We start from the raw sequence: 70,667 nt of genomic DNA on the forward strand, positions 1-70,667 counted from the left end.
CCTGCTCAACAGAAAATCGCATACGAAATTTTTGCAAAAACCACCCACAGTTTCCGCCCAGTTTCGAACTGGGGTCTTTTCGCGTGTGAGGCGAACGTGATAACAACTACACTACGAACACGTCTTCAGGTTGCAGACATAAATCTTTAGGTGCACGCTTATTAAAAAGCATATAAAGGAAATGAGCGCTGCACCCACCTAGCGTGGCAAACAGTTTAAATTTTCTGTCAGAATCCAACCACTGTTTCTACTCGGTTTCGAACCGAGGACCTTTCGCGTGTTTCGCGAACGTGATGACCACTACACTACAGAAATCTATTGATGAGGCACATGTGCTTTTTAGAAGATGGCTCCTTCCCATAATCTGCTCTGCAAGCAGTTTGACAGGTTGTAAATTCCACAAACAACAGAACAGAGGTCATTCGGCATGGCAGTCTGCCTACAGGTCCTTGGTACGATGGCCTTCACCTGTCTCAAAAGTAAGGGTTTTGTAGCGAATTGCAGCATTTATATTTAAAATGCCTCCACTTGTTTCCGCCCAGTTTTGAACTCAGTTTTGAACTTTTGCGTGTAAAGCGAACGTGATAATGTTGGGGAATTTGTCTCATACATGTCTCATACATGGGTCTGGATATAAAATGCTGTAATGCTGGAGAAAACCAGGCCTAAGGATATTAGATGAACAGAAAACTAGGCCTGAGGGGAGGAGATGAACAGAAAACTAGGCCAAAAGGCAGGTTAGGTAAGGACAGGAGAAGAAACTGGGTGAAAGGGCATGGAAAAGTACCTGAAAATCATGTATAAAGCCATTTTTAAAAGATACGCATGCGCAAAGAAGGTTGCCTCAATTAAAAAATAAAATAACGATGCAGGTGTTTTTAATCGTGGCGACAGGCCAAGGAGGAGCAAGTAGAAAAAGATAACTGTATGAGCGCTAATTGGACACTTAACGATAAGAAAAAGGTATAAGACCTGAGCACTGGCCCCTTGTGAAGTCAGATGAGTGGACGTCATCTCACTTTGTTGAACTGCTCAATAAAGTTATTCTTCTGAGACCTGAAACTTCGACTCTGAAAGATTTCTTCTGAGACCTGAACCAGACTTTGAAGACTTGAACCAAAGATCGAGAATTTGCCACAACATAATTGGCGGAGCCAGCCAGGAGCGGGAAGGGGTCAAGCAGCCGTGGTGGGGGCCCTGGCAGAGATCTCACAAAACAAAGAGCCGGCATAAAAAGAGGTAAGCAGGTTTGCTTATTATTTTGTTTTGTGTGATCACTGCTGGTAAGCTGTCACCCTGGTTAGTAATTGTTTTTAAATACTAGACTCCACCGTAAAAAGAACCTAAAAAGACAAAAAATTTATTGAGAAAAAGGCAGAGGAGAGTCGAGCTTTCAGGTCCTGGAGAAGCGCATGTGTGTGTGTTGTGTGTGTGAGTGTTGTAACGTGAGAAGCACGTGTGTGTGTTGTGAGTGTTGTAACGTGAGAAGCGCATGTGTGTGTGTGAGTGCTGTAACGTGTCTAACTATTCCAGCACAAGAAAACTCGTTTGGCGTAAAGAAATACGCTTTTAATGCAAAGAAGTGCTGCATTTTTATATGTTTGTTTGTCTTAAAGCGTGAGAAGTACGCTGTAAATGCGAGGAAGTGCATTTACATCTAACACGAGAAGTGCGTTTTGCGTGAGAAGTGCGCCAAAAAAGCATGAGAAGTGCGCTAAAAAGTGCGAGAAGTGCACTTGGGGAGCTGTTAGTCTATTATTTGTTTGTTCGTTCCGGGTGTTTTGTTTGTCTTAAATGTAGAAAGTGCACTGAGTGTTTGGTTATTTTTACCAAGACTGAGTGGTGAGGAGGGCAGTGTAGAGAGAGGCTAATTAAATATATGTGACCCTGGATAACAAAACCAGTCTTATGGGTCATTTTTTTTAAATTGAGATTTATACATCACATGAAAACTGAATAAGTAAGCTTTCCATTTATGTATGGTTTGTTAGGATAGGACAATATTTGGCCGAGATACAACTATTTGAAAATATGGAATCTGAGGGTGCAGAAAAATCGCAACATTGAGAAAATCACCTTTAAAGTTGTCCATTTATGTTCGCGATTGTGCTGCATTCACTCACAAAATATCTTCATGGAACATGATCTTTACTTAATATCCTAATGATTTTTGGCATAAAAGAAAAATTGGTAATTTTGACCCATACAATGTATTGTTGGCTATTCCCACAAATATACCCGTGCTAATTAAGACTGGTTTTGTGATCCAGGGTCACATGTATATATATATACATAAATGCAAGAGGTGCATTAACTTAATAAAATGATTATTAATAGATTTTGAAGGGATAGAATAAAATAACTGAGATAAAATCAGGTGATTAAAAGCATAAAAATAATATTATGTTTCAGGAGAATTATAAGACACGAAGAGGTGCCTTCTAGATATACTGCAGGTCCAGTCCGGGCGTACAGCCAATCAATAAATCATTTGTCAAAAATTCTGGGCTCACCGTCAAAAAATAGTCAATAAATTTACTTTGTGTTGAGCTACAAGTGGTAGCCAAATTTAGTAAAACTGAGACAAGGATTTGAAAAGACTAAAGATAAGGACAATAACATTTAGATAATAATATAAAAATTTTAAATATGGAAGAAAAAAGCTTTGAGAATTGAATGGATGATAAAAATCAAATTAGTGAACAAAGAGTACAAAGATATAAATATCAGAGAACAAGAAATATTCCAAGAAATTGGTTTTGTCGACTGTTTGGCCATTTGCCAGACTGTAAGCGCTGCGATCTAGACAGAGAAACACAGTTTTTGCTGGACAAGAACTGAGTAACGAAGCATTGTTTCCGCATTTAGTATAAGATATCAAATAACGAGGGAATGTACGTGTATGTGTGTGAATGAAGTCCCGGGTGTGTGAATGAATATACTAACAAACTGGAGGGAGAGAAGTGACAGAGAAGGAGAGCTTTTTATTCTTCGACATCTTAAAAAAAAAAAAAAAAAGAGACACATGTGGACCAGAGTGAGAGATCATTACGAGGCAGAGGATAGGAGAGTACAGAGAGAAAGAAAGGACGAAGACTATTTTAAACAGGCATTAAAACTAACCAAAGGCATTAAGAATCACTTCTGGTTAGAAAATGAGTTTATAAATAACGAAGGGCAGAGACAGGAGTTAACAGACCAAGGGAAAAGTGAGCTCTTTAAAAATGTACAAAGCTTACAAACTTGGATCAGCTTCAGAGAGAATAGCCCTTAGTGGATTGGCGTAATGTGATTAAAAAACAGTTAACTCTTGAAACCCTGAGACCACACCTGAACAAATTTAATCTTTCAAAAAACACCCTTTTGGACTCACAGTTCACATGGATTAGAAATAAACATTGACCCAATATTAATCCCGTATATGAAAAGGAAGGCATGGAAGCGTTGGCCTAGGGTATTAGGAGGGGCAACTATTCTGAAAAATGTATATATGATGGTGGGTTCATCCGTAAGGCCAGTGAAGTGGGAAAGTGACATAATCTTTGAGGTTGGAAGGGCAAGAGATATTAGACCAGTGTTAGTGGACAATTGGACACTAGCAAGATTGATGGTAATGGTGGTTTTGAGAAATAATCCAAGCAGAATTAGTCATCTGTGGGTAGAGATACGACGAAGCAGAGAAGAGACAGAAGAAATGTCAGTGACAGCTGAGAATGTCGCAGCTCTGGACCAATAGGAAGGGCAAGAGAGGAAATAGAGGGAGGATGCTCTTAAACAAAAAAGAAAGAAAAACTTTAATTGATTTATTTGAACCCCTAACATTAGATACCTACACCAAAGAGGAACTTAACATATTAATAACCATGTGAGAGGGCAATGAGGTGAAGTTGACTCCATCTCTTACTTATCTGTATAGGGCGGGAGATATAACTGCACGAGGCCGGTGGTTTGGGGAAAACATAACCTGGAGTTTCGAATTAGTGTATCTGGGGGAACACATAATTTGGCAGCGCAGTACATAGAACAAGCTAGAAGAAGTGACGCGAAGCCATTGTCTAAGGTACCAATACAAACCATTTTGAAATATTTTAAGAAAACAAAACAAATACCTGAATTATTAAATATTAGCAGAAGACTAAGTGATTGTAACTTAACTAATTATGTGGGGTACAAATATCTAGGTGCTGAGACATGGCTTCGGTGTCACCTCAAGAAGAGTCCCCTGTAGAACAGCTTGCATCACAATATCCGATATGTAGGGATACAATTAAAAACTTGTCAAAAAAGTCGGAAAAAAGGACCCAAAAATTAAATACTAAGTGGCCAGCAGAGGGAACATTTGATTTGGCTGTGTGTGGGGAAATGGGAGCTCTGATAAAAAATCACAAAGCCCATAAAAAAGGGAGCACAATTGATAAAAGAACTTAGAAAGAGAGTAGGGAAAAAAGAAAGCATAATAGAGACTCCGACCCCATATGCACCATCCTATGACTTGACTGGTAAACAGCTCCCACTAGTGACTGGAACAGTGGCTATAAAAGGCAAAGTGAATTTTGAAAATGAGAAGGAAGAAGAAATAAAGGTGAATCAGGACTGTAGAGGAGCAGACATGAGTGACCCTCTAATTTTATCAAAATGGGATGCTGTGAGCCGTGAGGGGAGTCAGGGAAGTGCCTTAGACCTCAAACACCTGATTGAAGCTCATGGAAGCCCTACATTGTCTAACCCGTATTTCCATGCAAGTCAAGCTTTGCAGGAACTCGGAGGAAAGACGGGGAAGAAGGTGGAGGTTGACAGACAACGAGGCAGACTTGACCGAGAAGAAATAGAACGAGATATACGGATAACTAAAGAACAGATCGACCAAGAAGTTGAAGCCATGCGAAGACTCCTAAGAGACTCCATAGAAAGGGACCAACAGAGACTTCGGGAACATCAAAGACGAAGATCTAATTCAGCCAGCCCACACAGGGAATACAAGCATGTGTCTGGAACCCTCCTTTTAGAAGAAGCACCCCTAAGCGAACCACACTGGAGGAGAGGAGACAATTTGAGAGAGATACCAGCACGCAAACTGAGTCAATATAAAGATGAAGAGGAACAACTGGAAGAAGGTCCCTTACAATGCCCCATCCTGATCAAAGGACATCAAGGACAGTACGTGCCATGGGCAGGACAAGATCTGGAGGGACTGATAGCCCGCCTCCCTGACCTACATGAAGGGGCTGGCAAATAGATCAGATTGCTGGAAGAAGAGACAATGGGAAAGATACTAGCCATTGGAGATGTCAAGGCCCTGCTGGCAAAGAGCGTTGGAGGTGCAAAGACTAATGAAATCCTTAAAGCCTCTGGACTTGGAGCTGCAGTCAATTAGACCAGGATGGATGCCACACCATTGGACAGGCATAGAGCTGCAATATGGCGGGCTCTTCGAGAACATTATCAAACTCAGATGGATCCGAAGATGCTGAAAGGGGAACCAATAGGAGATGAGGAAAATCCAGTCACCTATGTTCAAAGACAGTCAAGAAAGTGGAAGCAAGAGCTGGAGAGATACCCTGAACGGGATCCAGTGATAACAGCACTGTTCAGATCCTCCATAATTGACGCCATGCCTCCCTCTGTAAAAGCCAAGCTGGAGGATGTGGTCGGGTTGGGCTCAAAGACATCAAAGGAGTTCAGTGACCATGTGGCTCACGCAGTGGAACAGTACAGAAAGAATAAACTAAAGCTGAAGAATCAAGAAAGAGAGCTTCAAAGAAAATTGACTCAGCTACAACTGGATGAACTGATTAACAAGAAGAAGAAAGTACAGGCTGCAGTAAAGGAAGTTGAAGATCAGTCTGCAGTGATGGCTGCTGTGAACATACCAAGTCAAGCGCCACAAGTCATACAGCAAGCTCCAGTCAACATGGGTCAGAATGTGTCAGTCAACGTGGGAAAACCCATAACAACCGAATGCACCTATCGTGATCTATCTTCCTGAACAACAAGACAACAGAAACAGAGCAATGTCAGCACCAGGAAGGGGAAGAGGAAGAGGAAGAGGAAGGACATACAGCAACCAACAGAGGAACATGGACCAACCAAACATATGCTGGGGATGTAATCAACCTGGACACACCAAGAGAAATTGCCCAGTGAACCCATGGCCACAAGATGAGATGCAAGGCCAGATGCAACAACCTTGGCAGCAGAGATCCTTGAATCAGCAACACCAAGTATCAGGGCCAGTCAACCCATGGCGTGGCCCAGACCAAGGTTACTAGGGGTGCCCAGAGAATCCTACGGGGAGGAGTCAGCTGCCAATGCTGACCAAGAACCTATGCTGCGGGTTAAAATAGAGGACAAGATAATACCCATTATGCTTGACACAGGGGCAACATTCACATGGTTGAGCCAAAATTATGCCTCTCACCTCCCCAGGTCTGGAAAATACGTCAAGACAGTGGGATTTTCGGGACTGACGCAGCTAATTCCAATGACAGCCCCTGTCAGCATAAAAGTCAAAGACTCTGAAATAAAGATTCCAATACTAGTGTCTGACCAAACGCCAGTCAACTTGTTGGGTAGGGATGCTATATGCAAATTGAACTTACAGATATGGTGCTCTCCTGAAGGGATGTATATATATATATATATATATATATATATATATATATATATATATATATATATATATATATATATATATCCCTTCAGGAGATATATATATATATATATAAAAATACAGGTATAAAACAGATGTTAGTAATGGGTGGAGCTGAGCAACAAGAACAATAGACAAACATATTTTGGATAGGGAATATAGATTGGGTAGTAGGGGACACACTTGAAAAATGGGGAAGATACAGTATATAAAAGAGCAACTTCAGAAACCAGTTTCCCCAGAAACCGAATTCCATTGTACAATGAGATATGATCCCCTTAGAGATCCAAAAATGGAAAAAGAGTGGTTAGGAGGAACTAAAGGACAGACTGTGTGTCTGACTTCAAATTACATAATTGTAGGACCAGCGTGTTGGGAGCAGCGTTACAAATTGAACACTGTGAATTCACTAATACTTGGTTTAGAGTAGATGATTCAGTACCACATGTAACATTATTTATAAATGAGGGGAGTCAAGCACAAGATCTAGGCCCAATGATGTTAAAGGTAGAAGGAAAGCTTTGGGATGCCACTGCTAACCCTTTCATTTTTCAAACGATAGATATGACATATCTCAAAATCATCTGCACAACCAAAATGGTAGGGATTCCAAAATTGATAGTTGAGACAGTAGAGAAAAGCGAACTGAAGTCTAGAATGGACGAACTTATCTCAGAGATGGAACAACAAGTGCCTGTACAGTTAGGTCAAAACATGTCACAGATGTAGGCCTAGTTAGATCAGCAAACCCCATTCGAATTGCAACTAAACCAGGAGTTCAATTACCAAGAAAGCAACAATACCCATTAAAACGTGAAGCAGTGGAAGGGATAAAGGCAACAATGGATGGATTGGTTGAGGCAGAAGTACTGATTGAGACAATCAGTTATTGTAATACCCCAATTTTACCAGTTGAAAAAGCCAACAAGTCAAAGTGGAGGTTAGTGCATGACCTAAGAGCAGTTAATGAAGTAGTTGAAGATTGGCCAGCGGAGGTTCCAAATCTGCATACGCTATTGACAAATGTTCCACCTGCTGCTAATTATTTCACTGTGATTGACCTCTGCTCTGCATTTTTCAGCGTTCCATTAGCAGAAGAAAGCAGACACCTTTTTTCCTTCACTTACCAAGGTAAACAGTATACACTAGAATGCCTCAAGGATTTAAACACTATTTACACTCATCATAAGACTGCTGAATTATTAGAACAAGGACGATTTGTTTTGACACAGGCCAGATGCTTAGCATATTCTACATTGACAACTTATCCTGATATCACGATATAGCGATGTACCACAACAAATCCAGCTAATTTTGTCCCGCTGGAGGGGGAAGGAACACCTAGTGAGTGTGTTTCTGTCTCTCTAGCTTTTACTCGTCTGAGACCAGATTTGGAATCAACACCAATTGTTGATCCAGACGTAGATTATTTTGTGGATGGCTCATGTTTTAGAGACCACTTAGGTAACCATGCTGGCTTTGCTGTTGTACAAAAAGATGGAGACAATTTTACCCCTGTGATAAGTCAACATTGTGAGCAACCTTGCTCAGCACAATTGGCTAAACTAAAAGCACTTACTGAAGCTTGCATATTGGCTAAAAACAAAGCAGCCAACATTTATACTGATTCTGCATATGCCCACGGCGTATGTCACTTATTTGGTGCGGTGTGGAAGCAAAGAGGATTTAAAAAGAGTGATGGAACCCCAATTCAACATGGAGACCAAATTACTAAATTGATTACAGCTACGATGTTTCCTACAAAATTGGCCATAATTAAATGCCAGGCCCATAAGAAAGAAAATGACTTTGTCATCAAAGGCAACATTGCAGCTGATATGCATGGAAAACAAGCCTCTGGATGCCAATTAGCTGTAATGGCACCCTAAGTCCTGATCCAGCCTCTCCCCACAGTAGAAAGTATTGCCCAAATGCAGTCCAGAGCAACACCACCTGAAATATATTTATGGCAGCAAAGGGGGGCGACAAGAGATGCAAACAACATATGGAGATCACATGAAGGCCACATGATAGCCCCCACCCCATTGGTTAATATTTTAATTCCTGATGTGCATAGATTTGACCAGTGCGCAAGGGGGGAGGTTCTAAGGAAAATTAAAAGACAAAGGATTCTGGTCCCCATACTTACAAACAAGGGTAGATACATTTTTTAATGAATGTGAAATTTGTGCAAAAAATAATTCCAGTGCCAGAAGGACCTTTTAAGCATCTAGCAATGGATTATGAAGACATGACTGAATTAGTAAGAGTAAAAATATACATGTTGGTTATCATAGACAGGTTACAGCCAAGAGGGATACCACATGAGTTTAAAGCTAGAGACAAGGCAGCAGCAGGACTTGAATCAATATTTGTATGGATAACGCCAAATAAGAATATGGAATGGATTAATTACATATATTACAATCAGCATATATTATAATACAGATCAAGCACTTGATGCCTTAGGTCACCAACTTAAATACACTAGCAGAATGACATGGCAAAACAGACAAGCCCTGAACTGGTTACTGGCAGAAAAAGGAGGAGTATGTCTAATGTTTGGCTCTGATTATTGTACCTTCATCCCAAATAACACAGTCCCAGATGGATCATTTACTAAGGCCATGAAGAAGTTGAAGGCCCTAAGACAAGAGGTTTCTGCAAATACGGAGAGAGACAGAAATTTGGGATACTGGTTTGATTCCATATTTGGATCATGGAAAGAATGGCTTATTGAAGTGAAAGTGACACGTGATGGCCAAGTATGGTAAACCATACTTGGAATTTTACCTCTGCATTTAACCCATCCAAGTGCGTGCACATACATTAGGAGAAGAGTAGTGAGTAGTGAACACACACACACTGCAAACGTGAATACACACACCCGGAGCAGCAGGCAGCCTTGAGTGGCACCCGGGGAGCGATTGGGGGTTAGGTGCCTTGCTCAAGGACACCTCAGTCATATTCCTGCCGGTACTGGAATCGAACCAGCCACCTTTGGGGCAGTCCAACTCTGTTACCATTAGGCCATGACTGCCCCTTATTAAGGTGGGAATAATAATAGCAGTGACTATTGGTGTTTTCTTTTTGCTGTTCTGCTGTGTTGTGCCTTTTCTCAGATCGATGGTGGCTAGTGCAGCTGCAAAACAAATGATCAATGTGTCAGTGAAACCATCAGGCATTGACATTGGATGCACCAACTCAGGAGTATATCCAATTGGCCCAGGCTTGGACGAACTGGATGGCTTCCTGTGAGAGGTTGGATGAAGAAGCAAGGAATAAGGGTACCTTATTACTATTGATTTTGATAATATTTTTACTCTGTTTTTGACAAGATAGGGAGAAAGCCCCACTGTGTATTTTGATTTGGGGATAAAACTAGTTAGAACAATTAGAGCATGGGTAGAGTAGGAAGTTAGTTAGAGGGGTTTTTCTACATTCCTTTGGTTTTATACAAGAACCCTTATTTCCTGAATATATTTACTCATATAATCTTTTGAATATATTTTACTCATATAATCGTACTGAAGATATTTTATATATAATCACACTAACTGTCACAAATATAAATATGTGAATGAGAGGGGGCGACAGAGGGTCTCAAGCAGGTCATTGCCCGTGGTACGAGGTAATGCAACCAGAAAAAAGGGAAAATACAAGAGTGTTTTTATTACTATTGATCACTTTATTCACTTTTTACTATTTACACTTTGAATATATTCCTGTAACAAGTCTAGAAATTTAGAACTTACATGCATTAGACCATTGGAACATGTATATAGTTATAAGTGCAAAAGAGGAATTATTTGCAAGCGCGGTCATCGTCTGTTGAAGAAACACGAGCTGACTCAACTGGTGGTTTAAAAACCCGCTGTCTGCTCTAACACCAGATAGCGCCCCTGGCTGGACTGGGGCACCTCTGGCAACGATGGAGCAACCCAGATAGCACTCCAGGCCACCGGAAGCGCCTGCTCAGTTCCTCTGGCAACGTGGGACAGCTGCTGGAATTCAAGTTCATACACTGTGATTGTGTTATTGAATGTTTGATAACCTGAAGTAATGCATCCCCTTAAACTGATGATGTGATAGGAAGGTGAGATCTTTTACTCCACTCTAGCCAATTGGGGGTGGAGATGTTTGGTCTTACTATTCCTCCAGAGTGTACCCTTATGATGAAGGTTTATTGATAAAGTTGGATGGTCTAGATTGGCCATTTTTGATAGGTAATACAGAAAGAGATCTATTCATGAGGACACACCCTGGGTAAGAATGGTTTGAAGGTGGGACTAGAGAGAGTCCCAAAGGAGGGATGTGTTGGGGAATTTCATTTGTCTCATACATGGGTCTGAATATAAAATGCTGTAATGCTGGAGAAAACCAGGCCTAAGGATATGAGATGAACAGAAAACTAGGCCTGAGGGGAGGAGATGAGCAGAAAACTAGGCCAAAAGGCAGGTTAGGTATGGACAGGAGAAGAAACTGGGTGAAAGGGCATGGAAAAGTACCTGAAAATCATGTATAAAGCCATTTTTAAAAGATACGCATGGGCAAAGAAGGTTGCCTCAATTAAAAAATAAAATAAAGATGCAGGTGTTTTTAATCATGGCGACAGGTCAAGGAGGAGCAAGTAGAAAAAGATAACTGTATGAGCGCTAATTGGACACTTAACGATAAGAAAAAGGTATAAGACCTGAGCACTGGCCCCTTGTGAAGTCAGATGAGTGGCCGTCATCTCACTTTGTTGAACTGCTCAATAAAGTTATTCTTCTGAGACCTGAAACTTCGACTCTGAAAGATTTCTTCTGAGACCTGAACCAGACTTTGAAGACTTGAACCAAAGATTGAGAATTTGCCACAACAATAACCACTACACTACGGAAACTTGATTTGGACGTCAGTCCCACCTCTTCTAGGGTACGCTTGTTCAAAAGCGACTGAAATTATAGACTGCCCAGTGTTTTTAACATGGCAAAAAGCTGCTAATTTTGTTGGCAGACCAAACATTTTTTATTACTGTATAGGAAACCTCAATGGTCATTTGTTTTATTTTTTTCCTTTTCTAAAGAGATTAAACCACAAACATCCCTGCAAGTGTACTGACCTGCTCAACAGAAAATCGTATACGAAATTTTTGCAAAAACCACCCACAGTTTCCACCCAGTTTCGAACTGGGGACCGTTCGCGTGTGAGGCGAACGTGATAACCACTACACTACAGAAACACGTCTGGTTGCAGACATAAATCTTTAGGTGCACGCTTGTTAAAAAGCATATAAAGGAAATGAGTGCTGCACCCACCTAGCGTGGCAAAAAGTTTAAATTTTCTGTCAGAATCCAAACGCTGTTTCTGCTCAGTTTCGAACCGAGGACCTTTCGCGTGTTAGTCGAACGTGATGACCACGACACTACAGAAACCTATTGATGAGATGCACGTGCTTTTTAGAAGATGGCTCCTTCCCATAATCTGCTCTGCAAGCAGTGTGACAGTCTGTAAATTCCACAAACAACAGAACAGAGGTCATTCGGCATGGCAGTCTGCCTACAGCTCCTTGGTACGATGGCCTTCACCTGTCTCAAAAGTAAGAGTTTTGTAGCGAATTGCCACATTTATATTTAAATGGCCTCCACTTGTTTCCACCCAGTTTTGAACTGAGGACCTTTGCGTGTAAAGCGAACGTGATATCCACTACACTACTGAAACTTGATTTGGACGTCAGTCCCACCTCTTCTAGGGTACGCTTGTTCAAAAGCAACTGAAACTATAGACTGCCCAGTGTTTTTAACATGGCAAAAAGCTGCTAATTTTGTTGGCAGACCAAACATTTTTTATTACTGTATAGGAAACCTCAATGGTCATTTGTTTTATTTTTGTCCTTTTCTAAAGAGATTAAACCACAAACATCCCTGCAAGTGTACTGACCTGCTCAAACGAAAATCGCATACGGAATTTTTGCAAAAACCACCCACAGTTTCCGCCCAGTTTCGAACTGTGGACCTATCGCATGTGAAGCGAAAGTGATAACCACTACACTACGGAAACACGTCACCAAGTTGCAGACATAAATCTTTAAGTACACGCTTATTAAAAAGCATATAAAGGAAATGAGTGCTGCACCCACCTAGCCTGGCAAACAGTTTAAATTTTTTGTCAGAATCCAACCGCTGTTTCTGCTCGGTTTGAAACCGAGGACCTTTCGCGTGTTAGGCGAACGTGATGACCACTACACTACAGAAACCTATTAATGACACGCATGTGCTATTTAGAAGATGGCTCCTTCCCATAATCTGCTCTGCAAGTAGTGTGACAGTCTGTAAATTCCACAAACAACAGAACAGAAGTCATTCGGCATGGAAGTCTGCCTACAGCTCCTTGGTACAATGGCCTTCACCTGTCTCAAAAGTAAGGGTTTTGTAGCGAATTGCAGCATTTATATTTAACATGCGTCCACTTGTTTCCGCCCCGTTTTGAACTGAGGACCTTTCGCGTGTAAAGCGAACGTGATAACCACTACACTACGGAAACTTGATTTGCACGTCAGTCCCACCTCTTCTAGCGTATGCTTGTTCAAAAGCGACCGATCAGCGCGACTACAGCTCGCTGCAAACAGCCTTCCCACTTCCAGGAACGGCGTCATATTAGCTCAACGCTTCACAGAAGCCAGTGAATCCAAAAAAATAATCTAATACCATTTAAATATGACGTGTCTATATAAAACGTGTCACATTTTTAAATTAAAGACCTTGATTACGAGCATTCTTCCTGACCGCACAACCGGGGTTCCAGTCTACATCGAAAGGCCTGCTTTGTTGGTATAGTGATGAGCAAGGCTGCCTTCCAAGCAGTTGACCCGGGTCTGATTCCTGGCCAATAAATCACATTTGTAAACTAAAGACCTTGATTATGAGCATTCTTTCTATGGGTTCGATTCCTGGGTCTGGCCATTCTTGCTGTATGGGTTCGATTCCCGGCCAACGCATTGCATTTTTCTCAAGCTGTCTTTAAAACAGTCGTCCGGGGCCCCTTGCCAACTTCTTCTGTAACTTGTTTGCTGGAGCAAAACTTTTGTTAAGGTCTTTTGCAGCAGTATAGGACTGGATCTCCCCGTCTGGGAATCAAACCCCGGTCTTACGCGTGACAGGCGGAGATACTTTCAATTCAATTCAATTCAATTCAAATTTATTTGTATAGCGCTTTTCACAATACACATTGTCTCAAAGCAGCTTTACAGAAATTGCATTTCGGAAATGTACATAGAAAAATACAGTTAGTTAATCAAGTATTAATTTAAGGCATAACATATCGCCGGCTTTGAGTCGTCTCTTCACAGGCGTCGAGTCGTCTCTTCACAGGCGTTGGGTTATCTGAAGTCTCCGTGAGAGGCTGGATACAAACTGGAGCTGACGAACGCTATTTACCTCGGGACTAGCGTCCCGAGATAACAGCAGAAAGGCAGATGGGAAATAATTAGCATAGCTGATGTTCATAATGTTAATGCATTCGAACTGATTCAGCAGTATTAAAGGTTAAGCATTAAGTGAATGCTTGGTTAAAGAGATGCGTCTTTAATCTAGTTTTAAACTGGGACAGCGAGTCTGAGTCTCGTACAATATCAGGAAGGCTATTCCAGAGTTTAGGAGCTAAATGCGAGAACGCCCTCCCTCCTTTAGTGGACTTAGATATCCTAGGAATGACCAGAAGCCTCGAATTTAGTGATCTTAAAGAGCGCGATGGATTGTATGGCGATAGAAGGTCTGTTAAATACACAGGAGCTAAACCATTTAGGGCTTTATAGGTCAGTAGGAATACTTTGTAATTGATACGTAACTTAATAGGTAACCAGTGTAGAGATGATAAAATAGGTGTTATATGATCATATTTTCTTGATCTAGTAAGAACTCTAGCGGCTGCATTTTGCACTAACTGTAGCTTGTTTATTGAGGATGCAGGACAGCCAGCTAATAAAGCATTACAGTAATCTAGTCTCGAGGTCATGAATGCATGAACTAACTTTTCTGCATCAGAAACAGATAGCATGTTGCGTAGCTTAGCAATGTTTCTAAGGTGGAAAAAGGCTGTTCTTGTAATATATGAAATATGATTTTCGAAAGTCAAGTTGCGGTCTAGTATAACACCCAGGTCTTTTACTGTAGTGGATAAAGTAACATGACATCCTTCTAAATTAAAGTTGTATTGTAAGGGATTTTGGGGGTAGTTTTTTGGACCAATAAGTAGTACCTCCGTTTTATCTGAATTTAATAGCAGGAAATTACACGTCATCCAGCATTTTATATCATTTAGACACTCTGTCAATTTAGATAAGTTAGTGTTTTCATCTGGTCGTGATGAGATATATAATTGAGTGTCATCAGCATAACAGTGGAAATTAATTCCATGTTTTCTTATAATATTACCAAGTGGCAGCATATATATTGAGAATAGCAGAGGACCTAACACCGATCCTTGCGGCACTCCATAGTCTACTGACGTTATCTTTGATTTTTCCCCATTTAGACAGACAAAATGGTAACGGTCTGATAAGTAAGATCTAAACCAGCTTAATGCCTGTCCCTGAACACCAGTGTAGTTTTGTAGTCGATCCAAGAGTATTTTATGATCTATAGTGTCGAACGCAGCACTAAGATCGAGTAGAACTAGTATTGAGATACAGCCTTGGTCAGAAGCTAAAAGTAAATCATTTGTAATTTTAACTAGCGCAGTTTCTGTGCTATGATGCGGTCTGAATCCCGACTGGAATTTTTCATAGATATCATTTTCTTGTAAGAAAGAGCACAATTGAGCGGACACAATTTTTTCTAGTATTTTAGACATAAATGGAAGATTTGAGATGGGTCTGTAATTTGCTAAGTTATTTGGATCTAATTGCGGTTTCTTAATGAGAGGTTTTATTACTGCCAGCTTGAATATTTTTGGAACATGACCTAAAAATAAAGACGAGTTAATAATATTAAGAAGAGGCTCTTCGACTACAGGTAACACTTCTTTCAGTAGTTTAGTGGGTATTGGATCTAATAAACATGTTGTTGGTTTAGATGCAATGATAAGTTTATTTAGCTCTTCCTGTCCTATAGTTGTAAAGCGGTGTAGTTGTTCTAGAGGGGCCATAATTGAGGCTGAATCATAAGACATCATAGAGGATTGTATATTTACAATTGTGTTTCGGATGCTTTCTATTTTCTCATTGAAGTAATTCATAAAATCATTACTACTATATTGTAATGGAATATTTTGCTCTGGTGATGTTTGTTTATTTGTTAGTCTAGCCACGGTGTTGAATAAAAACCTTGGATTATTTTGGTTATTTTCTATTAGTTTGCGGAGATGCTCAGCCCTTGCTGCTTTTAGAGCCTTTTTATAACGTGACATACTGTCTTTCCACGCGATTCTAAAGACCTCTAAATTAGTTTGTTTCCATTTACGCTCTAAGTTACGAGTTTCTCTCTTGATTGCATGCGTAGCACTGTTGTACCATGGTGCTTTAGTTTTCTCTCTAACCTTTTTTAATCTAATTGGTGCAACAATATCTAGTGTACTAGAGAACATGGTGCTCAAACTGCTAGTCATTTCCTCTAGTTCATCTGTTTGTTTGGGTGCACTGCGCAGCTGAGATAGATCAGGTAAGCTATTTGAGAATCTATCTATAGTGGTTGGAAGGATTGTTCTGCCTGGTCTATAACGTGGCGCAACGTGACAAATTTCAGCAGTACGTATTATATAAGTTACCATGTAATGATCAGTGAGATCATCACTTTGCGGTATAATATTTATATCAGTTGGATTGGTTCCATATGATATAATTAAATCTAGTGTATGATTTAGACGATGAGTGGGACCACTGACGTTTTGCGTGACCCCAAAGGAGTTTAATAAATCTGTAAACGCAGTCCCTAACGCAACATTTGTATTATCTACGTGTATGTTAAAGTCTCCAACAATTATTGCTTTATCGACATTGACCAATAGATCTGAGAGAAAGTATGCAAACTCTTTTAGGAAATCAGCATAGGGCCCTGGAGGTCTATATACAGTAGCCAAGGCTAGAGATAATATGGATTTGTTTCTTGCATCTAAGAGCGTAACATTTAGCACAAGTACTTCAAACGAATTAAACCTGTGACCTGTTTTCTGAGTAACATTAAGAATATCTCTATAGATTGTTGCAACACCGCCGCCACGACCGATCAGACGGGGCTCATGCTTATAACAGTATCCTGGTGGAGTAGACTCATTTAGACCGAAATAATCATTTGGTTTAAGCCAGGTTTCAGTAAGGCAAAGTACATCGAAACTATTATCTGTGACCATTTCATTTACAATAACCGCCTTAGGTGTGAGCGATCTAATGTTTAGAAGACCTAGCTTTAGAAATTGTTTTTGTTCACTGATATTTAGATTTTCTGGTTTAATTACAATAAGATTTTTGCTAGATCCTACACTAGATGTATTGTTTGGCCTCACTAAGCGAGGAATAGACACAGTTTCTATATAATGTTCTACACTACTTATATCAATTAAGTTGGGACAGCAAAGACTGTGATTTGGACTTTGACTTACTAGTCATATGGTGTGTAACGTCTTGGAGATGTTGTCCGACAGAACAGCCGCTCCGATTCTGCTGGGGTGCAGGCCATCAGCACGGTAGAGCCTAGGTCGCTCCCAAAACAGATTCCAATTATTTACAAAGAGCAGTTTCTGTTCATTACACCATGACATTAACCATTCATTTAGAGCAAATAATCTACTGAACCTTTCTTGTCCTAGTCGGTACGTGGGAAGCGGTCCAGACACGATGATTGTTGCTTCAGGCGATGTGCTGCGAACCGTCTCGATCAGGCTTCTGTAGTCCTTCTTCAGAACCTCCGTCTGCCGCAGCCTGATGTCGTTCGTCCCCGCGTGTAGGACCACAGCTCCGACGCGCTCGTCACCGTTCAGGATCTCGGGAATCTGTGCAGCGACATCAAGAACACGAGCACCAGGAAAGCAGTGAGTGCGCACCTTACGCTTACCTGAGGTAGCACGGACATGACGGACCATGGAAGTGCCGATGATCACGGCGGCGTCACGTTCCGGCTCGCGAAGAGGGGAGAAGCGGTTCCGGGTGGAGATCTCGAAGACCGGGAGGGGCGGGGAAGTCCTTGGTCTGGTCCTGGCTCGTGTCTTCCGCTGTGGGATCACCCAGGGTCCGTGGTGTTGCCTCGGTGCCGGAGTGAATGAAGGCAGAGATGATCGCGTCCTCCTGGGCAGAGAAACGCACGGAGTAGACGAAGTCGGAGTCAAAAAGTTACTAACCACTGACTTGTGAGCATCGGCGCGTGATGTTTCAAGCGTTGATCGCCGATCTCGCAGCTCGGCTTGCTTCACCAGCAGAACGCGGATCTGTTTCTCCACCGACTCCAGCTCCAATCGTACCGAAACCAGCTCGAATGTGTCCTCACCTGCACTCAGAGGTAACGTTAGACACACATCCGATATGTTCGCCATTATAACAGATGAACAGTAAATTAGTAGTGATACTACCAATATCACTACTAATTTAGGACTGAAATGATGGATATAACCCGTATCCTTTCAGTCAAACGGGTGTAAAATGAGAGGGTCGATAGGCGCGAGGCCACGCGTGAAATGCTAGCGGGCTAAAGGCTAGTAGCCGAGATTCGGAAAGTTGGATCTAAGTAGCGATATCAAAGCAATCCGATTGTTTTTTATAAGGAATAGTGTCGAGGATAAGTTCACATGATATAAAAATAGAAAGTGCTTGTTTATAAATGAGTGGTAAAGAAGAAAATCAGGGATTAATGAATCAATTCGATGGAGCTCCAAACACAAACACAGATCGCACGCGCATGCGTGCAGAAAGAGAAGTGTTGCTCTTTCTAGAATGTCTGTCCACTCTACTAACGAGGAGTTGCAGAGACAAGTAGTTGTGCCCGATCAGGTCGACTTCCAGGGACGGCGGCATGCGTCATTTTAGCTCAACGCTTCACAGAAGCCAGTGAATGCAAAAAATTATCTAATTCTGTTTAAATATGAAGTGTCTGTATAAAACGTATTACATTATTAAATTAGAGACCTTGTTTTTTAATATGGTGCCTGGTAGGTCAGGTCAATAAGTTCATGCAATTTTTTTAAGTGCCAGGTCCAAACAAAGAGAGTTTCAGTTCATCTGCACCTGCCAGCTGCTAATGTATTGCGAAAATTCTTGCTGACCGCACAACAGGGCTTCCAACCTACATCCAACAGTCTTGCATTGGTGGTATAGTGGTGAGCATAGTCAAGTCAAGTCATCCTCATTTATATAGCGCTTTTAACAATGTAGATTGTTTCAAAGCAGCTTTACAGAGATAAAGATATAATTTAAGGTAACAGAGATTGGTTTGGTTTTATAGTGGCTCTTGAAAAATGTTTTTCCAGCTAAAGTTAGTTTTGATTGATTCACTTCCGTCTAAATGATCATTTGTTATTAAATTAGGGGCCGTTAAGACGACACCGTTCTCTCTAAACAGACTTTAAACGTGAACCTGTGATAGACGCTGATGGCGTTCACATGCGCATTAAGAATTGATTCTATAGTTATGTGCGTTTGAATATATGTGCGCAGTTTTGTAATTCCTTACAAACCATGCCTAAACAAACTACTTGTCTATAAATTTTGATGCAGAATTTTTATTTTATCTTATCACTTTGGGTAGGTACGCGAACCGAAAAATTCCACAACGCTTTATCTGTAGAGTGGTATAGGGATCCTCCATAGGGAGAGGCTAGTTGGCACTTCAGCACTGCATTGTCATCAGGTCCAGGCGAAAGTCCTTCGTCAGATCTGGAAACGGCCTGGATCCAGCAGGCTGCGGGAAAACCTCGGGATAAACAAAGACACTAAAATTAGCGTAGATGCCATTCTTCTTATGATGTAACGAGTACATCAGGATTTGAGGGAAGTGTTCCCAGTTCCGGCTGACCTAATCTAAGCAGCCTAATATTGAATTATAGAAGTCTATAGAGTGTTATGTGAATGCTAGGTCAAAGAGATGTGTTTTTAGTCTAGCTTTGAACTGACAGACTGTGTCTGCTTCCCGGACAATGTTAGGAAGATTGTTCCAAAGTTTTGGTGCTAAATAGGAAAAGGATCTACCGCCAGCAGTCGATTTATATATTCTAGGTATTATCAGCTGGCCGGAGTTTTGAGATCGCAATAGACGTGAAGGACTATAATGCGTTAAGAGCTCGCTCAAGTACTGGGGAGCTAAACCATTTAGTGCTTTGTAAGTAATCAGCAATATTTTAAAATTTATACGATGTTTAATAGGGAGCCAATGCAGTGTTGACAGAACCGGGCTAATATGGTCGTACTTCCTGGTTCTGGTAAGAACTCTAGCGGCTGCGTTTTGAACTAGCTGTAGTTTGTTTATTAAGCGTGCAGGGCAACCACCCAGTAGAGCATTACAATAATCTAGCCTTGATGTCATGAACGCATGAACTAGTTGTTCCGCATTTGTCAATGAGAGCATATGACGTAATTTAGATATATTTTTAAGATGGAAAAATGCGGTTTTACAGACACTAGACACGTGGCTTTCAAATGAAAGATTGGTATCAAAGAGCACACCCAGGTTCCTAACTGACGACGAAGACTTAACAGAGCAGCCATCAAGTGTTAGACGGTATTCTAGGTTATTACGTGTGGAAGTTTTTTGTCCAATAATTAGAATCTCTGTTTTTTCAGAATTTAGTAGTAGGAAATTACTAGTCATCCAATTTTGAATATCAACTATGCATTCCGATAATTTTGTGAATTGGTGAGTTTCGTTAGGTTTGGAAGAAATATAGAGCTGAGTATCATCAGCATAACAGTGAAAGCTAATTCCATGTTTCCTAATGATATCTCCTAAAGGTAGCATGTACAGAGTGAACAGCAAGGGTCCTAGTACTGAGCCTTGTGGTACGCCATACTGAACTTGTGATCGATAAGACATCTCTTCATTTACTGCTACAAACTGATAGCGGTCAGATAAATATGATTTAAACCATGCTAATGCAATTCCACTAATGCCAACATAGTTTTCTAGTCTATTTAAGAGAATGTTGTGGTCAATGGTGTCAAATGCAGCACTAAGATCAAGTAACACTAATAGAGAGATACAACCACGATCGGATGATAAGAGCAAATCATTTGTGACTTTAATGAGAGCAGTCTCAGTGCTATGGTGCGGTCTAAATCCTGACTGGAAATCCTCGCAGATACCATTTCTTTTAAGAAAGGAACACAGTTGTGAGGATACTGCCTTTTCTAGTATCTTTGACTGAAAAGGTAGATTTGAGATCGGCCTGTAATTGACTAATTCTGTAGGATCAAGTTGCGTTTTTTTAACAAGCGGTTTAATCATAGCCAGCTTAAAGGTTTTTGGTACGTATCCTAGAGACAAAGATGAATTAATGATGTTAAGAAGAGGATCTATGACTTCTGGAAGCATCTCTTTCAGTAGTTTAGTCGGTATAGGGTCTAACATACATGTTGTCGATTTAGATGAATTAACAAGTTTGCAAAATTCTTCCTCTCCTATGGCAACAAATGAATCAAATTTTACCTCGGGGAGACTATAATGCACTCCCTGATGTGATGCTGTAGTAGACGGTTGCATAGTTATAATTTTGTCCCTAATATTATCAATCTTATAAGTGAAGAAGTTCATAAAGTCATTACTGCTGTGTTTCTTGGAAACTTCTGGGCTTGAAGCTTTCTTTTTCGTTAGTGTAGCCACTTTTTCAAATAAATACCTTGGATTATGTTTATTTTCTTCTAATAGGGTTGAAAAATAAGCAGATCTAGCAGCTTTTAATGCCTCTCTGTAAGCAATCGAGCTCTCCTTCCATGCAATCCGAAATACCTCTAGTTTTGTTTTCTTCCAGTTGCGCTCCATTTTTCTGGCTGCTCTCTTAAGGGCCCGGGTGTACTCGTTGTACCATGGTGTTGGACTATTTTCTTTAATCTTCTTTAAGCGCAACGGAGCAACTGTATCTAAAATGCTGGAAAGGAGAGAGTTAAAAGTTTCTGTTGCAATATTAAGTTCTTCTAAGCTATCTGGGATGCTGAGACGATGAAACTGATTAGGAATATTATTGATAAAGCAATCTTTAGTGGCAGAAGTGATAGGTCTAACATACTTGTAACACGGAGTTGGCTTTGCAGCCTTGGCTAAATGTAATTTACATGAGACTAGATAATGATCTGAGATGTCGTCGCTCTGCTGCAGAATTTCAACAGCATCAACATTGATTCCATGTGATAATATTAGATCTAGAGTATGATTACGACAATGAGTAGGTCCTGACACGTGTTGTCTAACTCCAATAGAGTTAAGAATGTCTTTAAATGCCAATCCCATTGCATCTTTTCCATTATCTACATGTATATTAAAATAACCAACAATTAGGACTTTATCTGCAGTCAATACTAATTCTGATAGAAAGTCAGCAAATTCTTTGATAAAATCTTTATGGTGCCCTGGTGGCCTGTAGACAGTTGCCAGCAGAATTCTCAAACTTGATTTATCGTTTACATTATATATTTTTACATTAAGCACCAACACTTCAAAAGAAATATATTTTAAACTAGATTTTTTAGTGGTTTTGAAAATATTACTATAAATTACAGCAACACCTCCCCCTTTGCCTTTCAGGCGAGGTTCATGTTTATAACAGTAATCATGAGGGGTGGACTCATTTAAAGTAATGTAATCGTCTGGTTTTAGCCAGGTTTCTGTCATACACAGCACATCTAGGTTATAATCTGAAATCATATCATTAACTATGAGTGCTTTTGAAGTAAGGGATCGAATATTCAGCAACCCAAGCTTTATCGTTTGCTCATCTGTATTATATCTATTTTTTATTTGTTGAATATCAATTACATTTTTAACCTTAGATCGGTTTGGACGTTTTTGGGATTTCCAAATTCGGGGAACAGACACAGTCTCTAAATGATGATATCTAGGTGAAAGAGCCTCTATGTGATGGGATTTATCTGACCTTGGTGACGCGAGGCCGCTAGCAGACGGTCGGTTTAGCCAGTTTGTCTGCTTCCTGACCTGAGCCCCAGATTGTCATTTTTGTCTCTAAGACTATGAGCCAAATTACTAGAGAGAAGAGCAGCACCATCCCAGGAGGGATGAATACCATCTCTTTTCAACAGGTCAGGTTTGCCCCAAAAACTTTTCCAATTGTCTATGAATTCTATATTATTTTTGCGGACACCACTTAGACAGCCAGCCATTGAGTGATGACAATCTGCTAACTATCTCATCACTCCTTTCGAACAGGAAGGGGGCCAGAGCAAATTACAGTGCCTGACATCGTACTTGCGAGTTCAAACACCTCTTTAATATTAATTTTGGTGATCTCCGACTGGTGGAGTCGAACATCATTAGTGCCGACGTGAATAACAATCTTACAGAATTTACGATTAGCATTAGCCAGCACTTTTAAATTTGCTTTGATGTCAGGCGCTCTGGCTCCCGGCAAACATGTGACTATGTTGGCTGGTGTCCCTATTTTCACGTTCCGTGTAATAGAATCGCCAATTACCAGGGCACAATCAACAGAATTCTCAGTGGGTGTTTCACTGAGTGGGGCAAATCGATTTGTTTTGGTAATCGGAACGGAAGAGTGGTTTTTTGATCCGTGACTAGAGCGATCCCTCACTGTCACCCATCTGCCTGGCTGCACAGGCAATAATTCAGCCGGAACCGAATCATGTAAAGAGTTCACTATGCTAGGCGCATCCAAAGTAGAATCTAAAGCTCTAGCACACTTACTATCCTAAATTAAAGTTTGGATGCGTGTTTCTAATTCTGAAATCTTCTCCGTCAGCCTGACTGTTTCCTTGCATTTATCACATATAAACCCTATATTGCCGACGGGGAAGGCTATGCTAAACATGTAACATGAAGTGCAGGTGACAATAAAAGGACAAGACATTACTCACCGTGTTTGTTGACTGATTCTTACTCACCTGGGCTTTTTATGAACTCAGAGGCGTGGGCGCGCGAGAGAAAAATAAATAAATAACTGAGCGCACGGGTGGCGCATTAACAGGCTAGCGAGTTACTAGCGTGTTGTTCTAACAATAACGGAAGCTAGCGATGTCAGGTTAATCTGGGATGTTGTCTAAGCTGTATTTAGTAGTATAAACAACTAGAAATGGTAGTAAATGATGGTTCAAAACAGAAAGAAATACAAAGCTAATTCGAGGCTTAGACGGAGCTTACAGCCTCGAAGCAAACAAAACACAGCAGGCAGCTAGGCAGACAGGAGCAATCGATCATAGCTGCCTTCCAAGCAGTTGACCTGGGTTCGATTCCCGGCCAATGCATCACATTTGTAAATTAAAGACCTTGATTACGAGCATTCTTGCTATGGGTTCGATTCCTGGGTCTGTCCGTGCTTGCTGTATGGGTTCGATTCCCGGCCAACGCATTGTATTTTTCTCAAGTTGTCTTTCAAACAGTTGTCCGGGGCCCCTTGCCAACTTCTCCTGTAACTTGTTTGCTGGAGCAAAACTTTTGTTAAGGTCTTTCGGCAGCAGTAAAGGACTGGATCTCCCCGTCGGGGAATCGAACCCCGGTCTTACGCGTGACAGGCGGAGATACTTTCCACTATACTAACGAGGAGTTGCAGAGACAGGTAGTTGTCCCCGATCAGCGCGACTTCCAGGAACGGCGTCATGCGTCATTTTAGCTCAACGCTTCACAGAAGCCAGTGAATCCAAAAAATAATCTAATACCGTTTAAATATGAAGTGTCTGTATAAAACGTGTTACATTATTAAATTAGAGACCTTGTTTTTTAATATGGTGCCTGGTAGGTCAGGTCAATAAGTTCATGCAATTTTTTTAAGTGCCAGGTCCAAACAAAGAGAGTTTCAATTCATCTGCACCTGCCAGCTGCTAATGTATTGCGAAAATTCTTGCTGACCGCACAAGAGGGCTTCCAGCCTACATACAGCAGTCTTGCGTTGTTGGTATAGTGGTGAGCATAGCTGCCTTCCAAGCAGTTGACCCGGGATCGATTCCCGGCCAATGCATCACTTTTGTAAATTAAAGACCTTGATTACGAGCATTCTTGCTATGGGTTTCGATTCCTGGGTCTGTCCATTCTTGCTGTATGGGTTCGATCCCCGGCCAATGCATTGCATTTTTCTCAAGCTGTCTTTAAAACAGTCGTCCGGGGCCCCTTGCCAACTTCTCCTGTAACTTGTTTGCTGGAGCAAAACTTTTGTTAAGGTCTTTTGGCAGCAGTAAATGACTGTATCTCCCCGTCGGGGAATCGAACCCCGGTCAAACGCGTGACAGGCGGAATTACTTTCCACTATACTAATGAGGAGTTGCAGAGACAGGTAGTTGTCCCCGATCAGCACGACTTCCAGGAACGGCGTCATGCGTCATTTTAGCTCAACGCTTCACAGAAGCCAGTGAATCCAAAAAAAAATCTAATACCGTTTAAATATGAAGTGTCTGTATAAAACGTGTTACATTATAAATTAGAGACCTTGTTTTTTAATATGGTGCCTGGTAGGTCAGGTCAATAAGTTCATGCATTTTTTTTAAGTGCCAGGTCCAAACAAAGAGAGTTTCAGTTCATCTGCACCTGCCAGCTGCTAATGTATTGCGAAAATTCTTGCTGACCGCGCAAGACGGCTTCCAGCCTACATCCGACAGTTTTGCGTTGTTGGTAAAGTGGTGAGCATAGCTGCCTTCCAAGCAGTTGACCCGGGTTCGATTCCCGGCCAACGCATCACATTTGTAAATTAAAGACCTTGATAACGAGCATTCTTGCTATTGGTTCGATTCCTGGGTCTGTCCATTCTTGCTGTATGGGTTCGATTCCCGGCCAACGCATTGCATTTTTCTCAAGCTGTCTTTAAAACAGTCGTCCGGGGCCCCTTGCCGACTTCTCCTGTAACTTGTTTGCTGGAGCAAAACTTTTGTTAAGGTCTTTTGGCAGCAGTAAAGGACTGGATCTCCCCGTCGGAGAATCGAACCCCGGTTTTACGCGTGACAGGCGGAGATACTTTCCACTATAGTAACGAGGAGTTGCAGAGACAGGTAATTGTCCCCGATCAGCTCGACTTCCAGGAACGGCGTCATGCGTCATTTTAGCTCAACGCTTCACAGAAGCCAGTGAATCCAAAAAATAATCTAATACCGTTTAAATATGAAGTGTCTGTATAAAACGTGTTACATTATTAAATTAGAGACCTTGTTTTTTAATATGGTGCCTGGTAGGTCAGGTCAATAAGTTCATGCAATTTTTTTAAGTGCCAGGTCCAAACAAAGAGAGTTTCAATTCATCTGCACCTGCCAGCTGCTAATGTATTGCGAAAATTCTTGCTGACCGCACAAGATGGCTTCCAGCCTACATACAGCAGTCTTGCGTTGTTGGTATAGTGGTGAGCATAGCTGCCTTCCAAGCAGTTGACCCGGGTTCGATTCCCGGCCAAAGCATTGTATTTTTCTCAAGCTGTCTTTAAAACAGTTGTCCGGGGCCCCTTGCGAACTTCTCCTGTAACTTGTTTGCTGGAGCAAAACATTTGTTAAGGTCTTTTGGCAGCAGTAAAGGACTGGATCTCCCCGTCGGGGAATCGAACCCCGGTCTGACGCGTGACAGGCGGAGATACTTTCCACTATACTAACGAGGAGTTGCAGAGACAGGTAGTTTTCCCCGATCAGCGAGACTTCCAGGAACGGCGTCATGCGTCATTTTAGCTCAACGCTTCACAGAAGCCAGTGAATGCAAAAAATAATCTAATACCGTTTAAATATGAGGTGTCTGTATAAAACGTGTTACATTATTAAATTAGTGACCTTGTTTTTTAATATGGTGCCTGGTAGGTCAGGTCAATAAGTTCATGCAATTTTTTTAAGTGCCAGGTCCAAACAAAGAGAGTTTCAGTTCATCTGCACCTGCCAGCTGCTAATGTATTGCGAAAATTCTTGCTGACCGCCCAACAGGGCTTCCAGCCTACATCTGACAGTCTTGCGTTGGTGGTATAGTGGTGAGCATAGCTGCCTTCCAAGCAGTTGACCTGGGTTCGATTCCCGGCAAACGCATCACATTTGTAAATTAAAGACCTTGATAACGAGCATTCTTGCTATGGGTTCGATTCCTGGGTCTGTCCATTCTTGCTGTATGGGTTCGATCCCCGGCCAATGCATTGCAGTTTTCTCAAGCTGTCTTTAAAACAGTCATCCGGGGCCCCTTGCCAACTTCTCCTGTAACTTGTTTGCTGGAGCAAAACTTTTGTTAAGGTCTTTTGGCAGCAGTAAAGGACTGGATCTTCCCGTCGGGGAATCAAATCCCGGTCTTCCGTGTAACAGGCGGAGATACTTTCCACTAACTAATGAGGAGTTGCAAAGACAGACAGTCGCCCCCGATCAGCGCGACTACAGCTCGCTGCAAACAGCCTTCCCACTTCCAGGAATGGTGTCATATTAGCTCAACGCTTCACAGAAGCCAGTGAATCCAAAAAAAGAATCTAATACCATATAAATATGAAGTGTCTGTATAAAACGTGTCACATTTTTAAATTAAAGACCTTGATTACGAGCATTATTGCTGTATGAGTTCGATTCCTGGGTCTGTCCATTCTTGCTCTATGGGTTCGATTCCCAGCCAAAGCATTGCATTTTTCTCAAGCTGTCTTTAAAACAGTCGTCCGGGGCCCCTTGCCAACTTCTCCTGTAACTTTTTAGCTGGAGCAAAACTTTTGTTAAGGTCTTTTGGCAGCAGTAAATGACTGTATCTCCCCGTCGGGGAATCGAACCCCGGTCTTCCGCGTGACAGGCGGAAATACTTTCCACTATACTAACAAGGAGCAATTTGTAAATTAAAGACCTTGATTACGAGCATTCTTGCTATGGGTTCTATTCCTGGGTCTGTCCATTCTTGCTGTATGCGTTCGATTCCCGGCCAACACATTGCATTTTTCTCAAGCTGTCTTTAAAACAGTCGTCCGAGGCCCCTTGCCAACTTCTCCTGTACTTGTTTGCTGGAGTAAAACATTTGTTAAGGTCTTTTGGCAGCTGTAAAGGACTGGATCTCCCCGTCGGGGAATCGAACCCCGGTCTTCCGCGTGACAGGCGGAGATACTTTCCACTATACTAACGAGGAGTTGCAGAGACAGGTAGTTGTATCCGATCAGTGCGGCTTCCAGGAACGGCGTCGTGCGTAATTTTAGCTCAACGCTTCACAGAAGCCAGTGAATCCAAAAAATAATCTAATACCGTTTAAATATGAAGTGTCTGTATAAAACGTGTTACATTATTAAATTAGAGACCTTGTTTTTTAATATGGTGCTGTAGGATTACAAATTTTATTTAAATTTTAATTTAGATTTCCAATACAATAGTATTTTATATTGAGAAAGTTTATAAATGATGAGACCAGGAAATCTCTGCAAACGGTAGGGGTTCCCAGCAGGATATTCCTGACTGTCCCATCTCAGTACGAGAAGGCTAGGCTTTTCCTGTTCTCATTGTTTTCCCGGGTGAAGAGGCATGCTGAGCAAGTTTGAACACCTGCCATTTTATTACTGAGACCATTTGTCTTGAAGTTCTTATCTCAGTGCGAGAAGTCATGCACCGTTCTGTTCTCATGTTTCAGCTCATTTACATGCTTTGTTCCTCACAATGTAATCCCTCCCCCTTGAAATGTATATAAACTACAATGTAAAGTTCCCTTAGTTAGACGATGTTGGAATGACTGCAGCTACCGACAAGCAATAAAGAACTTCTGCTTGGAAAACTTCCACCGTCTCCTGGTCTGAGCTTCTAACTTTTCTACAAAGAAAAAGATCACTACAGTGCCTGGTAGGTTAGGTCAATAAGTTCATGCAATTTTTTTAAGTGCCAGGTCCAAACAAAGAGAGTTTCAGTTCATCTGCACCTGCCAGCTGCTAATGTATTGCGAAAAATTTTGCTTACCGCACAAGACGGCTTCCTGCCTACATCCATCAGTCTTGCGTTGGTGGTATAGTGGTGAGCATAGCTGCCCTCCAAGCAGTTGACCTGGGTTCGATTCCCAGCCAATGAATTGAATTTTTCTCAAGCTGTCTTTAAAACAGTTGTCCGGGGCCCCTTGCGAACTTCTACTGTAACTTGTTTTTCTGGAGCAAAACTTTTGTTAAGGTCTTTTGGCAGCAGTAAAGGACTGGATCTCCCCATCGGGGAATCGAACCCCAGTCTACGCGTGACAGACGGAGATACTTTCCACTATACTAACAAGGAGTTGCAGAGACAGGTTTTTGTATCCGATCAGCGCGGCTTCCAGGAACGGCGTCATGCGTCATTTTAGCTCAACGCTTCACAGAAGCCAGTAAATGCAAAAAATAATCTAATACCGTTTAAATATGAAGTGTCTGTATAAAACGTGTTACATCATTAAATTAGAGACCTTGTTTTTTAATATGGTGCCTGGTAGGTCAGGTCAATAAGTTCATGCAATTTTTTTAAGTGCCAGGTCCAAACAAAGAGAGTTTCAGTTCATCTGCACCTGCCAGCTGCTAATGTATTGCGAAAATTATTGCTGACCGCAGAACAGGGCTTCAAGTCTACATCCAACAGTCTTGCGTTGGTGGTATAGTGGTGAGCATAGCTGCCTTCCAAGAAGTTGACCCGGGTTCGATTTCCGGCCAACGTATCACATTTGTAAATTAAAGACCTTGATTACGAGCATTCTTGCTATGGGTTCTATTCCTGGGTCTGTCCATTCTTGCTGTATGCGTTCGATTCCCGGCCAACGCATTGCATTTTTCTCAAGCTGTCTTTAAAACAGTCGTCCGAGGCCCCTTGCCAACTTCTCCTGTAACTTGTTAGCTGGAGCAAAACTTTTGTTAAGGTCTTTTGGCAGCAGTAAATGACTGTATCTCCCCGTCGGGGAATCGAACCCCGGTCTTCCGCGTGACAGGCGGAAATACTTTCCACTATACTAACAAGGAGTTGCAGAGACAGGTAGTTGTCCCCGATCAGCGCGACTTCCAGGAACGGCGTCATGCGTCATTTTAGCTCAACACTTCACAGAAGCCAGTGAATCCAAAAAAAATCTAATACCATTTAAATATGAAGTGTCTGTATAAAACGTGTTACATTATTAAATTAGAGACCTTGTTTTTTAATATGGTGCCTGGTAGGTCAGGTCAATAAGTTCATGCAATTTTTTTTAAGTGCCAGGTCCAAACAAAGAGAGTTTCAGTTCATCTGCACCTGCCAGCTGCTAATGTATTGCGAAAATTCTTGCTGACCGCACAAAACGGCTTCCAGCCTAGATATAACAGTCTTGCGTTGGTGGTATAGTGGTGAGCATAGCTGCCTTCCAAGCAGTTGACCCGGGTTCGATTCCCGGCCAACGCATCACATTTGTAAATTAAAGACCTTGATAACGAGCATTCTTGCTATGGGTTCGATTCCTGGGTCTGTCCATTCTTGCTGTATGGGTTCGATTCCCGGCCAACGCATTGTATTTTTCTCAAGCTGTCTTTAAAACAGTCGTCCGGGGCCCCTTGCCAACTTCTCCTGTAACTTGTTTGCTGGAGCAAAACTTTTGTTAAGGTCTTTTGGCAGCAGTAAAGGACTGGATCTCCCCGTCAGGGAATCAAACCCCGGTCTTACGCGTGACAGGTGGAGATACTTTCCACTATACTAACGAGGACTTGCAGAGACAGGTAGTTGTCCCCGATCAGCGCGACTTCCAGGAACGGCTTCATGCGTCATTTTAGCTCAACGCTTCACAGAAGCCAGTGAATCCAAAAAATAATCTAATACCTTTTAAATATGAAGTGTCTGTATAAAACGTTTTACATTATTAAATTAGAGACCCTTTTTTTTAATATGGTGCCTGGTAGGTCAGGTCAATAAGTTGCACCTGCCAGCTGCTAATGTATTGCGAAAATTCTTTCTGACCGCACAACCGGGCTTCCAGTCTACATTTATAGGCCTGCGTTGGTGGTATAGAGGTGAGCATAGCTGCCGTCCAAGCAGTTGACCCGGGTTTGATTCCTGGCCAACGCATCACATTTGTAAATTAAAGACCTTGATTACGAGCATTCTTGCTGTATGGGTTCGATTCCTGGGTCTGCCCATTCTTGCTGTATGGGTTCGATTCCCGGCCAACGCATGGCATTTTTCTCAAGCTGTCTTTAAAACAGTCGTCCGGGGCCCCTAGCCAACTTCTCCTGTAACTTGTTTGCTGGAGCAAAACTTTTGTTAAGGTCTTTTGGAAGCAGTAAAGGACTGGATCTTACCGCCGGGGAATCGAACCACAGTCTTCGAGTGACAGGCGGAGATACTTTCCACTATACTAACAAGGAGTTGCAGAGACAGGTAGTTGTATCCGATCAGCACGGCTTCCAGGAACGGCGTCATGCGTCATTTTAGCTCAACGCTTCAAAGAAGCCAGTGAATGCAAAAAATAATCTAATACCGTTTAAATATGAAGTGTCTGTATAAAAGGTGTTACATTATTAAAATAGAGACCTTGTTTTTTCATATGGTGCCTGGTAGGTCAGGTCAATAAGTTCATGCAATTTTTTTAAGTGCCAGGTCCAAACAAAGAGAGTTTCAGTTCATCTGCACCTGCAAGCTGCTAATGTATTGCGAAAATTCTTGCTGACCGCACAAGGGGGCTTCCAGTCTACGTTCAAAGGCCTGTGTTGGTGGTATAGTGGTTAGCATAGCTGCCTTCCAAGCAGCTGACCCGGGTTCGATTCCAAGCCAATGCATCACATTTCTAAATTAAAGAACTTGATTACAAGCATTCTTGCTATGGATTCGATTCCGGGGTCTGTCCATTCTTGCTGCATGGGTTCGATTCCCGGCCAACGCATTGCATTTTTCTCAAGCTGTCTTTGAAACAGTCGTCCGGGGCCCCTTGCCAACTTCTCCTGTAACTTGTTTGCTGGAGCAAAACTTTTGTTAAGGTCTTTTGGCAGCAGTAAAGGACTGGATCTCCTCGTCGGGGAATCGAACCCCAGTCTCCACGTGACAGGCGGAGATACTTTCCACTATACTAACAAGGAGTTGCACAGACAGGTAGTTGTCCCTGATCAGCATGACTTCCAGGAACGGCGTCATGCGTCATTTTAGCTCAAAGCTTCATAGAAGCCAGTGAATCCAAAAAATAATCTAATACCGTTTAAATATGAAGTGTCAGTTTATGACACTCATTCCAGAGGTTAATGACACTATATCCACAAAATCAGGAAATAATAGTACCCCAAACTAACACATACAAGACATAAAGTGCAGTCACCATCACACGCACTCATAATAGACACACGTAACTGTCATTATCAATGTACGTTGTTTTGTTTTTTTACTTTAAAAATATTTAAGTTTTAAATTAGATTTCAAACTTCACATTTTCCTCTAGTTTTTTTTACCTACTTTTACATAGTCTTTTAACCATTTCAAAGCATGTATTGTTCATTACTCATTATTTTGTTTAAGCTTGCTTTAGCAGGCAGATAACAGAAAGACAGACACAGTTACCATCCCTTCCTCCACTCAAGCAGTCTCTCTCACTATAAACAAATAATCTTTTCAACAGCCTCCTAAGACTGTAATTTAGACAAAATGTAATATTAAAGTCATTACATTAACCTTTTACCATTAAGCTTTATTATCCAGACTTTTCTCAAATCTACAAAGCTGTCTTCAACTTTAGCCACCACCATGTCCAACGACCTTCAAGAGTTAAAACTATGTTATAGACATATTAGCTCAAAATTAACTCTTCTATACATTTTTCTTGCCCATTTGGCAACCAACATCATGACCCTCATGTAATTAAGTTTTGTTACTGTCTCCGCAGTAAATAATGGCAATCACCTCATGGAATCAGCTGGCTCCTGAAAGCCCACTCCCGCTAATCATTTATCTTTAAATTTCTTCTCTTCAGGGTGTCGTCCCCTGGCATAGTTGCAGACACTTGTCACAATGAAAAACAAGCCATACAATCAATGCGGTTTCTGGTGAGTGGTATAGAGGAACTCACATTTCTGGGTCAGACTGCCGTAACTTCTCACAGCTTCATCCCCCCTTAATGATATAAGGATGCTGCGGCCTTCACAGCCATCCGCTCGACTCTCATACCCATCTCACATAAAACACCTCCTTCAGGAGATGCCCAGTGGCGGCGGTGACCCTCTGCCTTAGGTTGTCCTCTGTAGGCCAAAGAAGATCTTACCCGTCATTGAGAAATCACCCTCGTGCTCACCGGTAACCGCTCTTCCCATTACCAAATCAGTTTTCTCCAACATAATCAGTTGTTTTCTGGAGCTTAGGAAAGGCACATTCAAGAGTCACCAGAGCCATTTTGGACTGCCTAATAGTGTTAACGCAGGGAGACAGGTTAATAACAGCAGTATTTAATCACTAAAATCCTTTTAACATCTTAAAAGCAGCAACCTAGCACTGCTTAGATTCAGTGAATTTAGTTCACATCCGTCTATTCGGTGTACTGTTACATCTGTAGCCGGAGCCATCGGCCCTGTTCCATGGTGGACACTAAAATGAGACAAAGTAGTTACTGGTCCTAAAATAAATTAATCAAAAACGTCACTTCTATCTTGTAAGGTCTGCATTATTTTGAAGACTTCTTTAAAGTCATTCAGTTTTACTTTTAACATTTTTAACATTTAAATACAAATTGCCCTCTGAATGGTAATGATTTCTTTTAACATCTCTGTGTCTATAGTTTTCAACTGAAACACTGTGCTTTACTATAAATAGCTTATTATCACTTATGACACAGGCTCAGATAACAGCTTTTAGCTGACATTGAATGAGAGAGACTCTGAGGCATTCAAGACTGGTACACTGCCCTCTCATAAACTTCTAACATCAAACTTTATCTACCATATTTTAACTCTAGCCCAGCGTAAGGCCTCTTTGCCAGAAATTACATACGTTTTCAAATAAACATAATTTTATAGTTGTCTTTTGCCCATACATCAGGGAATTTAGACGTAACAAATTTCCACTCAGATTGAGTCTGTCGCACTGGCACTTTCAGCCACAGCACACACCAGATTCAGATAAGCAAACTGTTTCAGCCAAATCACAAGCATATCTTTTGAAAGTAAAACTTCAGCTTCTAGTTCTTTCCTGGTCAACACTTTTCAAGCTGTTTGTTTAATCAAATGCCTTTCTACACATTTTACATTTTAGCAACCGTACTACTGTACTCAATTTTAGTTGTTAATTTCTCAATTACCATAGTTTAATATCTGACTTAAATTTTTTTTTTTTTTTCTATGAGTTTATCAATCTCCAATTAGGATTCACAATAACTTTTACGAGGCTATCACGCTCTGCTTATGATACATTTTGATACACATACATCTTTTGCAGTTATCATTTTAAATCATCCTTTTAGTTACTTTTACAATTTGCAACTCATTTTTGTAATCATTATCTGTAATTTTACATTAACCTGTATTCATCAGTTCACTTATAAAAAAATTACTATTATAGATCTTTTCTTCAAAAGGATTCACTTTAAGACTTCAATCTTTTGACCTTGTTTTTATCTCTTACTCTTTCTCAGACGAAAACTTTAATATCGTTATATAAACACTGATCTACTTTCAAACCCACATTATTACCAGAAATGTGCCACTATCACATTTTAAAACACCTTCTCAGTGGGCATTTAAAGTTACATGTTAGATGGTCCTGCTGACCACAATTAAAACACTCTCTGTCGGCTCCAACTTACTGCACACTCTTGAAGCAGTGTGTCCCAAACAGGAATGCAAACAGAGCTGATAAGCAGTTCTCTGTATTCTTTTACAGTCTAGCAGTGGCGGATTCAATCACAATAGCTGAATCATAATCTTCATCATTATCATTGGCAGCACATTAATTTTCATAAGCTGCACTGAAAATCACTCAACATTCTCTAAGGGGTTTTTCAAAGTTTCTGTTTAACTTTAGTCACACTTGTCCAAGGAAATGATCTCCGACACATAATTTAATATACTTGCTTTTTGTAATCATCGTAAGCAATACAAGGCTAAACATTTTAATTTTTCAGTTTCTTTGTTTGTTTATAGCCAGTCAAGTTGTTGTTTAATTTTCCAAACAGAATCAAAACTTATCAAGACTACCATTTAGCCTACTTACTAATTTCTGCAAATATCTCTGAAGTGAGGGCTTCAGAGCACAGCTGCTTACAGCGTTCACTCTTTTCTGTCTCATTATTTGTTTCAGGACTGTTCAGGTTACTGATCAAGTTACTCAGTTTGTCTGCCATATCTTAATAAGAGTTCAAACTCACCTGAAGTCGTTGCAGAAATGGAGGCGGCGATCTTTGAACAACACAGCTTGGCTTCTCCGTGATGAAACTGCAAAGTATACTCCAAAATCACAGTTACATATACTGGTCCATGCCAATTTGGGTCACAACTTTTTTTTTTTTTTTTTTTTTTCTCGGGATCGTTCCTGATGCATCCCTGGCAAACAACCCTATTTTTGTTAGTATCCCTAACTGCCTGATTCACTAAATTCGGGGATCCCCTATCTGAGATGGAAGAGATTGAGCAGGTTTACGGTGCCACTGGACCTCCCGTCCAGGGACGTACTCTGCTGGGGTGGTGCTACACCATTAATGCCCAGCGGGGCCCCCACAGAGCACGCTTCGCTTGCGCTGTCTGCTGCCGTTACCCTTAACGACGCTCTCAGCGACTTCTTATCCTCTCAGCAGTACAACTTACTCCTTCACTCGCCTCATCGGAGTGAAGGCTCTCCCGCTCTCCTTCAAAATCTCTTCCAGTCAGACAGCCCTAACAATTAATAAAAGCTTACTACCTTGTGTGTTGATTTGCCAGAGATGTCACCACGGAATGATTGCCCGTCGCATCCTCCACCAAACTGTAAGGGGTATACAGTTAAAGACCCAGAACCAGATATGAAGAATGAAGACCCAGAGTCAGAATTATAAAAAATTAGAGAAAATATTTACTGAAGATAGTTTGCAGTTTCATCAGCAGAAGTCAGCTTCAATACTCGCACAGGAGTTCGTAGGCCGCCCCGCTTACAGTTACAAAGATCACAGCAGTTATACGATTTCCAAGGTCTAAGCTACGTCATTGCTTACAGGATGAATGATTCTCATTGGCTATGAAATAGATAAACACAGTAATTTTCCACACATATACAGATAGACTGAAGCATATCTCCATCGATTATGCAGCTGAAGTTAGGCACGTCATGACCTTCCAGGTCGCAGATTTGGGTTGCTGGGCACCAGCATGTCCAGAACAACAACTCAGTCAATGTCCAATAATGCCAGTGGTTCCTTAACCTGTTACCAAGAAGACTAACACACACAGCTTTTCCAAGGTTGGATTTGGCCAGGCTCTCACTATAAACAGGAGAGTCCTCTCAAAACATCAAGATAATGCGTTCTTTCTCTCAAGGATAGCTAAACTTTAGTCTAACTGGAAAGAAAGGCTTTAACAAAGAAATGGCCCCTTAAACTATTGGCTTCAATGACCCCTATATGTTTTAACACATTGAAGACCTTTCTCAAACACAAAACAAGTCCCTATTTCATTTCTGGAAGCTGTGTTAAATAAGCAAGCACTGCATTCAGATATCAAATACAGACATTAAATAATACATGAAAAGAACATTTCAGTAATCACACTGGTAACTTATATAAATAAAGTAAAATCTCCAGAGAAGTCATTCAATTCATTTGATATTTAGAAGGAAAAATATTGATTAATACCTTAATTATAATCAATCATTACATATACATTGAAGCAGCAGTGGATTCCAATCCACCCCCTTCAGTTTTAACTGATAAATTATGCATATATAACTGTAAAAGTTAAGCAGACTTTTTTACATTTTACAATCATTCAGGTACCAACATGGCCTTCTAAAGTAAAAAAACAAAAACCAGAAAGACAAATTAGGCAAGAACAAACCTCAGTGGTTTACACATGTAACAGATATCCATAACAAACAAGATACAGAGTTATATTTTGTATGATACAATATTTACAATCAAAACCAGGAAACATGAGGGCAGTCACTTTCCCTTTTCTGCTACCCATCTCTTCTTTTCTGCCTCATAAAAGGAAGACTGACAGAACTCTCCCCAAGTCATCTAGTGAGTCATCCTCTCTGTCCGATATAGGGAAAACACTTTGGCAGGACAATATACATATTTCCCTTCCACACCAGGGAACCCAGTATGTCAGAATCAGAATCAGAATCAATTTTATTGCCAAGTAGTGTTGTGCACATACAAGGAATTTGCTTTGGTAATAAGGTGTTACCGAGGCTGCTATATCAGCGCCAACTTGAGAAAAAAAAAAAAAAACAGCATGACATGAGGAGAGGTGAGGAGAAAAAAAGGCGACCCCCAGACTATGCTCCTGTAAGGAGAACAGTCTGGGAACAGGAAAAAACACCTCAGCAACATTAGCACATAAACAGTACACTCTACAAACAAGACATTGCAACATGGTGGGGAGTGGGGGATGGAGGTAGTCCAGCCCAGGCAAGCAGCATCCGGTCCTGCAGCCATTATGGCGCTGGTCACAGACCCGCCTGTCAGACTGGGGGTACGAAGCGGCGAAGGCGTGGGATGGGGTGTGGGTTAGGTGCATATCTGTGTATGTGTAAGTTCATGTGTGTGTAGGCCTGGAGAGAGTCGCTAAGCCAGCACCATAATCTAGGAGCCTCAGTCCGCAGGATTGTCATAGCGATACACAGCAAGTTGCCATGGAGACAACCTTGATCATGTCCCAGGCAGAGTCAACAATCAGCAGGTGTCTGAGGAGTCGGGGAAGGAATGCAAGAGCGGCTCACTGCAGTGCTCTTCCGGGAGAGTTGTTGTTCCAGCAGCGGCCTTGGCCAAGGCCAGTGCTGGTAGGGGGGTGCCGAAACAGATAAGATTGGGATTGTTTGGTCTTCGGGCGAGTAGCCGCATTCAATTTATGCAGGCTATTCTCCTGGTCCGTTTTGGTCTCTGAAACGATCCATTTGCCTTTGCAAAGCTGTGAGCTTCTCCATGATGTTATCCATATTGTGGTTCATAGACCCAGTCTGAGTGCAGACAGCTCTGCCCACCGCTTCAATCATCACGGGCAGCCTTGCGGGGCTTTTGACAGCTGTCACCGTCTCCTTAGTTCCTCGGTAAACCAGGGCAATGCCTAATCCAATCAGCAGAAGACCTGTTATCATGGTGCCGAATAGGTAGATATCTTCAACGTCCTCCACGGAAAGAGCCGCCAGACACACGACCCGCCACCTCTCCCACGCGTCCATCGTGTAGCCAGCTGCGAACGTCCCGGCAGGGCAGTCAGGTTCCCCCGAACCCAAGCTTCTCGTCGAGAAGATGGTGTCAATTGCGTTGAGAGACCAGTTGATCAAATCCATAATTTCTTGGTTTTGGAGAGCAGTGTAGCGAGAGTCTCTCAAAGTACAAGACAGTAGACGTGACGAGAGAAGCAAAGCAGGAGAGGCGAGGGGAGGGAGAGGGAGAGAAAATGCGACCGCCTTCGTTGAGAGCCAAGAGGAAGATGTATGTGTGGACTCTCTGGGCCTTGTTTGAGGGGCTTGTGGCAGAACCTACAGAGGCGACCAGGGGGATGCTGCTCCATTGCCTTTCTCTTTCCCCGCTCCTTAATTACCTGTCTTACCTCTGCAGAGGCCTGTAGCTCTCGATTAAAAAAAGGTGTTTCAGCAAAGTCAGCAAACGGCATTCGAGGATTGGTGAGGCCTTCCGCTGCATACATCTGGTATACCTTTGTAGAGCATTAAAAGTACTTCACGCTCCCAGAGTGATAAAATAAATTAATGGAGGAGCCATCACCAAGGTAACGTGACTTTGGCTGGCCACAAGCAAGACAGTTCCGTGTCGTCTTTGTAACAGGCTGCTGTTGCTGTTGCTGCTGCTGCTGCTTCTCCACAATATCTTTCACCATCTGTTCAATCTCACCCTTAGTTAGCGGGGACTCCTGGGGCTTATTTCTGGGTGGGTCTTCACTGGGGCAGGTGGGAGGGTTACCACTGGAACACTTACAGTTTCACTACCTTTTGTGAGGTGATGCCACAGCTGCTGGGTCTCCAGGAGTTTCTCTGGACTGGTGTTTGGTGACAAACTTGTGTTTGTCATCTTGGCCGTGTGTTTCACATAACGTGAGATATGCTGTTTCGTGGTGGGGTGTAAGAGGCTATTGGGATCTGTAGGATTACAAATTTATTTAAATGTTTTAATTTAGGTTCAACAGTATTTTAACTGAGAAAGTGCATACACTGTTTTCCATTTTTGAGGCAATCAAGGTTTTGGACATTAACCTCTTGTCACATCTCAAAGGTCAGCTGGGCCTTTTGTTGATCTAATCAGGCTGATTGGATTAGCATCTCAAGGCTCTGAGTTACACTGTTACCTGATAAAATCAGTTAACCAGCTGAATCATGTACTTTCCTTTACATGTTTTGTTCAAGAGTCCCCTCCTCTATGAAATTAATCCCACCCCCTTGAAATGTATATAAACTGCAATGTAAAGTTCCCTTAGACTAGACTTGATTGAGATGACTACAGTGACGAAATAAAGAACTTATACCCCAACAATCTCCTGGTCTGCAACTCTATCTTTTCTACACTTGAGAAGAAAAAGTTCACAACAGATGGTGCCGGGACCCGGATGGAGAAACTGAAACTCAACAAAGAATTAACTTTTCCAGACTGATTTGAAACTTCAAAGCTCAAAGATCTCAACAAAGCTAACTGAGTTCCAGAACTGAAGCTCAACACAGATCTCAACAAAGATCTCAACATCTGACTTTCCAGTTCCAGACTGAATCTTTTGAATCCAGATTGAGCTCAACAAAGATCTGACTTTCCAGTTCCAGACTGAATCTTGAAACTTCAAGCTCAACAAAGAAAGAACTTCCTGACTGAGTTTCCAGACGGAACTTTTCCGTACAGCGAACGATTTGGTGAGTTTCACTCTATTCAAAGAACCACTGAAGACAAGTACAAATTTGTCACTCCTCTGCGCCGCCAGAGAAGAAGTTAACAGACAGCTGTAGGGTTTGTTAACTAAAGTTATCCTCTAAAGTTGCTTTTAGAGATGAAATGTATCCTCTGTTTTTCAGGCAGGGAAGATTAACGTACATGTTAATATTGCTTATCCTCTAAAGTTTCTGTTAGATATGAAAGTGATCCTCTGTTGTCAGGCAGGGAAGAATTTAGCATTACGTGTTACTATTTGGTGATCCTCTGTGTCAGGCAGGGAAGTTTAGCATTACGTGCTAGTTATTTTGTTTTTGTTTTTTGGTGATCCTCTGTCCACAGAGTAGAATTAGCATTATGTGCTAGTTATTTGTTTTTTTGTTGTTCATCCTCTGTTCACTGAGAAGGTTAGCATTACTTGCTAATATTTGGTATCCTCTGTTTTCAGCAGAGAAGAATTGTTTTTATCCTCTGTAAAGTTAGGGAAGACTTATCCTCTGCTTTACCAGGGAAGGTGATACATCCTCTGTGTAGTCAAAGAAGATTAATCCTCTGTTCAACAAGGGACGTTTAACAACAGTTACAACAGTTAATAGTTTAAACTGTTAACAGTAGTTTGTCCTCTACTTTGCTTAAGAAGGTTCATCCTCTGTTTAATCAGGAAAATTTAACAACTGTTAAAAGTGTGTTAGCAAAGTGGTTTACCCTCTGCTTTGCCAGGGAAGTGTTTTATCCTCTATAAAGTTAGGGAAGATTAGCATCAAGTGCTAATATATTGTACCCTCTGTTTTCAGGCTGGGAAGATTAACGTACATGTTAATATTGTTTTATCATCTGCTTTGCCAGGGAAGTGGAACGTTTTTTTCAGGCAGGGAAGATTTTAGTATAAATTGCTAATATTTTGTGTGTTACCCTTTGCTCTGGGCAAGGAAGGTTAACTGTGTTATCGAGTGTAGCCTCTTTTGATCCGAGAAGATTTAGTGTTTTTGTTTGTTTTATCCTCTAAAAGTTAAGAAGGTGAAAGATCCTTTGCATTTTTTTTGTAGGGAATATTAGAGTAACATGCTAATAGTTTGTGATGTGTTTGTAACAAGGAAGTTTAACAAGATTTGATCTGTGTTAACAATTATACCCTGTGTTGATCAGAGAAGTTTATTTTTTCAAGAACAAACTAGGTGTATTGATAAGTTAAATGAACAAAACAAACAATTGCAGACTCAAATGTCCTGTTTCAAGACAAAGGTGAGCCATAACAAGGCCTCAACCAAATGTGACTCAGAAGACCAACAGTCAGATGAAACTTATCCTGACTTACAAGCATTCTTTGAAACAGATGTAGACATCCCATCAGTAACTGATAAGCCTGTAGATTCAGTAAAGGTATGTGTCGCAAGAAGATCTCAGGGAATTGAGAGAACTGAAAGTGTTCCTCCCAACTCTTCTGTTGTCCAAAACCAAACTGTTGCCAAAGCACTCGGACCTAGAGACATAGAAAGACTATCCTAAAGCTTACCTTCAGTACGCACAGATTTTTCTGAATTCCGAAGGGCATTGATCAGTAAAATGCGTCTTTACGACATGTCGTTGGCAGAAGTCACACAGCTGATGTCACAAATTCTAACTGAATCTGAATTCAACAGTTTTGAGTCTGCTGTTACTTCTGAACTACAACATGCCAGAAAAGATGAATTGATTGAGGGAGTTCTGAAGGCATTAAAGAACATTGTTGGACCAAACATGGACTGGTCAAAGATCACTAGTTGTGTACAGAAGAAACATGAGAATGTTAGTGAGTACACTGAAAGATTTTGTCACTCAGTCTGCTTGCTACTCTGAAACAGCCCCTCCCCACATCATTAAACTGGGGCAGCTGGTTGACGTGTTAACCATTTGGGCAGTGAGTGCTTAATTTCCCCACTAACTTGCAACAGAGATAAAAGACTTCTGTTTTTGTTTAATAGAACAAAAGGAAAGTGACTATCTCACCCTTCCTTTGGGGAACACTGGTTAAGTAGACTCACAGCCTTAAATGTTATTTTACAGCACAGGCCTTTCATCATTAATAGTGTTAGGTCAGACTGTAAACGTAAAAAAAGCCCTCATGCAGTGTCCACAATAATGCCAAATATTGTCTTACAGCGTGCACCTGTCACAAATCCGTCCTCATGTATGATGTCTGCTATGACTGAAGTTTTGTTAGAGGATGAAGGAGAAATTACTCACGATTGTGTTACGCTTACATATACACCTATGAGTGAAGTAAAAGAAAAAGGTAACAGACGAGCAGGTTATGCAGTAATGTCCACCACGGAAGTGTTAGCTTCAGGACGTCTTCTAGATAATTTTTCAGCTCAAGCTGCAGAACTAGTAGCCCTAACAAGTGCATGCACGCTAGCTTCAGGATCAGTTGGTAATATCTACACAGATTCCAGATATGCTTTTGGGGTAATTCATGATTTTGGTGTCATTTGGCAAACCAGGCAGTTTCTAACTTCGGCGGGATCCCCCATTAAGCATGCTGAATTAGTGAAAGATCTAATGTTTTCCATGAAACTTCCAAAGAAATTAGCAGTGATCAAAGTGAAAGCACATCTCACAACTAATACTACGGAAGCTAAAGGTAATGCTCTTGCTGATATGGCAGCTAAACAGGCTTGTTTCCATGCAACTGTACAAGTGTGTTCAGGTAGTGCAGCACAGAAGAAAATAATGCCTCCCGAATCAATAATTGATCTGTACAAAGACGTTTCCTCCATTAGAACCAACGTGACATGGGCCACATCAAGTGATGTTGATTACAGCAGCTGCAGTATTGTGTCAGGGAAGGAAAACCTGGACTCATGTGTCACACTGTAAGGTTGTTCCTGCTCCAACAGGGATAGGATAGGACACGAACCAGTGAGGAGCCGAGGGAAGAACCGATTGCAACAGGCGTTGGGGGCCAACCCTTCGGTGAAGAATCCCTCATAGGCCTTCCCATCCATTAATCCATCCTCACCTCACTGCGTTCTTTAGGTGTCATACTGTAAGGATCCCTTAACTGGACTGCTATTTTCCTCCTGGTCGGCAGGTGGCGCTTCTCACCTGACTCCTGCTGAACACTACTTCTCATTATGCCTGATGTATCACACCTGTGTCTTGCCCTATTTAAGTGTGTTTGTGCCATGCTTGATTGTTCAGTCTTGAGCCTATGTTACCAGTTGCAAGCCAGCCTGTTAATGTTTAAGTTTATATCGTTGGACCCTTGTGTCTGTTTTTCTGTTACTGTTTCTTGGAAGCCCGGCTTCCTTTGTTTTGTTGTACTTTATCAGTAAAGATTGTCTTTCGTTGAAGATCTACGACTCCTTGCTTTTTGACCACCTCTGCTCTTGGATTCATTCATTGGGGAGTTAGCTCAATCTGTTAACTCAGTGACTTTGAACACAAGAGACCCGGGTTCTATCCCCACCTTGAACAGCCTCGTTACAGCAAGACTGAACCATATTATGAATCCAGCAGAGGAGAGTTCACCACCCTCTAATGTGGATCGCATTCTGTCTGCCATTTCAGGGCAAGCTGCAGCCATTCAGCAACATGACCAGAGGGGTATTGCACAAAAGTAGAATTAAGAAAGCCAGGATAAAAGACCAGTCCCGGCTTGACCTAGTTTAATCTGTGCATCCTGGCTTAATCCGTTGCACGTTTGCTGAGCCAGGATGAGAACGCGCGGATATGTCAAGCCAGGTGTATATAGTTTTGATAAATGCACGTTCACGGCATTCTTTAAAAGATCACGAAATCGATCACAGAATCACCGATCCGAAAATGGACAAAACGCGTGCGGCATACTTTTCGCCTAATGAGCAACAGCTTCTTATGGAAACGTATGAAGAAGTGAAACATATAATATGTAAAAAAGGCAATACAGCTGCTGTAATAAAACAAAGAGAGAATGCATGGCAAACAATAGCGGACCAATTGAATGCGTAAGTAGTCCAAATAACCAGTGCTTCACTGAAACCCTCATAATTACAATTCAAGGAGTTACTTGTCATTTTCAAAAATAATTGTATACTTTGCCTTAAATGTGACCAGTGAACATGCATTTAACATGAAGAATAATTGCAAACACTTACCCACTATGTGTATCTATTTAGTTTATTTTATGTCTATTATCTCTTTAATCTTTTTACTCTTATCTATTTGTATGTAGGTTTTGTTTTTAATTGATTTGATGTAATCTATAATCAGATATTTTGCTCTATTTTTATCCATCTAATCTATTTTATCATTTGTATCTATTCCTCTTAAAGAACAAACATGTCTGGCCAAAAAAGGACTTGGCAGCAAGTCAAGATTAAATACAAGAATATTTTGCAGGCTGGTAAGTGACTTGTTTGCGGAGAACATAGGTGACATGTTTGCTGACATTTTATTGTCTGTGCTGATTTTAGCAATAAAAAAAAAAAGTCATATATCTGGTACGGGGGGTGGCCCTCCAACCCAAGACTTCACCCCAGCAGAGGAGCTGGCCCTGGACCTAAATAAAGGGAAGCCAGTGATTGAAGGGATCCAGGGAGGGACATCCACTGACTCTGGCCCAGCAAGGGATACTGGCCTCTTCATACAAAGTACATTATTGCCATACAACTGCACATGGAAAATATTGAAATCCATATATATTTTGTTTTGTAAACTGTGTGACTTTGCCTTATAGTGGCTGGTAGCACCCTTACACTTTTGGAGCCAACAGACTATGATTTGCCGGTGAGTACTCTTTATTAAATCATAGGCTTTGCATGTCCTGTCAAAAAATATCAATACAAGTATTGAAATGGCAGAGGGAAGCCACATCTACAGCAGTGGAGTGCACTTCTGCCGATGATGAGACCGTGTCTCTGGACTGGCTCGAGGTATTTTGTGAAAATAGACACATTTTTTTATAAGTTCATAATAGATAAGAAGTCAGGGAAGTGGTACTAATAGAAAATATTATTTGTTACAGGATCCTGACATTGGGCAACCTGATAAGCAGCCTGGTAACATAGTGCGTATTGCCTAAAGTAAATTTACATTATGCCAAAATTCTGCTATGCTAACTAAAAGGTCTTCACAGAATTCACAAACTGTCAGATATCTCTACACAACCCATCTAAAGAGACAGATCGAGCTGACAGAAGTCAAGATTGATGTGAACAAAAGAAAGCTGCAGGACATGGACCTTGAGATGCAAATTAAACACAAGACACTGAGGAAACTAGAACTGGAAATCTAGAAAGAGAAGTAAGTGACTTCAGTTCATACTGTAACCATGACTGTAACATAATGTATTAATCATTATATTTTTTTTCTCTCCAAAGCTCCAAGCTGACAAGTGATAACAGCAAAATAATAAAAGAAAAATATTCCAAAACCATTGTGGTCTTGTAACTTTTTTTTATGAATGTCAAGTATACACTTTATATTTATTGATCCAGTGAAGTGGAACTAGAATTTGGGAAGATAACCACAGTGTGTGCTGCTGATTCCAAATAAAATGCATGTACACATGAAAAAGTTATATAGCCTGCATTATCCTTTATTAAGGGATGGGCTAAATCAAAACTAAATTAACTGAAATAATTTGCAATGTATTGTTCTCTAACAAGTCTTCCATTTCTGTTATCTGGGAATATGGCAGCATTGTCCCAATTAACATCCAAAGCAACTCTGGGAGCCCTTTCTTTTCTTAGGCTGGCAATATTGTGCAGCACTGTGCAGGCAACAGTCACATCACATGCTCTGTCTGGGGAGACCCTCAGGTGGTGCAGGCACTGAAATCGTGATTTCAGGAGGCCGAAGGTCATTTCAATTCGAGCCCTGGTTTTGGCATGGGCATGGTTGTAAGCTTGCTGTGCTGGGGTTTGGGGGTCTGTAAGGGGAGTCATCAGAAATGTCTCACAGGCATAGCCTTTGTCCCCCAGCAGCACACCAGAGAACTCACCTGCGAATACAAAACATAATTCTTACAAGTACTGTACCCTTGATGTTCAAGGTGCTTAAAAAAATGGGGTGGCTTACCTAGAGAGAGTCTCTGGTAAATTCTACTTGCCCGAAAGATTCTGGAGTCATGGACTGAGCCAGGCCACTTTGTCTTTAAATTTGTGATAAGGCAGTCAGCATCACAGATCATCTGTAAAAATATATAGCCTATTAAGGTCATTTAATGCACAGAATAATTATGTAGCTGACAGTAACCATAACTCATTCTTACCTGAACATTGACACTGTGGAAGGATTTCCTGTTAACATAATCTCCCTCATGTGCCCCTGAGGGGCGTTGGATACGAATATGGGTGCAATCCACTGTACCAATTACATTAGGAAAAGCTGTAACACAAAATAATGAGTGTCATACTGTGACTATGCTAATGTAACATTTTGTAGTAATCTGTTATTATTCGTGTAACCTGCAATCTTGTAGAACTCCTCCTTGATGTGGATGAATCTTCTGTGACCAGGGAAGGTGATAAATATGTGCACAAGAGATTTCAATGCCAGACTTACATTTCTTATTGTGCGGCAAATAGTGGCTTTATTGAGGTTTTCTGCATCACCGACAGAATACAGAAACATGCCACTTGCAAAGAATCGCAGTGCTACGCAGACCATCTGTGGGACAATGAGAGCATGGCTCCGTGCTGTCTTGTGCTGTATGTTTGGACCCAGCAGCCTACACAAATATCTGATGCCATCACCTGAGAATCTGTACCTCTCAGTCAGATATTCGTCTGAAAAGGCCAATGGGTCTGCCCTATCTCGGAAGACTCTTTCATGCCTGAATGCTCGTCTGAGTATTAAAACTTCCTCATCAACTACATCATCCAACAAAGGACAAGCCATTGTGAATAGGAAACACACAAATCTTTAGTCTATATATACTACATATTGACCTCGTTACGGACTTAATTGAAACCACATTTGCAACTTCATGAGCCATTTCTTATTATCTCATCAACTGCAAAAAAAATTTTTTCTCATTCAACAGTACATTTCTACTCTATACTTGCATATATAGATATACATAGTCTATATTCTATTTATCATATTGTATAGTATAGTTATTTTGCACTGTGTTGGCATTCATTGTGGACAGCAAAGTAATAATTGCTCAGGAAAATCTGCTTTCCTCACTGGGTGTATGACAATAAACGCTTTAAATCTCGAATAATATATATATATTCATCAAACCTCTGACAGTGAAATGAACAGCAGTTTTCAATAATAACTAAAATAACAGTACGCATACTTAGATGAATGACAGTGTATCTAGTATTTTAATGCAGGACCATGAAGTGACTAAAACACATTTATATCTAGTAGGATTTAGGGAGGAACTAGCCGATAAATCACTAGGATTAATCTTAGCCTGGTTGTTAGCCTGCTCCGGAGCAGGCTAGCTGCAAAGTGTAAATCTCCATAGTAACTTAATGTAGATTAATTTAGCCTCCCTTCATGCAACCAAGTAAGGGCTAAATTCAGCCAGGATAACTGGAAAATCCCAGCTTAATCCCTTATCTTGCTTTTGTGCAATACCCCCCAGATCCTTACTGATATTCTTCAACGTTTAAATCTTCAGACTCCAGGCCCTTCAGCTCAAGAATCTCAGCCGACACATGGTAATCCTTCTCAAGCAGTGGTAGTTTCCCTGTCAGAACCCAAATTACCAGCACCGGAACGATTTGATGGCAGTCCTGAGAAGTGTCGGGGGTTTGTCACCCAATGCACCCTAGTATTTCAACTACAACCTGGCAGCTTCCCCACAGAGAGCAGCAAGGTTGCTTACATCATTACCCTTCTTACTGGCAAGGCTTTAGACTGGGCCTCGGCTTTGTGGGACCAACATGCACCACTCACTGCAAACAGTAACAGCTTCATTGCTGAAATGAAGAAAGTCTTCCAACATCCGGCCTGCACAGGTGATGTGGACTACCGTTTGCTTCGACTCTCTCAAGGCACTCGAAGTGTGGCGGAGTTCGCCATTGAGTTTCGTACCCTAGCTTCAGAGAGTGGATGGGACCAGCGAGCCTTGAGGGCCACATTCCACCAGGCCTTGTCTCCAGAACTCAAGGATGAGTTAGCATTTAGAGACCCTTCTCCGGATTTGGAATCCCTAATCGAGGTGGCTATCTGAGTAGATCATCGTATCCGAGAAGGACAACAGGAACGACGTTGGGACATCAGTGCGTATCGTCCTCAGGTATCTTCCAATACTGTTGAACCACTCTGGAAACCCAGTGATCTGGAGGAGCCCATGCAGCTGGGTAGAACTAGATTAACCCAGACAGAAAGGGATCGACGGATGAGAGAGCGACGCTGTCTGTACTGTGGAAAGTCTGGTCATTTCCGATCCAACTGTCCTGAACTGTCGGGAAAAGCCAGTTCTCCTCCAGGAAAGGGGGAACTGGAACGAAAGTAGATATCTTCCCTCATCCTGCAACCTCTGGAGTTACGATCCAAGCCACCATCTTCCACGACAACCAGAATCACCAGCTTAGTGCTGCTGGGAACTTTTTGGACCAAGATGTAGCCAGACGTTTGGGCATCCCATCCGTGCTCCTCCAGAAACCTCTAACCATCACGGCTCTTGATGGCAGACCTCTGGGGTCGGGACAGGTTAGTCACTGCACTTCGCTTATTCAGTTTGAAATTGGGAGTCACAAGGAACTAATACAGTTTTTTTCTCATCCAGTCACCAGAACTCCCCTTAGTTCTTGGGTTTCCATGGCTAACTTTTCACAACCCAAATATTGACTGGTCAAGAGGTGTAGTTAAAGGTTGGGGATCTAACTGTTGTGTTTCTGCTCTTTCTTTTTGCCGTTCTACTGAGATACTGGAGGTAAACCCAGGGCCATTGTCGACACTCTCCAGGTGGCCCGCCAATCTCAATCCAGACATGTCTAACCTTCAAGGGCTACCTTTTTCTCAGGTCAAATCTGACACCACAAAGTGCCCAGCTTTTCATCCCGGTTTTTCTTTGTTGAACAGCCTCGTTACACATAATTAAGAAATAGGGAAAGAGGGAACAAAAATAGCAGACTCAGAAAAGTTTACAACCCTAGTGTTTGAACAAATACTGCTCCACTGTCTAGCAGAATCAGAAAAAGTTCACAATCCTAGTGTTTGAACAAATACTGCTCTCCTGTCTTTTGTTTTCTTTCTTACTCTGTGCAGATACCACTGATGACTTCCCGAGACCCATACGCACTGACCTCGTCATCTGCGTATGAAGCCACAAGAAAACCTCAAGAAACAACTTGACCCACTTCCGAGCCAACTATCACAAAAGGATAAAGAAAAGAAAAAGAAAAAAATACACAACGCAGAGACTCACATACGAAACCTTCAGTCATCCTTCAACATGATCAAGATTGTCGTACCAGTAACATGACAGACACTCTCGCTTCGCACAAGATAATGATCTTACAGAACAGAGTGGCCTTGGATTCAACACAAGGAGGAGCCTGCACCATCATCGGACCTGGTGCAACCATGCTGCACCAGGTTAATGGATCCAACAGAGAACTTGAACAAAATCCAACAAGACATTCTTGATCTTTCAGCAAAATTACACCAGATGACAAGATAATTCTTCATGGTTCGGAAACTTGATTGGGAAACCCTGGCTGTGGATAAAGGAAATAGTAATTATGTTGTTGTTTGTTATACTGGCGTACTATCTATGCGTCCACAGTATGGTGTTTCATTCAACATATGAATTACGCCTCTCACAAGAAAATCACCGTGGACTATTACCTGTAGGAACGTCATGGACCCTAAAATTGCATGTTTGTTTCTGTGTCAGCATGCAATTGCAGAAAAGCAAACATAGAACACGCATTATGTGCCTGTAACGATCACAAGTTACAAGAATGAATTTTTAATTGTTTAAATTTGTATATAATGTGAGAGTTATTTAGAATTCTCAAAGGGGGAAATGTAGGATTACAAATTTATTTAAATGTTTTAATTTAGGTTCAACAGTATTTTAACTGAGAAAGTGCACACACTGTTTTCCATTTTTGAGGCAATCAAGGTTTTGGACATTAACCTCTTGTCACATCTCAAAGGTCAGGTCAAAAGGTTTTGTTGATTGGCTGATTGGATTAGCATCTCAAGGCTCTGAGTTACACTGTTACCTGATGAAATCAGGTAACCAGCTGAATCATGTACTTTCCTTTACATGTTTTGTTCAAGAGTCCCCTCCACTATGAAATTAATCCCACCCCCTTAAAATGTATGTAAACTGCAATGTAAAGTTCCCTTAGACTAGACTTGATTGAGATGACTACAGCGACGAAATAAAGAACTTATACCTCAACAATCTCCTGGTCTGCAACTCTATCTTTTCTACACTTGAGAAGAAAAAGTTCACAACAGATCCCTGGAGGCAGCCTGCACGAGGGCAGCATACTCCGCATCCACTTGGGTGAGAAGGTCTTTCTGCCTATGGTACTTTGCCAGAAGGCCAACAATGGAATCCCTCATGGGCTGTGTCCACCGAAAATGGTCTAGGAAAAAAAGTATACCCCCTGCCTTGATGGAACCTGTGCGAGCAGCTCGTGGAGAGGGAGCAAAGGGCAGTGGTGGTGTCATCTCATCTAAAAGAGAGGAAAAGGGACAGAATAAGTAAATCATTTTCACCTTTATCTCTAAAATATATGTAGTATTCATATAAATAAGGAATAATTAAGGGATGAAGATGTGAGCTGAATCACCTTTTACACTGGTGGGCTGTGCAGGCTGGATCATTGTTTCTGAGCCAGGAGAAGCCACACCAAAGATGTCATCCTGGAGCATAGAGTAATTAATTTGGGTTAGAATCAGTAATTACATATTAGATTTGGATTATAGTGAATGGGGATGTTTGTAAGTACAACAGTCAAGTTTAGCTGAGCAAAGTGTTCCCCCCTCACCTCCTCAGTTGTGTCATCAGGTGGGAATATCTCACTGAGAGCAGATGGCTGTGAGGACTGATGCTCTCCCTCCTCTGCAACAGGTACCTTCTGGGACTTGTGCTTGTCCCAGTCCAGGGGGACAGGACGACAACATACTGCAGTCCAAACCTTTCTCCGGTGTCTGTGTGTGAGATAATTAAGGCAGGGTACTTGGCCTGGCCTGTCACCATGTCTGATGGCTTGTTCAGTTCCATGATCAGCACAGGATCAAAAACTGCAGGCAGCTTCACTCCAGGCTGCTTCAGGTCCACAAGGCGCTTGAAATTCCAGCGAGCCACTCCAATCATGCCCAGCGCCTGGATAAGTTCTGTGGATACCTGAGTGCCTGTGACCCATCTCGCCTGATGAAAATGGAATCCCTCCTGCTGAGAGGTGCCTCTCACAGGGATCCACACGGGTACAGCTGCCGCCTCCCCCTTCACATGGTTCAGCTGGACCGTTCCAGCATGCCTATAGAGGATCCCCTCTTCAATCTCTGGGTCACTCAGGCAGCCTCTGAGGATGTGGTATCGCTGAATCCTCCATACCTTCAACATCGATGGTTTGAACAGTGGCCCACCATCAGGATCTCATTCTAAAAAGAATCTTGGAGAACTCTCTCCACTCTCTCCAGCAGCTCTTTGGGGTGTGGGACCCTAGTGCGACAGTGCTCCCTGATATGCTTCTTTGTTGGATTTGCAGGCACTATCCCACAGAAGACATAAGCCTGCTTCAGTCTCTGTAGGTCCATCTGGTCCACAACACTAAAAGCTGCTGACAGAAACTTGCAGAAAGCACTGTGCAGTGGATGGTGCTCTGAAGTACACTCTCTGGAGAACCACCGCATGCAGTGGAACAAGTCCAGCTTGATGTTGATGTTGCTATTATATTCTTTGCGGGAGGCACAGGTGTCGATGAGATGCCCAGAGTTTGCCTCAGTCACTATAGCCTCAGTGGTCTTCCAAGAATCCCAGAGGAGGTGCTCCTGGGGATCAGGGTTTGGGATCCTGAAGGCAGCACAGCAATCACTGTTCCACACACAAAGAGAAGTATATTTAAAATATTAAACATTCAAATAAATAGGATACATGTATTTGCTATACTATATTTTGTTTACTTTACAAATATAATATAGGTGGGAAGGAAAATGTGATGGCTGGTTCTTACCGGTCAAGCCACTGATAGTTGGCTTTTGGCAGTTCTGCAAAAATGTAACGACAGGACAGCCCAGCATTTATTGGCTGCAGGGATTTATCACTTTCAGACTGCAGCATCACCCAGGACAAGATTATCCAGTTTTCATTCATCACAGCGTATGACGACATAGTACCTGATGCAAGCACAACCTTCCGGGCCACCTTGCGGGTATGGTCAGCCCTTAATATTTGTCCAAATGTGGCTTTAAGGAGCAAATTGATTGTGCTCTCCTGCCTATGGTACTCCTGAATGAGGCAGTCAACCAAGTAGTGGGGTGAGACTGTTACTCCACACCAGCCGACCACATCACCATACTCACCAAATGGAGCAGGAGTATTTGTTGCTCTTAGTGCCCCTGTGATGGTCTGCTGACCATAAAGTCCACTGTCTCCATCCAGCACATTCTTAACAGTGGACAGGTAAGCCAGGTGTGCACGCTCATACCTGAGGTTGAGAGCTTCGTTCAACTGATTGGCCATATCATTGGGAGACTTTGCTGTGCGCCGCAACTCGTCCATCACAGTCTTACATATGGCCTTCTTGTGCATACGAAAAGCTGGAAAAATGTTGCAGAATCGACTTGGCAGTATGTCCATCCATTGAGGTTTGTCTGCATACCATTACTTTTTACAGACTTTACAGCTGAGCCGAGAGGCCAGCATGTAGTACTGGCTGCTTGTACCAATAATGACACGGGGTCATCCAACTCCTGATGAGACAACGTGAGGATTCGGACAGCCGTTCAGACATGGCAGAGTGTAGTTGTTGCGGACTCTTTCCATAATGGAGTGCTCTGGTTTCCAAATGAAGAATGGATGAAGTTGAAAGTATTTCGGTGATGGCAACTTATAGACAGCATCAATAAGCTCAGGCTGAGGTGGGTAACACCACAAGGAGATCATGTTCATTGGATGTCTCACTGGTCTAGAGCCTGGCCACAGTCCCAAGGCTTCCATTTCTGTTTTCATCCAGATTCTCTGCTGGTGAGAGCAGTTCCATTGGCTTACATCCTGCTCATAGCCTGGCAGTGGTGGAAGTGCTGGCTTCTCCTCCATCTGAGTTGGGGGGTGCCCAGCAGAGACTGCAGGGAGTGCTGTGGGTGGAGTAAAGGCTGCAAGGAGTCCCGACTGGACAGCAGTTGCAGGGGGGCCTGAGGGAGGAGTAGAGGCTATAGATTCTGCAGAGGTCACTGGGAGGAGGGCTGCAGGATGACATGGTTGACATTAGTCATAGATGAGCATTATATTTGTTAAATATGTTAAATGTGTTTTAAATTTTATTAAGTAAAATTATGTTACATTAAGTCCTTACATTGACAGAGCATGGTTTCCTGCACTGGTCTCAAAGGCGATGTGGTCTCAAGCGTTTGTCCAACCAGTTGTCACATTTTCAAAACTCTAAATACAATAAAGCTATACCTCCCAACAAAATTATGGATTGTTTTTGTAGTACTTACAATTGTTAACACACACCATCCCACAATAGCAAAAACAATATTCCAAACCTTAGATACAGTATAAAAACCTCTGCTTCTGCAATAGTAACAGTTCAAAAACAATATATCTCAGCTGATAATAAACAAACAATTGAATAATTGACACAGCTGATTTATGTTGGGTAAATTGGGCCAACCATAGCTGATTCCAGTCTGGCTTAGACTCAGTGGCAGGGGTTATTTTTTCCTATTACATTGACACTTATACAGTAAAAGGAGGACTTTGAGGAGTGATGTTTTTGGACACATAAACAGAAAAAGACAAACACTGTAATGTCTGGATGAGGAAGAGTAAGACCAAGGGGCCCAGGGAGAAGGTGCAGTGAGAGATGCAGTGAGAGGTGCAGTGAGAGATGCAGTGAGAGATGCAGTGAGAGGTGCAGTGAGAGATGCAGTGAGAGGTGCAGTGAGAGGTGCAGTGAGAGGCGCAGTGAGAGATGCAGTGAGAGATGCAGTGAGAGGTGCAGTGAGAGGTGCATTGTGAGATGCAGTGAGAGGTGCAGTGAGAGATGCAGTGAGATGTGCAGTGAGAGATGCAGTGAGAGATGCAGTGAGAGGTGCAGTGAAAGGTGCATTGTGAGATGCAGTGAGAGGTGCAGTGAGAGATGCAGTGAGAGGTGCAGTGAGAGATGCAGTGAGAGGTGCAGTGAGAGATGCACTGAGAGGTGCAGTGAGAGGTGCAGTGAGAGATGCACTGAGAGGTGCAGTGAGAGATGCAGTGAGAGGTGCAGTGAGAGGAGCAGGGAGAAGAGCAGGCTCAAGGAGAGGGCAAGGTTGAGGTGTAAGAATGTGTGGTGGTGGCATTCCAAGGGCTGGAAGAACAGTAGTCAGTGATGAAATTGTCCATTCATTGACCATGTAATCAACCATGGTCTTTCACTAAGAGAGGCTGGTAAACAGTAAATGAAAAAAAAAACTGATTTGCTTTTTACTGGAATAGCCTGGCAAGATAATAGTGAAGTGAAGTGACCATTGTGAAGATAATTAAACTTTCAAGCATTTATAACATAAACAGACACAATGACATTTAAAACCCTTTACTGTTAAAGTTCAGTACACACCAAACTACACACAGATGTGAAAAATGTAAAGCACTGCTACGTGCCTTCTGCTTGTTCAGTGTACAGTGGTGTGTACAGGAGTCACATGTACATTTATATGCACAAATACACTGTATATACAGTATGTATGCACAATTGATCTGAATCTTGAATTGAACTGAATCAATACTGAAGTGACTTGAGCTGAATAATGTCACAATTGGCTTGTTAGAGCTGCTTTACAGCAGAATTTGTCTCGAATTTGTTACCGAAGCTGCTGTGAAAATCCATACTGTAGCTTGTATGTATATATTCAGTATATATATATATATAGCAAAGCGCAGAAACAATGTAACATGCCAAACATTTACCATCTTGAATAACGCTGTATAAAAATGTAATGATGTTTCATGGAAATGAATGCAGTTTGATAGAGCATGTATGTATATGTATGTGGTTCTCACTCAGTTGGTCTGGAATTTTAGATGAAAATGTGGGTAGCATCATCCTCCCCAATTCTTCACCTTCCTCCACTTCTATGGAAAAAGAACAAACCAAAGATTGGTATGAAAGGATGGAATTATAAATATCATCAACTGTTGTTTATTCAGGGAAAATTGACTGAGCATTAAGCTCTTTTACAGCAATACTCCACATTCATACGGGTGTACATTCAGAAAAATATGGATATAGCAACCACAATAAATAGTGTGTGTTGAAATAGAAACTTTTGTAACATTATAAATGCCTTTACTGTAACTTTTGATGAATTTAATCCATCCATCGTGAATAAAAGTATTGATTTATTTTATTTATTTCCCCCCAAAAATAACTAACAATTCTTACTGACCCCAAACTTTTGAACAATAGTGTTTAATGTTACAAAAGATTCTATTTCAGATAAATGCTGTTCTTTTGAACTTTCTATTCATCAAAGAATCCTGAAATAAAAATGTAAATAACTATTTGTTGTACTGTAATACTTTAACAATAATACAATTGTTGACAATGATAATAATGAGAAATGTTTCTTGAGCACCGAATCATCAGAATCATGTGACACTGAATACTGGAGTAATGATGGTGAAAATTCAGCTTTGATCACATAAATAAATTACACTTTATTATATATTCACATAGAAAACAGCTATTTTGAAATCTAATAATATTTCACAATTTTGACTGTTTTATTTTGTATTTGAATCAAATAACAGACTTAGTAAAAAAATCTTACTGATCCAAAAATGTGTCTGTGTGAGGTTTTCTTACTCAGTTGGCCTTGGACTTTGGGAGGGGATATAGAAAGCATCATTCTCTCCAATTCTTCATCATCCTCCATTTCTGTAAAACAAAGCATAAAAGCAAAGATGGGAATCATATGTCATCCCACATTTACATTTTTCAATTCGACCTTATATATACTCAACTGTACTGTCAACAAACCTGGAGGATGAGAGGCAGATGCTGTAAGGCCAGTGGAAGCATGTTCCGCTGAAACACTCTGAAGCTGGCTCTTTTTCTGAGTGAGGTACTGCTGCAGCCGAAACATTTTGCTGCCTGTGACGCACTGTTTCTGGAGGATAAATGCAGCATATCCATCTGCTCTGCTCTCCCAAACATCCCTCCAAGTCTTTTCTGCATTAATCCCAAAGCCAACCAAGTTGTCATCTTCATTCCTCACAGGTGGTGCCACTGATCTTCCAGTTAAATAATTTAGGAGGTCCTCGATTTCCTGGAAGCTTCTACTGTACTCAAGAAATGAAAGTAGGCTGTCCTTTTTGGGACCCTCTGGTTTAAACTGACCGGCTCTCTCCTCCTCCTCCTCAACCTTCTTAGTCAAGAATATGGTATAGCCTACATCATTCTCTAGCAGCCACCGGAATGATTTGTCTTTGTACTTTCCAAACTGAAGCACATACTCTCCAAGCACCTCTTTTCTGTCTGACACATCACCTCCTCTCATGAAGACAACAGAGCGGGCATTCTCCTTGACCTTGTCTTCCCTTTGAGGGGCTGATTTGTCCTGGAGATTGGGGTTGTCTTTGATCCTCTTGGCTTCATCTGAGGGATCTTGTCTCAGATATCCAGTCGGTCCTTTCCTGAAGCACACTTTGATCTTGCCTGGGAAGATCACTTTCACCTGCATCCTGCTGTGCTGTACATATACATTCACAAAGAGCTGATTAGTGTTTATGGTCTGTTGCATTAACACACTTAATTAACGCACTTATATTCTGATTTCAATTATTTTATTTCTTAATAAATAAAACAACAATTAAATTAACCATTTTATTATTAAATAAATATTCATATTAATTTCACAATATCCTCTTTCACACACTATTATTGTGTTTAATTATCTATTTTATCACAATAAAATGTTATTCATATACTATACCATTAAATTGCACACATTTTTTTTGTAATCATTTTTTTTTGTAATTCAAATGTATTATATTTGTGTGTACTATTTATTAATTACATTAAAAGTACTACATCATACTGCACTGTTAACACATAGTTGTAAACATTTTATATGATTGCATAGTAAGAAATCAATGATGAAACATTCACCTTTACAAACAAAGACACTCTTATAAAATAACAGCTGTATTTACAACGAGGAGTTTGGTTTACTGGGTTTCTTAACATCACAATCAATTCAACACAATTAACAATACAATTAACTTAACAGTTAACTTAACTTACGTTACATGATAACAACATGCAATTTAAATGATAAAATATATGAATAATAATGTATATGTGGTCACCTGAGGTAAAATCTGTCTGAAGGTAGTTTAGACTGTACAAAATTGTTGTAAAAAACAAAACAATTTGCTGACAATTCGGTAAACAAATATCTCCGATCGTAAAACGGGTCTCCTCTCCTCCACTGCGAATGATTGATTGACAGATGACACTACGCTTTTTAAAGGGGTCATGACATGAGAAACCAAATTTGCCTTGATGTTTTGGTGTATAAGAGATCTATGTACTATTAAAACTTCCTGCAAGTTTCATAGCTTAAGACGTCCTCCCCATTATAAACGAAGCATTTATTTAATCAAGCTCTAAATACAGCTCGTTCTAGATCCATTGTATGAAGTGACGTCACGGTGCGAAGTGACGTACCAGTCGTTTGCATATGACCGCCTCCAGCGCAAGACAACTACGCCTCATTTCGCATCATCGCATGCGTTGTCGTGCAGCGAGTGGGTCTGTTTACAAGATGACTGCGATGCTATGCAGATGTGCTGTTCCTGTTTGAGTCTTTGAATACGCTGCCGAACGATCCAGACGTCAAGGAAAACAGTCGGATGCAGTTTATTTGCAGCATATGCAGCCCGCCAAAGCTTAATTTGAACGGTGAGTGATCAGATGAGTGTGACAGGGCATGTTACTGAAGAACGAGCAGAGAGAGAGAGAGAGAGAGCCCCGGCGCGCGCCTTCAAACTCTCTCTCTCTCTCTCTCTCTCTCTCTCTCTCTCTCTCTCTCTCTCTCTCTCTCTCTCACTCCCTCGCGCATTTGAATCAAAATCAATTGAGAATTGACACGATGGTAAAAGATCGGAAGACCGAAGTTTCACGTGGTGGAGCATTGTGTAGTCTACGTGTGATACAAAATGATAAACGTTAATAATTTATGCATAAGCAGCACTGACGTTAGCCAATCATAACAGTGGGCGTTAACACTGAACTCTTAAAGGGAAAACACCTCCAAAACAGACTGTTTGAATCAGAGGTGAGAAACAGGGTGGGAAAAGGTCATAAATCACTATATTTGTAAAAAAAATTTGTACAAAAAACTATAGTAATACTATAATTGCACCTAAGGGAAAATAATAAAACAAAACAAAAAAACATGTCATGACCCCTTTAAAATTCCCCGCCACCGAAAAGCGAAACAGCGCCAGGAAGTCTACGTGTGGCCAAAGGTATATTGCATCCATTGTGTTGAGCAGTACCATAGAGAATGAATGGGAAAAGTTAAGGGAAGTTAGCTTAACCATTTTCGGCTCCCGCGCGAAAGGTCCTCGGTTCGAAACCGAGCAGAAACAGCGGTTGGATTCTGACAGAAAATTTAAACTGTTTGCCACGCTAGGTGGGTGTAGCGCTCATTTCTTTTATACGCTTTTTAACAAGCGTGCACCTTAAGATTTATGTCTGCAACCTGAAGACGTGTTTCCATAGTGTAGAGGTTATCATGTTCTCCTCACACGCGAAGGGACCCCAATTCGAAACTGGGCGGAAACTGTGGGTGGTTTTTGCAAAAATTTCGTGAGCAATTTTCTGTTGAGCAGGTCAGTACAATTGCAGGGATGATTGTGGTTTAATCTCTTTAGAAAAGGACAAAAATAAAACAAATGGCCATTGAGGTTTCCTGTATAGTAATAAAAAATGTTTGGTCTGCCAACAAAATTAACAGCTTTTTGCCATGTTAAAAACTCTGGGCAGTCTATAGCTTCAGTCGCTTTTGAACAAGCGTACCCTAGAAGAGGTGGGACTGACGTCCAAATCTAGTTTCCGTAGTGTAGTGGTTATCACGTTGGCTTTACATGCGAAAGGTCCTCAGTTCAAAATGTTTGGTCTGCCAACAAAATTAGCAGCTTTTTGCGATGTTAAAAACACTAGGCAGTCTATAGTTTCAGTCGCTTTTGATCAAGCGTACCCTAGAAGAGGTGGGACTGACGTCCAAATCAAGTTTCCGTAGTGTAGTAGTTATCACTTTTGCTTTACACGCCAAAGGTCCTCAGTTCAAAACTGGGCAGAAACAAGTGGAGGCATTTTAAATATAAATGCTGCAATTCGCTACAAAACCCTTACTTTTGAGACAGGTGAAGGCCATCGTACCAAGGAGCTGTAGGCAGAGTGCCATGCCGAATGACCTCTGTTCTATTGTTTGTGGACTTTACAGACTGTCACACTGCTTGGAGTGCAGAAAAAGACCATGCATCTCATTAATAGGTTTCTGTAGTGTAGTGGTCATCACGTTCGCCTAAAACGCGAAAGGTCCTCGGTTTGAAACCAAGCAGAAACAGCGGTTGGATGCTGACAGAAAATTTAAACTGTTTGCCATGCTAGGTGGGTGTACAGCTCATTTCCTTTATACGCTTTTTAACAAGCGTGCACCTAAAGATTTATGTCTGCAACCTGAAGACGTGTTTCCGTAGTGTAGTGGTTATCACGTTCGACTCACACGCGAAAGGTCCCAAGTTTGAAACTGGGTGGAAACTGTGGGTGGTTTTTGCAAAAATTTCGTATGCGATTTTCTGTTGAGCAGGTCAGTACACTTGCACGGATGTTTGTGGTTTAATCTCTTTAGAAAAGGACAAAAAATAAAACAAATGGCCTTTGAGGTTGCAACAAAAATTAGCAGCTTTTTGCCATGTTAAAAACACTGGGCAGTCTATAGCTTCAGTCGCTTTTGAACATGCGCACCCTAGAAGAGGTGGGACTGATGTCCAAATCTAGTTTCCATATTGTAGTGGTTATCACGTTCGCTTTACACGCGAAAGGTCCTCAGTTCAAAATGTTTGGTCTGCCAACAAAATTAGCAGCTTTATGCCATGTTTAAAACACTAGGCAGTCTATAGTTTCAGTCGCTTTTGAACAAGCGTACGCTAGAAGAGGTGGGACTGACGTGTCACGGCCGACTCGCAAGCCGCGACAAAGAAGGAGATGACACGTTAAAGTGGTATGGAAAAAGGAATAACATTTATTAAAGTAAAAATAATAAAGTAAGAGAATAGACCAAAACGGGAACAAGACAACAACAAAATGGCACGAGGGGAGAGCGCGCCCCGTCACGACCGAAGGGAGCTGCTTTTGTTTGCCGGCATCAGCTCTAGCACAGGTGTAAACCATCAGTCATCATGACGTCACTCACTCCAACTCCAACCTACAAAACAAGTAACAAAGACAACCGAACCCACACAATATGACCCAGACGGGGGTCGTAACAGGTGTCCAAACCAAGTTTCCGTAGTGTAGTGGTTATCACGTTCGCTTTACACGCGAAAGGTCCTCAGTTCAAAACTGGGCGGAAACAAGTGGAGGCATTTTAAATATAAATGCTGCAATTCGCTACATAACCCTTACTTTTGAGACAGGTGAAGGCCATCGTACCAAGGAGCTGTAGGCAGACTGCCATGGCGAATGACCTCTGTTCTGTTGTTTGTGGAATTTACAGACTGTCACACTGCTTCCAGGGCAGAAAAAGCACATGCATAGGTTTCTGTAGTGTAGTGGTCATCACGTTCGCCTAACATGCGAAAGGTCCTCGGTTCGAAACCGAGCAGAAACAGCGGTTGGATTCTGACAGAAACTTTAAACTGTTTGCCACGTAAGATGGGTGTAGCGCTCATTTCCTTTATACGCTTTTTAACAAGCGTGTACCTAAAGATTTATGTCTGCAACCTGAAGACGTGTTTCCGTAGTGTAGTGATTATCACGTTCGCCTCACACGCGAAAGGTCCCCAGTTCGAAACTGGGCGGAAACTGGTGGTGGTTTCTGCAAGAATTTCGTATGCGATTTTCTGTCGAGCAGGTCAGTACACTTCATTGACCTCTGTTCTGTTGTTTGCGGAATTTACAGACTGTCACACTGCTTGCAGGGCAGATTATGGGAAGGAGCCATCTTCTAAAAAGCACATGCATCTCATCAATAGGTTTCTGTAGTGTAGTGGTCATCACGTTCGCCTAACACGCAAAAGGTCCTCGGTTCGAAACCGAGCAGAAACAGCGGTTGGATTCTGACAGAAAATTTAAATTGTTTGCCACGCTAGGTGGGTGTAGCGCTCATTTCCTTTTGAGACAGGTGAAGGCCATCGTACCAAGGAGCTGTAGGCAGACTGCCATGCCGAATGACCTCTGTTCTGTTGTTTGTGGAATTTACAGACTGTCACACTGCTTGCAGGGCGGATTATGGGAAGGAGCCATCTTCTAAAAAGCACATGCATCTCATCAATAGGTTTCTGTAGTGTAGTGGTCATCAGTTCGAAACTGGGCGGAAACTGTGGGTGGTTTTTGCAAAAATTTCGTATGCGTTTTTCTTTTGAGCAGGTCAGTACACTTGCAGGGATGTTTGTGGTTTAATCTCTTTAGAAAAGGACAAAAAATAAAACAAATGGCCATTGAGGTTTCCTGTACAGTAATAAAAAATGTTTGGTCTGCCAAAAAAATTAGCAGATTTTTGCCATGTTAAAAACACTGGGCAGTCTTCATTCTTCAGCTACTCTGGGTCCTAGAGATGCAAAGAATAGAAATGAACAACGCAGAGATTAGGTTATGCTCTAGAAAGTGTGTCAGCTATGACATTATTTTTTCCTCGGATGTGTTGAATCTCAAGATGGAAAGGTTGTAAGATGAGACTCCATCGCATAAGTCGCTGATTTCGATTTCTCATTCGATTCGAGAAAACCAACGGATTATGATCCGTATAGATGATAATCGGTGCAGCGATTGACCCTAGGTATACCTCAAAATGTTGCACGGCCAACACTAGGGCGAGAGCTTCCGTCTCAATGGTAGAGTATACCTTTTGATGTCGATTAAACTTTTTTGAAAAGTAACTTACAGGATGTAGAACCTTGTTCGAACCCTCCTGTAAGAGAACAGCGCCCGCACCACAAGCACTTGCATCGATTGCAAGGCTAAAAGATTTCTCAAAATCCGGGGCTGTTAAAACAGGGGCACACGCCAGCAATGCTTTACAATTTTCAAAAGCCTGTTGACAGAGCTCAGACCACCGAAAAGTCAACTTTGGACTCAATAAATCGGTAAGAGGTGAGACTACACTGGCAAAATTTTCGCAGAAGCTCCGGTAATATCCCACCATACCGAGAAACCGTCGCAATTCGCGACGAGTGGTGGGTACGGGAAAGTCACAAATGGCTTCGACCTTGGTCTCAATAGGCTTTACACAACTGTTTCCCACGACTTTACCTAAATAGGTAATGGTTGCCTTCACGAATTCCGATTTAGCGAGGTTTATGGTAAGATTACCCTTTGCTAAACGAGAAAACAATTCTTTAATCTAGTTAAGATGTTCAGACCAGGAGGAATTATACAACACCACGTCGTCAAGATATGCCTCACATCCTGACATTCCATAAAGTATACGATTTACGAGACGCTGGAACGTCGCGGGTGCATTTCGCACTCCGAAAGGCATAACCGTATACTGCAGGAAAACATCAGGTGTGACGAAGGTGGATAATTCCTTCGCTCTACTAGTCAAAGGCACCTGCCAATATCCCTTTAAGAGATCGAACTTACTAACATATCGGGCAGAGCCAACATGATCGACGCAGTCATCAACTCGAGGCAAAGGGAAGCAATCCGGCTTAGTAACAGAATTAAGTTTTCGATAATCTGTGCAGAATCGATATGAGCCATCAGATTTATATACTAGAACACAAGGGGAACTCTATGAACTGAAACTAGATTCAGCCAGATCATGAGCAAGTAGATAGTTCACCTCTTGTTTCAGCAAATCTCTTTTAAAAGGATTGACTCGATATGCGTTTTGTTTAATCGGACACGAGGCTCCTACGTCGATATCATGTTCTATGATAGAAGTACGACCAGGAACATCACGGAAAAGAGAGGGAAATGACATCACCAACTCAGTGACATCACTCATCTCCTCCTCTGTCAGATAAGAAAGATGGGAGGAAAGATTAATAAGAATCTCAGAGTTTATAGTCGTCCGTCGACTTTTTCTCGAGAAAGAAAACTCTCATCCTCATCAACATTCTCCAAAGAATCCTTACTCGGGCTACGAAAGGAAGATGACAATTCGGGAAAAGAATCACAAGAGTTTACCACATTAACAGTAATGGAACGAACAGGAGCTATGTACAATTTCAACAGATTACTGTGACATACTTGTACTTTCTTTCTCTGATCAGGAGTATTCAACAGATAGTTATTATAGAAAAGATCTGAGATCTGACTCACAATCTGAGTTTTAGGTTCTAGAGAAACATCTTCATGCAGCAGCACTTTCCGACAAAGCAGACCATCATCAAGAAAGTACGAAGAAGACTGAGGATCAGAACATTTCTTAGACCCTACTTCAGAGAATAAGGTTTTAAGACTGTCGTCGCTCTGTTGAGCTCTAATCAAATCCTCTCGAAAAATCTGTAACAAAGAAGTCATAGAACAATCAACATCAGAGAGATCACCATTGGTTTTCTCAGGAGTGGACAGAACCTCTGATGTATCGGTAGATTCATGTCGCAACACTGTCGAATCTTTGTGATCACAAGACAACGAAGAACAGGATTTCAGGTCTCTCTGCTCAGGACATTTGGACACATCAGATCCTGAGTCACCTGTATGAACAGTATAAAAGAAGGTGTCATGCAGTGGAACTTCAACTTCATTTTCAATTAATGGTTTAGCCATTGATTGAGTGACTGCACAAGCTGGAAACAAATCACGAGATTCTCTACAATTTCCAACATCAGATTTCCTAGGTGTAGATGCTATTATGGGTGGAGCTGCCACATCACTCCTTCCCCAAACATTCTCACCAGCTAAATCATTTCCCAAAATGTAATCCCAGGAACTGGAAGTGCAGGACGAACACCAACTACTACTTCACCAGATACAATGGCAGAGGAAAGATGGATTCGATGCAAAGGCACTTCAGTAAACCTCATCTCAAACCCTCGCACTAATACATGAGTTCCAGTAGCGGTTTCAGAAGTCAAAGGCAAAATTCCCTCTAAAAGAAATGACTGCGCAGCTCCCGTATCTCGAAGAAGACGTACTGGCACCGTTTCGTTTGAACCAGGCAATGACACATTTCCCTCAGTGATAAAGGGTGCATAATCAACAGAAGTTATACACTGATCAACAGATTTATCACTAGAACTAGATGAATGACGATCTTTCTCATCACAAGTGTCAATAATCAATGATGAAGCAGAAACCAAAGCAACAGATTTCGACAATCTCTCTTTCTTCTCGAGAGTGAGACAGTCCGATATTTTATGACCAGGCTTCTTACAATAAAAGCAAACCATGTCCCGTGAGAGTGCAGGTTTACTAGAATGTTCAGCCACTGTTGTCTTACTATTCCTACTCATCACATAAGACTTTGTCTTAGGTTGAAAGCAAAACTTAGAGTTACTCATATTGTTGGTTTTAAGACCTACTGCACTGAATGACCCATGGGTTAACACAAATTCATCAGCCATGATAGCAGCTTCTGAAAGTGTATTCACCTTGTGTTCAGTGAGATGCCTAGCTACAGCATGAGGAACACAATGTTTAAACTCCTCTAAGAGCACGAATTCTCTTAATTGCTCCTTAGTTGTAACTTTCATTGAAATGCTCCAACGATCAAATAGGTCCTCTTTCCCTCTTGCAAATTCAACATAAGTACATTCATCAGCTTTACTCAAATTCCTAAATTTTTGACAATATGCCTCAGGCACGAGTTCATATGCATGCAACACAGCAAATTTCACCACATCATACTCACCAATCTGTTCCAGTGAGAGTGCAGAATAAACTTATTGAGCTTTACCTGTAAACACACACTGCAACAATAAAGTCCAAAAGCTTTTCGGCCATTTCATGGACAAAGCAACACGTTCAAAATGATATAAATATTTATCCACTTCCTTTTCAGAAAATGGCGGCACTAATCTTATATTCCTGTGAACGTCAAATACAGGTTCACCTGCATTCGCATGCCATTGTGGAACAGGAGGCACATTCGCTTGTGAACCTTCAGCTGTCTATGCTGCTAATTCTAACTCCAACTTTTTTATCTGAAACGCTCTCTCGTCACGTTCCCTCTCTAACTGAAATGTTCTCTCTTCACGTTCCCTCTCTAACTCAAGCTCCATTTTCCGCATAGCTAACTGTTGATTTAATTTTCTCTCTTCAAATTCTCTCTCTACCGCTCGCTCTTTCATAGCGCGATAATCACGTTCTGCACAAATTTCGCGGCATCTAAACACAGTTGCTTCTCTTGCAAAGACAACTCTGGAAATTTTGTCTCACTTTCACTATAAACCTCAACAGGAGTAGACACAAATGATTCACTCGGAGTGATTAACTCAGTGTTTACCTCTATAACTCCTCTATCAACAAGTGACCGCTTCAGAGTAGTCACCATAGTCTCCTTCAGCCTCTTCTCTTGAGAAGTAAAATCAACACTCAAGCGTTCGGCGATTTGCACCAACTGCTCCTTTGTACAACTCTCAAGCAAAGCTTCTGATGGACACTCAAAGGAATCCTCGACCACCGAAGACATTTTGTTCGTATATTTTATACACAATAAGACAAACGAAACTACTAGCTAACACACGTGAGACGCTGTTCACTCGAAATACAATTCCCATAAGCCACTGCTTCAAAAAGGAACTACGTCACCGTATTACACAATCTCATTCACAAAAATGTCCAAAGACTTCCCACAAGTCAAAACACAGTGTAAGCGCAAAATAATCTGCACTATACGCGCAAACGCAACGATTTAACTTTTTTTATTTTTGTAGAATGGATTTACCATTTATAATATAAGAGAACTCCAGCTCTTAACTCAGAAAAACACTAACTAAATCTTACCTAGTCTTCAGAGATGTACCGGGCTCGAGGCGACATTAAACGCTGAACTCTGCAACTATCAGTCAAACTGAAAGTCCGGAAGCGTACCCCCTACAGAGATTTAATCTCCACCCAGGATAACCTCCAAAAACAAGAAAGGCAAAATAACAAAACAAAACAACAAACAGTGCTCCGTCGGAAGGATTGTATTCACAATACAGCTGGAAACACTCTAATTCACCAGAGTTCTCATTTATAAAGGTAACCATTCACAAAAACATACACAGATACAACCCATACTTACCAACGTTTCCTACCCCGATAGGATCGCGGACGAGACTCCCAATTTATGTTACGGCCAGCTCGTTTCGGCCATACATAAAGTAAACAAGTACACCAAAATGACTTGCAAGATTTTATTTGTCCTCAAAAATCACAATTAACTAAATATAACAAAGTCTAGGGTTTCAAATCAAAAGGGGAAAAATCATAATCCAGTTGGGGAGTAAAAGAAGGCTAGTATGGGCTGTAAATCAAAGGTTCGAATGACTTCGCCAGAGGCTGTCAATCCTCTGGACGAAAGTGAAGAGAAGATGTTCAATCCACTGTTTTATCCTCTTCATAATTAAGGATAATGAGGAAGCAGGGGTGTGCGATCTCCCAAGCTCTCTCTGAGCAAAACCGCCACCAACAGTCGAGCAAGCGGAACGCAGGGTCGTAACACAACAAAATTAGCGACTTTTTGCCAGGTTAAAAACACTGGGCAGTCTATAGTTTCAGTCGCTTTTGAACAAGCGTAACCTAGAAGAGGTGGGACTGACGTTCCACTCAAGTTTCCGTAGTGTAGTGCACTAAAGTGTTACTTTAAAGGCCATGTACTTCAGGTCAGTGTTACTTTAATGTTTGGTTAATTCTAGCATGAACTCAATTGCAGTGCTTTGTCAACATTACTGCATTTCTTGATAAACTTGCCAGAGGGTTAAAGACTCTAGCTTGGGCCCGCAGCCAAAGGTTAGGTTTGTCCGAAGTGGGATTCGAACCCACGCCTCCAGGGGAGACTGCGAACTGAACGCAGCGCCTTAGACCACTCGGCCATCCTGACTTGATGGCCAGTGGTGAGCAGCATTTTTGGAGGTGATCTACAATATAGGGCTTCACCGCTCACCCGAGTCAGAGCACATGCCTCGTTGGCGCAGTTAGGCAGCGCGTCAGTCTCATAATCTGAAGGTCGTGAGTTCGAGCCTCACACGGGGCAGAATGGTGCTTTTTGATACACGGGACCGTGTAAATAAAGGAGCTGCTTTCTGTATTCCCTTTAATGCCTTTGTCCATTTCTTCATATGCACTGTAATTGAAATCCAGTGTTTTTTTAAGACTAATGTTGAACAAATGCAGTAATAGTATTACTCTCATATTCATGTCATATGTGTCAGTGTTGTTACAATGTTTTGTTAAGGCTTATATCATTCTTTCATTCTAATGACATGTCTTGTTAAAGCTATTGTAATGTTTTACATGACATTCCTTGAATCTTGTGTCATGACACTCCACCCCATGCCCCCAAACCCATGACATTTCATTCCAAGAAATTTCCAAGAATCCTTGCCATGAAATTCTACTACATCTTCTTCCGGTAAACATCACAACATGTTATTTCGTGAAATTCAGTTGAATCCGATTCAATCAACATGTCCATTTTTTCTGAAATGTCATGACTTGAAATTCCAAGTGCCATAGAATCCCATACATTGCACTAAAGTGTTACTTTAAAGGTCATGTACTGCAGGTCAGTGTTACTTTAATGTTTGGTTTATTCTAGCATGAACTGAATTGCAGTGCTTTGTCAACATTACTGCATTTCTTGATAAACTTGCCAGAGGGTTAAAGACTCTATCTTGGGCCCGCAGCCAAATGTTGGTTTGTCAGAAGTGAGATTCGAACCCACGCCTCCAGGGGAGACTGCGACCTGAACGCAGCACCTTAGACCGCTCGGCCATCCTGACATGACAGGCAGTGGTGAGCAGCATTTTTGCACCTACACGGAATGGCAGATGATCTAGAATCTAGGGGTCAACGCTCACCCGAGTCACAGCACATGCCACGTTGGCGCAGTTAGGCAGCGCGTCAGTCTCATAATCTGAAGGTCGTGAGTTCGAGCCTCACACGGGGCAGAATGGTGCTTTTTGATACACGGGTCCATGTAAATAAAGGAGCTGCTTTCTGTATTCCCTTTTATGCCTTTGTCCATTTCTTCATATGCAATGTAATTGAAATCCAGTGTTTTTTTAAGACTAATGTTGAACAAATGCAGTAATAGTATTACTCTCATATTCATGTCATATGTGTCAGTGTTGTTACAATGTTTTGTTAAGGCTTATATCATTCCTTCATTCTAATGGCATGTCTTGTTAATGCCAATGTAATGTTTTACATGACATTCCTTGAATCTTGTGTCATGACACTCCACCCCATGCCCCCAAACCCATGACATTTCATTCCAAGAAATTTCCAAGAATCCTTGCCATGAAATTCTACTGCATCTTCTTCCGGTAAACATCACAACATGTTATTTCGTGAAATTCAGTTGAATCCGATTCAATCAACATGTCCATTTTTCTGAAATTCCAAGTGCCATAGAATCCCATACATTGCACTAAAGTGTTACTTTAAAGGCCATGTACTGCAGGTCAGTGTTACTTTAATGTTTGGTTAATTCTAGCATGAACTGAATTGCAGTGCTTTGTCAACATTACTGCATTTCTTGATAAACTTGCCAGAGGGTTAAAGACTCTAGCTTGGGCCCGCAGCCAATGGTTAGGTTTGTCAGAAGTGTGAATCGAACCCACACCACCAGGGGAGACTGCAACCTAAACGCAGCACCTTAGACCGCTCGGCCATCCTGACATGACGGCCAGTGGTGAGCAGCATTTTTGCACCTACACGGAATGGCAGGTGATCTAGAATCTAGGGATTCACCGCTCACCTGAGTCAGAGCACATACCTCGTTGGCGCAGTTAGGCAGTGCGTCAGTCTCATAATCTGAAGGTCGTGAGTTCGAGCCTCACACGGGGCAGAATGGTGCTTTTTGATACACGGGACCGTGTAAATAAAGGAGCTTCTTTCTGTATTCCCTTTTATGCCTTTGTCCATTTCTTCATATGCACTGTAATTGAAATCCAGTGTTTTTTTAAGACTAATGTTGAACACATGCAGTAATAGTATTACTCTCATATTCATGTCATATGTGTCAGTGTTGTTACAATGTTTTGTTAAGGCTTATATCATTCTTTCATTCTAATGGCATGTCTTGTTAATGCTAATGTAATGTTTTACATGACATTCCTTGAATCTTGTGTCATGACACTCCACCCCATGCCCCCAAACCCATGACATTTCATTCCAAGAAATTTCCAAGAATCCTCGCCATGAAATTCTACTGCATCTTCTTCCGGTAAACATCACAACATGTTATTTCGTGAAATTCAATTGAATCCGATTCAATCAACATGTCCATTTTTTCTGAAATGTCATGACTTGAAATTCCAAGTGCCATAGAATCCCATACATTGCCCTAAAGTATTACTTTAAAGGTCATGTACTGCAGGTCAGTGTTACTTTAATGTTTGGTTTATTCTAGCATGAACTGAATTGCAGTGCTTTGTCAACATTACTGCATTTCTTGATAAACTTGCCAGAGGGTTAACGACTCTAGCTTGGGCCCGCAGGCAAAGGTTAGGTTTGTCAGAAGTGGGATTCGAACCCACGCCTCAAGGGGAGACTGCAACCTGAACGCAGCGCCTTAGACCGCTCGGCCATCCTGACTTGACGGCCAGTGGTGAGCAGCATTTTTGCACCTACACGGAATGGCAGGTGATCTACAATATAGGGCTTCACCGCTCACCTGAGTCAGAGCACATACCTCGTTGGCGCAGTTAGGCAGCACGTCAGTCTCATAATCTGAAGGTCGTGAGATCGAGCCTCACACGGGGCAGAATGGTGCTTTTTGATACACGGGACCGTGTAAATAAAGGAGCTGCTTTCTGTATTCCCCTTTATGCCTTTGTCCATTTCTTCATATGCACTGTAATTGAAATCCAGTGTTTTTTTAAGACTAATGTTGAACAAATGCAGTAATAGTATTACTCTCATATTCATGTCATATGTGTCAGTGTTGTTACAATGTTTTGTTAAGGCTTATATCATTCCTTCATTCTAATGGCATGTCTTGTTAATGCTAATGTAATGTTTTACATGACATTCCTTGAATCTTGTGTCATGACACTCCACCCCATGCCCCCAAACCCATGACATTTCATTCCAAGAAATTTCCAAGAATCCTTGCCATGAAATTCTACTGCATCTTCTTCCGGTAAACATCACATGTTATTTCGTGTAATTCAGTTGAATCCGATTCAATCAACATGTCATTTTTTTCTGAAATGTCATGACTTGAAATTCCAAGTGCCATAGAATCCCATTCATTGCACTAAAGTGTTACTTTAAAGGCCATGTACTGCAGGTCAGTGTTACTTTAATGTTTGGTTAATTCTAGCATGAACTGAATTGCAGTGCTTTGTCAACATTACTGCATTTCTTGATAAACTTGCCAGAGGGTTAAAGACTCTAGATTGGGCCCGCAGCCAATGGTTAGGTTTGTCAGAAGTGGGATTCGAACCCACGCCACCAGGGGAGACTGCAACCTAAACGCAGCGCCTT

The 70,667-nt window shown here is 41.6% G+C and overlaps 1 protein-coding gene, 1 long non-coding RNA gene and 21 other non-coding genes across 23 annotated transcripts in view; 11 read left to right on the top strand and 12 right to left on the bottom strand.

Moving 5' to 3' along the window:
• Positions 1-6,730: 6,730 nt before the first annotated feature.
• LOC143712793 (uncharacterized) lies at positions 6,731-11,077 on the top strand. The gene is made up of 3 exons (XR_013195088.1): positions 6,731-7,780; positions 9,251-9,390; positions 9,701-11,077. It is a non-coding gene; the product is annotated as an uncharacterized LOC143712793 (long non-coding RNA).
• A 723-nt stretch (positions 11,078-11,800) lies between these two features.
• trnav-cac (transfer RNA valine (anticodon CAC)) lies at positions 11,801-11,873 on the bottom strand. Its single transcript has one exon. It is a non-coding gene; the product is annotated as a tRNA-Val (tRNA).
• A 941-nt stretch (positions 11,874-12,814) lies between these two features.
• Positions 12,815-12,887, bottom strand: trnav-aac (transfer RNA valine (anticodon AAC)). Its single transcript has one exon. It is a non-coding gene; the product is annotated as a tRNA-Val (tRNA).
• Positions 12,888-13,101: 214 nt separating this feature from the next.
• Positions 13,102-13,174, bottom strand: trnav-uac (transfer RNA valine (anticodon UAC)). The gene has a single exon. It is a non-coding gene; the product is annotated as a tRNA-Val (tRNA).
• Positions 13,175-24,261: 11,087 nt separating this feature from the next.
• Positions 24,262-24,333, bottom strand: trnad-guc (transfer RNA aspartic acid (anticodon GUC)). Its single transcript has one exon. It is a non-coding gene; the product is annotated as a tRNA-Asp (tRNA).
• A 1,760-nt stretch (positions 24,334-26,093) lies between these two features.
• trnag-ucc (transfer RNA glycine (anticodon UCC)) lies at positions 26,094-26,165 on the top strand. Its single transcript has one exon. It is a non-coding gene; the product is annotated as a tRNA-Gly (tRNA).
• Positions 26,166-26,699: 534 nt separating this feature from the next.
• On the top strand, positions 26,700-26,771 carry trnag-ucc (transfer RNA glycine (anticodon UCC)). The gene has a single exon. It is a non-coding gene; the product is annotated as a tRNA-Gly (tRNA).
• A 692-nt stretch (positions 26,772-27,463) lies between these two features.
• Positions 27,464-27,535, bottom strand: trnad-guc (transfer RNA aspartic acid (anticodon GUC)). The gene has a single exon. It is a non-coding gene; the product is annotated as a tRNA-Asp (tRNA).
• A 224-nt stretch (positions 27,536-27,759) lies between these two features.
• Positions 27,760-27,831, bottom strand: trnad-guc (transfer RNA aspartic acid (anticodon GUC)). Its single transcript has one exon. It is a non-coding gene; the product is annotated as a tRNA-Asp (tRNA).
• Positions 27,832-29,584: 1,753 nt separating this feature from the next.
• trnad-guc (transfer RNA aspartic acid (anticodon GUC)) lies at positions 29,585-29,656 on the bottom strand. The gene has a single exon. It is a non-coding gene; the product is annotated as a tRNA-Asp (tRNA).
• Positions 29,657-29,996: 340 nt separating this feature from the next.
• Positions 29,997-30,068, top strand: trnag-ucc (transfer RNA glycine (anticodon UCC)). Its single transcript has one exon. It is a non-coding gene; the product is annotated as a tRNA-Gly (tRNA).
• Positions 30,069-44,432: 14,364 nt separating this feature from the next.
• LOC143712789 (FGGY carbohydrate kinase domain-containing protein-like) overlaps positions 44,433-70,667 on the bottom strand; it is a 68,184-nt gene continuing 41,949 nt past the window's right edge. Inside the window, exons 10-19 of the mRNA XM_077204794.1 lie at positions 55,824-56,535; positions 55,650-55,721; positions 53,157-54,916; positions 51,816-53,046; positions 50,628-51,676; positions 50,430-50,502; positions 46,122-50,312; positions 45,926-46,041; positions 45,733-45,844; positions 44,433-45,655 (exon numbers count right to left, since the gene is read on the bottom strand). Of these exons, the coding sequence (XP_077060909.1) occupies positions 54,789-54,916; positions 55,650-55,721; positions 55,824-56,535 (912 nt within the window). The 3' untranslated portion in view covers positions 44,433-45,655; positions 45,733-45,844; positions 45,926-46,041; ... (3 more) ...; positions 51,816-53,046; positions 53,157-54,788. The remainder of the gene's footprint in view (positions 45,656-45,732; positions 45,845-45,925; positions 46,042-46,121; positions 50,313-50,429; positions 50,503-50,627; positions 51,677-51,815; positions 53,047-53,156; positions 54,917-55,649; positions 55,722-55,823; positions 56,536-70,667) is intronic.
• trnaf-aaa (transfer RNA phenylalanine (anticodon AAA)) lies at positions 59,349-59,421 on the top strand. The gene has a single exon. It is a non-coding gene; the product is annotated as a tRNA-Phe (tRNA).
• Positions 60,360-60,432, top strand: trnav-uac (transfer RNA valine (anticodon UAC)). Its single transcript has one exon. It is a non-coding gene; the product is annotated as a tRNA-Val (tRNA).
• Positions 60,615-60,687, top strand: trnav-aac (transfer RNA valine (anticodon AAC)). Its single transcript has one exon. It is a non-coding gene; the product is annotated as a tRNA-Val (tRNA).
• Positions 60,811-60,883, top strand: trnav-cac (transfer RNA valine (anticodon CAC)). The gene has a single exon. It is a non-coding gene; the product is annotated as a tRNA-Val (tRNA).
• trnav-aac (transfer RNA valine (anticodon AAC)) lies at positions 61,052-61,124 on the top strand. Its single transcript has one exon. It is a non-coding gene; the product is annotated as a tRNA-Val (tRNA).
• trnal-cag (transfer RNA leucine (anticodon CAG)) lies at positions 66,971-67,053 on the bottom strand. Its single transcript has one exon. It is a non-coding gene; the product is annotated as a tRNA-Leu (tRNA).
• Positions 67,133-67,206, top strand: trnam-cau (transfer RNA methionine (anticodon CAU)). The gene has a single exon. It is a non-coding gene; the product is annotated as a tRNA-Met (tRNA).
• trnal-cag (transfer RNA leucine (anticodon CAG)) lies at positions 67,872-67,954 on the bottom strand. The gene has a single exon. It is a non-coding gene; the product is annotated as a tRNA-Leu (tRNA).
• trnam-cau (transfer RNA methionine (anticodon CAU)) lies at positions 68,049-68,122 on the top strand. The gene has a single exon. It is a non-coding gene; the product is annotated as a tRNA-Met (tRNA).
• On the bottom strand, positions 69,691-69,773 carry trnal-cag (transfer RNA leucine (anticodon CAG)). Its single transcript has one exon. It is a non-coding gene; the product is annotated as a tRNA-Leu (tRNA).
• The window catches only part of trnal-uag (transfer RNA leucine (anticodon UAG)), an 83-nt gene continuing 21 nt past the window's right edge, over positions 70,606-70,667 (bottom strand). The window contains exon 1 of the tRNA in view: positions 70,606-70,667. This exon is cut by the window's right edge and continues 21 nt beyond it. This is a non-coding gene — a tRNA (tRNA-Leu).

The sequence above is a fragment of the Siphateles boraxobius genome, unplaced genomic scaffold (genome assembly GCF_051911475.1).
Source record: "Siphateles boraxobius isolate OS27281-9 unplaced genomic scaffold, OSU_SipBor_1 51, whole genome shotgun sequence".
In the NCBI taxonomy this organism is placed as follows: domain Eukaryota; kingdom Metazoa; phylum Chordata; class Actinopteri; order Cypriniformes; family Leuciscidae; genus Siphateles; species Siphateles boraxobius.